General features: G+C 41.7%; 2 long non-coding RNA genes across 2 annotated transcripts; one reads left to right on the forward strand and one right to left on the reverse strand.

The window, feature by feature from the left end:
* Positions 1-38550: 38550 nt before the first annotated feature.
* LOC110016343 lies at positions 38551-41953 on the reverse strand. Its single transcript, XR_002291613.2, has 4 exons — positions 41683-41953; positions 40410-40539; positions 40265-40318; positions 38551-39133 (listed from the first exon to the last, which is right to left on the reverse strand). It is a non-coding gene; the product is annotated as an uncharacterized LOC110016343 (long non-coding RNA).
* A 5157-nt stretch (positions 41954-47110) lies between these two features.
* On the forward strand, positions 47111-48796 carry LOC110016344. Its single transcript, XR_002291614.1, has 2 exons — positions 47111-47932; positions 48041-48796. It is a non-coding gene; the product is annotated as an uncharacterized LOC110016344 (long non-coding RNA).
* Positions 48797-58585: the final 9789 nt, after the last annotated feature.

Here is a 58585-nt window from a genome sequence, read left to right on the forward strand (position 1 = left end):
CATTTCAGTTTTCGTGAAGGATCATAAAAAGATTCTTTCAACAACAGTGATTCAAGGAAACGTTAACATTTACAGTTATGGACACACAAAAGCAGGAATGTGTTCTCCTTTCACGAGTTGTATGCACTTCCTCAAACAGCCACTGGGTGTCAGGCTTGAGCAGCAGAATATGAACAGTGTTGCAGACAGACAGGGTGGTCTTCCGCTGCTCCTCCTCACAGTTTCTTTATCTTATTCACCTGAATGCAGCTGTCACAGCCATGCAGGACCAACGGGAGCACAGAGTCAGCATTGTGTGCTGAAAAGCCTCACGACGCTGCTTTATCTTCACAGCAAAAAAGCTGTTAGCTCCTCTTTAAAATGACAGAAAACGTAACCGTCTCCTGTCAGGGCCGCTTTTATTCTCCTGCAGACAAAACATCTTTGATTTTTTTAGTGATTCCTCTCGTTTTGGTTTCATCAAGAACTTTTCAAAATGTCCGTCTTTGGGTCAAGACTGAACAAAGAAAGATGTGTGAAAGGAAATGAAAGCGGTGAAATCACCTCCACTCTCTAAACTGCTGTGGATTTGCTGACATCGTTGAAGGCAAACACCTCCAGATCTTGTGAGGACCTCTGTTGTGAACCTTCCGGTCGTCTCCTTCTCCCTGTTGCTCCTGAACCTTCAGAAGGTTTTGCTCCGAGGACTCTGGTCTTTTTGCTCTTCACCCGTCCAGTCCCAGCAGCAGAACACGTCAGTCCAGGAACTTTCTGTTCGTTTTTCCTGTCCGATCTGTCTCAATGCAGTTTCAAAGACTGACCTCAGTGACATCACTGCTTTTCCTTTTTTACTAGCAGGTCCGAATGTTGGGTTACTCACATGTGGAGGTGTCAAACATAGTGTGGAAGTGTCATCAAACTTAGATCATGCAACATAAACGGCATCTTAACCATTTTAATGTACAGTAAAATCCTTTACCTCGTACTTCATTCAGTACATACTGTCAGTTCTTGCACTCGCTGTTTTTGCTGTTGTAGTTAAACGCCACATGACTTCCTGGGCTTGTGCGTCTGTAAGGACCATCTATTTTAAGAAATCTATCAATCATTCTCATTATTTATTTGTTTTTATTTTATTTTATTAATTTTTTATTTTTCATTTGTAATTTAAAAAATCCCTTTCCCCAAATGAATTTAGTTATGCAATTTTATTTAATAGAAAAAAATTCCAATTTAGAGCGAAAAAATATTTTGTTCCCCATGATCCTCCGTAGAAAAGAGCAGCTCCTTCATTTCTTACCTGATTTGTTTCAGTTGGGTCTGTTTGGCGTTTTCTGAGGTTATTATGGGATGTCCTCTGTCACATTTGAATAAGACAGATTTGGATGATGGAGGAGCCTCTTTCTTTAAAGATTACATGGTTCTCCTGCTTTAGAAACGCATAAAGGTCTTAAGTTCTATTTTCTCTACAAGAGCAAAATGCACGTTTCAGAAATATATTAAGAAAACACCTGATATGACGGGTCGTCCATGAGCTAGAGCCAAAAACAAGAAGAGACAAAACAGAGCTGAGAGCAAACTGTAAATGTGTAAAAACACAGAAGGTCACAGCATAGGTGACGGTCAGTACCTGAGCTCAGGTGTGTACAGGAAACAAAGCTGACCTCAAGAACAACTCTAAAATAATAAAAACATATTTCAACAAATCCACAAACTTGCATGAAAATATTATTCTTCTGTTTTTGTTTTCCAACTGTGTTTTAAACGCAGTAAGGATGTTAGTTATTTTGTCAGCAACATCATAAAAACAAATAGTACTAATAGAAGTACATCCCAGATTCTACAGGCTTCAGTTAGCCCATTAAATACAAAAAGACCAGTCAATTAAACACCTTTTTTGGAACAACTGAAAGCATTCTAACCAAAAGTGTTCAACCAAAATCTCTCTGGAGGAGAAACGTGTAAATATTTTTAGACCCAAAACTCTCAGAGAAGGAGCCAAATGCAAACAATTCTCACCCAGGAATCATAAAAAAACTGAAAGTTAGGCTAAAGTGAGGCTTTAGACCAACTAGCATACATTATAAATGCATACACGTAAATAATGAGAAAATAAATCTATGGATAAGAAAAACCAATTTGTTTGACCAACTTTCACATGACAGCTCCCAAGAGTTAACGGAGGAAGTATCATGGTGAGGGAAAAGAATACACAGGACAGCTACTTAAAGAAAAATCAGAAAGAAATCAGGAATTAAAGCTGAATGCTGAAATGGGGAGTTAAATTTCAGACAAAGCATAAAAAAAAAGAATAACAAAAATGAAGCATTTCTTCTTTAATGGATGCCGTGGCGTCTGTTCAGACGAGGGAGTTGGTAGCGTTTGGTGCCGGCTCCATTTCAGGGTTTATTGCCAATAAACCAGGACTTTATTTTCATCAGACGGCACCGGCTCACGGCTTTATTCACCTGCAGTCAATCGTTTGTTCTTGAGTGGAGGCAGAATGAGTTTTGCAAATCCCTGCATCCCATAATAAAGTGAAAAAACATGATTGAGCGGAGAAGAGGAGAAAAAACGAATGGCAGAAGTTAAATACTTTGAGACCGTGTCACACTGAATCTATTTACAATTTGCGTGTTGTCCTGGGAGGAATATCAGTCGTACATGAATGCACGTCTTCACAGTCTTCATGTGAAATTGTGACAGATGTATCAATGAATGAACTACTTTAAAACCACAGAAGAAGAACGAATAAACCACGCAAAGAACACGTAAACCCGCACTTCATTGAATTTCTTCACTTTATCATTCAGAGCACTGAGCAGAAATCAAATCGCATCAGCACCATGGTCAGCGCCCGGGGTAGGCCCTCACAGTGCTTCGCGGTTCAAGCGTAGGTCTCTCACAGGGTAGTGTCCGGTGGGTCGCGGTAGGGGGTCAGGTATGGCGGGCGCAGATGTGACTCTGGACGCCCTTCTTGTGGATCTCCCCAGCTCCCCCCACGGGCCCCCGCGATGCTTTGTTTTAAAGGAACAGTGGGATTCCCCTGATCTCTGCACCAGTCAGCTGCAGGGGTGTCAAACTCCAGGCCTCGAGGGCCGACCTCCTGCTGCTTTTTCAGAAATCCTGCCTCATCTTCTGTTGATTACCTGGATCAGGTGTGTTTAACCAATAAGGAGCTTCAATGGCAGGTTGGTTAGAAAACACGGAGGACACCGGCCCTTCAGGCCTGGAGCTTGACATCTGTGTGCTAATGGTACCAGATGAAGCAGCCCGCCGGGGGGCAGGGTGGGGCTTGGGGGGGAGGACTCCAGCCGAGACGAGGCAACCCCAGCTGGGGAGATCTGCGAGAAGGGCATCCAGAATTTCATCAGCGCTCGCCGTCCCCGGCCTCCCCACCGCCCCGCAAGTGACCTGACCCCCTGTCCGGTTTGTCCAGAGGGGGGAGTGGGAGACCCCCGCTGGATAAGGACTGCTGAAGGGGTGAAAGATCAGACGATTTATATACACAATACCCAATCGCACATGAACCGTGCGTGATTATTGCGCTGTTTATATGCAATTCATTAGGGATTCCTGCGTCAAATACGCAATTTTCACGTGACATATGCGCCGTGTACGCCATATAAAAGTTATACATCGGTCACACAGTACATGCGTGAAAGTCCTTTAGACATACGTGGAACGGTCGTGGAAAACCACAAATCTGTGTATGCATCTTGCAATAATCACTCACAAAAGTAATAACTGCGTATAAATTACGTAAACTACGTGTGTAATTCTTTACAGACCAAAAATTGTGAACAGCTCAAACCAGATTCACGGCAAAACCCTCGACGGACATCTACGCACATCGACGGAGGATGAACGCAAGAAACAAGCATGAATGACGTGGATCACGAAAGACCGACCTCTCATATGTGGAAACTGTACAGATTGTACATAGCAGCAGTGTGACACGGCCTTCATGGAGAAAAGGGTTAAAAGAATAAATGTTTCTCTTCCCTTCCTTTTTTTGTTCATTTCTACAATTACTTGTTTAAAAATGAAGCGTTCAGCATTTTGAAGCAAAGAGGACTTCATCCTATCCCATAAACTGCTGCTCAGAAATCCTTAATACTTTTAAGTCAATTCCTGGTATAGTATTGTAACAAACCTCTGGGATTCTTTGTCTTCTTCTTCTCTGATAAAAACCAACATTTATCTTTTTACGGCGGACTGCCCGGGCGTCTCCTTCAGTCGACTCTCACACTTCTCAGAAACATGGTGTAATGTTCTGTTCTGCCGGCGGAGCAGCAGAGAAATCACAAACCTCGTTTGAGCTTTAATCTGTCCAGGATTTCTGCCAAGAGCAGACAACAGAAGAGTAAACCTGTCGGTTTCGTGTTGTTGTTCTTTATCCAGAGAACACGATGGGAACATGATGAAGATTTTCTCCTCAGTGACAGAAAAACTTCCTGGCTTTGGTTCTGTTCTTTTAAATCTTTTGCTGAAACTCATTTTATGTGAACTTCTTCAACTTAAAATGATATAATGAAGTTAACAGTTAAGTTAAATAAAATGGTTCAGTTCAAAGTGCATGTATATTATCATCTATTCCCTCCAGCAAATGTCAAAGGAGAAACATGGGAGTTGAGTGAGGGATGGATTTGATGGTCTGATGAATTCCCTTCCCTCGTCATTATTTCTTCTCTTTTCCATAAATGTCATCCAGGCAGGAGGAGATTTTCTCCGGCTGGAGGATGAACTCTTCTTCAACTCGTGTTTGTTTGAGTATCACAGGAAGACAGATGGAGGTTTAAACCTGATCCCCGCAGACAGATTGAAGCACAACCCAGGAAGGAACCAGTTTGGTCTGACTGAATTCTGAATCTTTTGAAAAAAGCTAAATTAGTTATTAAAAAAAATTCATTTTAGGAATTAAAACGTAAAAAAAATCCCAGAAAATTTTGGAAAACAAAAGTGAATTCCAGAAATCAAAAGAAAAAAATATATATAAAAAAAGAAACAAAATAAGAAAATAGGAAAAGTCGATATTATGGGATGTCACCGTTTGGTTGATGACATTAACGAAGAGGGAAATCAGAAGGATATTTTACTGAACTGTAGTAAAAAGTTTTTTGATCAATCACAAATTTGTTTAAGTGGGCGTGGCCAAAAGCTCAAAGAAATATGGTTCAGGCCATGAAATAATTACTTCCTGTTGAAAAGGTGAACAAAAGTCATCTTATCAGTGATTTCCTAACATACCTACCTTTTCTAAACCCGTATTTTTGTTTCATTAAACAAAAATCATCTTATGGCATTACCTGTCCATTACCTGTTAAGAGCGAGCAAACCTGCAAGTCAAACACTGACAGACTGACGGTTTGGGATGCATTCCTGATAGAACTGAAATGTTCTTGATTTTCTTCTTACAGGGTTTTGATCTTTGGTCCACTGCAGTGGACAATCCAGTGTCTCCCATCACATCTGTCTTTTTAAAACTAAACTAAACTATTTTTTTTTAAATACTGAACAACATCAAAGCCTAAAATATGCCACAGTATTTTTGTACTTTGTTCTGATCTCAGAGTTGTCATTTTGATTGACAAAAGACCTTTAAATTACCTCACTTGCACAACATTATGATCATATGTACATATACATTTTCTTTATTTTTCAATTTTTTTAAATTAGCAATCAATTTATGACTAAATATGTAAATTAGGTTTTATTTATCTAAGTAGGGCTTTTCTTTTTGAAAAGATGTTTGAAACGTTTATAGAAATGCTCTTCCTCTGTTTCCTCTCTCTCTCTGCCCCCCTCCCATGATGGTTGTAATCCCTTTTTCTCTTCTCTGTCCAAACTTTTCTTCTTATTTACTCCGTTTCAGTTTAAGAAGCCACACATCTCATATCGATTTGCTCTATCATTTCACAGTGTGGCTGCAAAGCCCTGAGCAGCACTTTCATATGTCTTATTGCTCCCTCTCTATTTACTCAGTGTTATTCAGTGCCAGCACTGCTGGCTGGGTGAGCTGAACCCCCAACTCCCCCCCAGGCTAGAAGACGCAGAAATGCGGATAGAAAGGAAGCACTGGAGGACGGGATGTGAGGGTTTTTGAATTCTTCCCCGCAGAATCGCCCGTGTAATCCTCAGCTGCGGTTTTTAAAGAAGCTGCAGTTCACTGCAAGATAGGAACAAGAGTTTTCATAATGGGGGCTAAAGACCCCCTCCCAGGAAAATGGTGTTTCTGTTTTTTTTTAATACGTCCTGGTGGCATTTTCCTCATGATGGAAGACATACAGTAAATACATTAAATAAGCTTAAAATAGCATTTGTGTATTTTTTAATTGAAATTATTGTGAATCAGGGCAGACAAAAAATGCTGTTTAAAAAGCTTAATGTAGAAGTTACTGTGGCAAACCACAAGCTCCCTGCTCTGCTCCATTCTGATCATCCACCTGCAGACCAACAGATCCATGAACATCTTTGTTTTCCTGGTCTGAGCTGGAATCTGGATCAGAACCGATTTAAGTTTAGTTTAGCAATCAGCTGTTGAATTGAATGACTTTATGTTCTTTATGATTCATGTTTATTACACAACTACTGGTATGAAACCCATTGAAACAACAGTTGTTGTAAATATTGGGCTATAGAAATAAAATTGAATTGAATTAAATCGTTTAACATTTGAGAAAGTTGGAACATGTATCACATTGGAAAAAAGTAAAATTGAACCATCTTTAAATTCACGTCAGCTAATGATGTCTTTCCCAGCAGAACTTACGTGTTGAGAGATCGTCTTTTTTTCTTTAATGCGATGCTGCTGCAGGTCTCATACTGTTGGACAAAGACACAATTACAGCGCTTTGAAGATGAAGGAGCATTGAGGTTAGGGGTTTTGGGAGGTTGGTCTCATTATGACTCAGATTTTTTTTTTCCAAATGTTTTTGTGGGTGACGGTTGCTTTGGACCGTGCTTCCTCCATCCATGGAGGATGGTGTTCACCCATCAGTGAATTCCTCACAGTGTCATTGACACAATCCTGTCCATGTTTACCATTCAGGACAGAGAGAGCGTAGGTCATTTAATGGAGCTGTTTCAGCAGGCCTGAAGTATATAGGTTAATTTTCTGTATTTTATTGAGTGTGTTGTATTGATTTTACTGGTGATTGTTTGTTTCTGCTCTGAGTTCCACCAGCAAAGAAAGTTCCTACTCGAAACAAGTATTTTTGATTTGGTTTTGATTGATGCTTGAGGTCATCCAATCAAAGATTTGGCCTTGTCCCAGACGCACAGAGATTTCTCCAGTTTCCCTGATCTCTTGATGATGCTTTTGCAGTTTGGCTTTGAGGAAGATGGTTTTTAAGAGGATTCGCAAATGGAGAACCTCCACCCATCTCAGCCTTTTGTCTGTGTTATAGATAATCAGTTATTTTACACACGTTTAACACTGAACTCATCAGGGGCTGAATGATTCACCAGCAAAGTGTTTGGACGTTTTTTCTGCTTTTTGAGCTGTTTTTCTCACAATTTCACAGCTGGAATCCCATTAAAGATCAAATGATTTAGGTAATACGAGTGTAACATTTCTCAGTTTCAACATTCACTATATTATGAAAAAATAATGCTTCATTTGTTTGGTTTTCTTAGTATTTACATTTAAAAAACAGTTCAGAATTTCCCAGAAAGTCATGAGCTCAGGCTTAGAGTCTCTCTATTTGTGAGTCACAATCATTCAGGTTGCTGTCAAATGTTACTTGAGAGTTCTGCCAAATACAGTTTACAACAGCAGTGTATGTCTGAGTGGAACAGGACAAGTAATTAAAGCAGAAAACATGATCTTGTCAGTCAGGGAAATCAATCCTTATTGGGTTTTTAAAAAGTCTGCATGTTCTTCCTTGTGACCTTCATCAGCACAAATCCAATTGGAGCGTCAAAGATTTTCATTTTACCTGAAGGACACTGCTGCCACGAGACCGACTGAACTGTCAATACGGTTTTATATGTCCTGACATTTTCCTGCACCCGTCTTATTATTTAATAAAGTCAAATAGCAGCACACACGCATCCGTCTGTCTCAATATCATATGCTTTCATTTAATTTCTGGCAGGAATTCATGCGGCGTCCCTGCAGAGGTTGAAGAAGACAAAATGTTGACGTATAGAGAAAGCAAAGCTGGTTTACGGGATCCAAACGAGGCGGATCTGTTCAATCAACAACCAGAGATTATGTTTCATGTTTGTTTTAAGACTTTTGCTGCAGCCACACTTTCATGATATCAGAATCTAAACCTCTCGTTCCTGGAAAAGGAGCTCCATCAAGGTTACACCATGCATCACATTTGAATTACAGTGGAGGTTCTTATTGAAATGTGAGTATAAATGAGAGAGTGCTGTATGCAAATGGTATGGATACAGCATATATAATAAAGACGTTGGACCACATCACACCCGTCTTGGCCTCTTTGAACTGGCTGCCTGTGCAGTCCTTGGTTTTCATTCAGATTCTGGTCGACCTTTTATTTCCCTTGCAGGTAAGGGTGTTATAAAAAATCGATTCTGCAATATATCGCCATAGTTCATTTGGCGAAACTTGTTTCGATTCAAAATGCTGTCAGGACGATATATTTTTTCTGAGCGTCCTTCAGCGTCTGACTCTTTTTTTCCACTTCAACCTCCAACCACTAGTTGGCAGCAGAGAACGCTGAGCCTCTTTGAGCAGCTCTACACGCACAAAACAACAGGAAAACCTCAGCCAGAGGCAGCTTTATTCGTTGTTATGAACAACTGAACTGAATGATACTGAACAGAAACTGTGCCATGTTGCTGCCAGCAACATACAAAACCGTGGATTGGGATGCTTTGTAGCGGACTCAGATAAGAATGAGTGAAGCAGTGTGTAGCAAATTGATTTTTTTAATGAACATTCTCAAACCTTCAGTGATTATTTAATTTTGAAATTATTTTATTTTGAGTTAGCACGTTATATAAATATTTGGTTAATCTCATTATTTCACAAGAAAAATGTGTTCCACATGGTTACCTGTTGCGCAGGGAAGGCAATTAGTGGGACACACCCTGCCTTCACCATGCGGCCGCTGCCCCTCCCTTACCAGTGCCAGTTACCAAGATGGCGGAATAAGCGGTTACTTTTTTTGGGGCTCCGACGCTTTACCTGAAATAATAACTCTTTCTATATGACAAGTTCAACCAAAGCTAAAGAAAATACCAGCAAAGAACTCTCAAACCGATTCAGCTTGAAAGAGGTTTGTTTACCACTGTTTTCGTTATATTTTTAAAACTTCGACGTGAAGAAATGGCTAACACTAGCAAAGACCATGAGTACCATCTAGTGGCTTCAGGACAGACGTGCAGCGAGGGAGAAGTTGAATGGATGGAGGAACAGGAAGACATCTCACAAGATCAGACGAGAGTCAACAGACATCATACACCGGTAAAAAGCCCAAACCCTAAAAAGATTAAAAAGAATGCTCCACAAGAACGCAAGGAGGAAATATCCAACAGTGTCCTCTTTAACGCGATTCAGACCCTGACAACCAAGTTTGACACTCAAAGCGAATATCTGAAAGGATATGAGTTTCAACTGCAAGAGATCACAGATGCAGTTAAACAAGTTAAAGAATCTGTTGATACAAATACAGCTGCTGTTAAAAGTGTTGTGGAAGATGTGAACCGCCTCAAACTGCAGATGGTGTCTATGCAAAAAGAAAATGCTTCTCTCCGTGAAATGTGTCTGGAACATGCAAGATATAAAAGAAGATGGTCTTTGCGACTTATTGGCCTTTCTGAGAAAGAAGGGGAACTCACACGAGATGAAACTCTCAAGATCCTTTCCAAAGTGATGTCGGTCAACGTTGAGGAACTACGACACTCAGTGGACACAGTGCATCGGCTGGGACAGAAAGGAAAAAATAACCAACCAAGACAGATTATCATCCAGTTTGGAATGAGAGTTGTTCGAGACCAAGTCTGGAGAATGTCAAAAAATGCAAAAATCTGCAAAGATCTAAATGTTCGCTTCAAAGAAGACTTTTGCAAAGAAGACAGGGAGACTCGTCAGCGTCTTTGGCCGAAAGTGGAGGAGGCGAGGAAGAGAGGACTCAAGGCCTTTTTAAAGGACGGATACGCGGTCATCGATGGTCATCAGGTCACTGCTTGAAACCAACACTCCTTCATCTAGACTGAATGGACAAAGACATCTTCCTGAAGAAGAAGAGAGAAAATAAATCCAAAGCTGGTATGTTATTGTGTTGAATGTTATTACAGCTTTGAGAAAACAGATTAGAAAAATGTGAAATTGCATTATAGCCCTTTATGGAGTTAATTGCTTTCCAGCTATTCTTTATGGTTCTTTCTTTGTTATCTTTAAATGTTCGTGGTTTTAAGAATGTAACAAAGCGCAAGGCAATTTTTCTTTACTGTAAGGCACAAGTTAACGTGAACTGTTTTTTCTTTCAAGAGACACACAGTAGTGAAGAAGATTTTGATTTTTGGAAATCTCAGTGGGGCAGTGGAAACATTTATTTATCTCATGGCAGTCCTCGTTCAGCAGGAGTGGCAATTTTCTTACATAATTTTGATGGTAAAATTGTTGATCATAAAAGTGACACAGAAGGTCATTGGCTAATGGTTAACATTGAGGTGGACGACACTAAATATATTCTTGTTAACATTTATGGTTTCAATAATAGGACAAAAAATCAGAAATTCCTCACAAACATAAATCACAAGATAATCAACTGGAAACAGATGTATGCAACTGACAAGATTATTGTTGCAGGTGATTTTAACGTAGTACCAGATGAAAACCAAGACAGACATCCAACTCAACACAACTCTCCTCATTTCAATAAAATTATTTCTGAATTTTCTAACTCTCTCGACCTTATCGACATTTGGCGTAGACAAAATCCAAATAAGCTTCAATACACCTGGAATAACTCTCAACACTCTCAACGCTCAAGGATAGATTACTGGTTAGTAACAAGTAATCTAACATCTTCAACCTTGAATTGTAATATCTCCCACTCTCCTCTCACTGACCACTGTGCTGCTATCACTTTGGCTCTTTCCCCTGAAAAAAATCAACCAAAAAATGGAACATCCCACTGGAAATTCAATAATAGCCTTTTAAATAACAAAAACTTTTGTAAAAAAATCAAATCACTTATTCCTGAAATAAAAGAAATACAATACCTGTCTCCTATTAATAGATGGGAGTGGTTGAAATTTAATATTAGAAAAATTGCAATTGTAGAAGGAAAAATTTTGGCTAGAAAAAAAAGACAAGAACAGACTGAAATAATTTCAAAATTAAACACTTTGTGTAATTTAACTCAACTGAGTGAGGAAAATGTCATTGAAATTAACAAATTGCAATCTAAATTAGATGAACTCTATACCGAAAAAGCCAAAGGAGCATTTATTCGTTCAAAGGCAAAGTGGATGGAAGATGGAGAAAAAAATTCGACTTACTTTTTTAACTTGGAAAAAAGTAGACAAAGGAAAAAAACAATCACTAAGTTACAGATAGAAAACTCTCTAGTAGACGATCAAAACAATATTAAGGACTATATCACCAACTTCTATAAAAATCTTTACACTACTCAATATTCAAATCAAAACACACTTTTATTTGAAAGGTTAATCTATGATAAAGTCCCTAAAATAGACAAGACATTTAGAGATCTCATGGAATCTGAACTTACTATAGATGAGCTTGATAAAGCTGTTTCCCAGATGGCCAGTGGTAAATCACCTGGACCTGATGGAATTACAGCTGAGTTCTACAAACACTTTTGGACTGACATCAGAGAAATGTTGTTTGAGGCATTCAATGAATGCATCGACGAACAGATGTTGTCACCTACAATGAAAAGAGGCATTATTTCCCTTTTACCCAAACCAGGCAAAGATGTGTTATTAATTGATAATTGGAGACCAATCACACTTCTTTGTTGTGACTATAAAATACTAGCACATATCTATGCTAACAGACTGAAATCAGGAATATCTCAGATCATAGACGAATCACAATCAGCATTTATTAAGGGGAGACATATTCACCACCACACTCGCTTAATCTTAGATATATTAGATTACAATCAAATTATTCCTCAGGATAGTCTTATCCTTTATTTGGATTTTTTTAAGGCCTTCGACTCATTAGAACACGCCTTTTTGTTTAATGCCTTGAAAACCTTTGGCTTTGAATCAAAATTTTGTAACATAATTAAAATGTTCTACAAAGACATAAGTAGCAACATTGCCATCAACCGAGGTTTCTCAAACAATTTTCCTGTTAATAGAGGTGTTCGCCAAGGATGTCCAATTAGCCCGCTGTTGTTCATAATTTCAGCAGAATTACTAGCTATCTTTCTTAAATATTCTCCAGATTTTGAGGGTATTAACATTTTCGACAGGGAATTTAAAATTAGTCAATTTGCTGATGACACAGCTTTATTTTTAAAGAATAAAAATATGGTACCTGTTGTTATCAATAAAATACTTTTGTTTTCAAGAGCCTGTGGCCTTACCCTAAATCTCAAAAAATGTGAAATCTTACCTATACATACCTGCAATCAAAGTATTATTGAAAACATACCTGTAAAAAGTGAAGTGAAATATCTTGGTCTAATAATAACAAAAAATAGTAATGATAGAGAAAGTGTAAATATCACTCCCAGACTAAAAACAATACAGAAAACTTTAAATCAATGGTTGGGACGTGGTCTATCAATATTTGGCCGCATTCTATTATCCAAACCGGAAGGTTTTTCAAGACTTGTGTATCCCTGTCACTCATTATATACATCCCCAAAGAACATCAAGTTGTCTAATTCTATTCTCTTTAAATTTATTTGGAAAAATAAGACTCACTATATACGAAAATCACAATTGGTCAGAGATTATAAAAATGGCGGTTTAAAAGCTTTAGATGTTGAATCACAGATTGTAGCGTTTAGAATGAAATGGTTAAAAGGCTGTATTTCCCAGCCTCATTCTGTGTGGTATCATATCCCAAACAAACTCTTCGGTAAGGTCGGGGGACTGGAGTTTTTGCTGAAGTGTGATTATAATATTTCAAAAGTACCAATAAAACTATCAAACTTTTACAAACAAGCCTTATAATTTGGGAAGATGCTTTTCAACCATAACTTCTCCCCTCACAACACTGTTTTATGGAACAACAGATTTATAACTGTAAACAAGAAATCCTTGTTTATGTCTGAATGGTATGATAATGGTGTGTATTTTGTCCATGACTTGATGCGTACTGATGGAAGGCTGTTATCATACTATGAGTTTGTAACCAAATACAAGATTAAGGATTCTAGTAACTGTTATAACAAAGTCTGTAAAGCAATTCCCATACCTCTACTTAATCTCATTTAAAACATACTACAATACAATGAAATCAAACCACAACTTTCGGAGCTGAAAATTAATAATATTCCCCTAAAAGAAAAAAAATGCAACAATAAATTAATAACTCTAACCTTTAAACAATTAATTTTCTGCAACTTTAGTATAAACAATAGATGCGATTTAGAAACCACCCAAATGAACAAATCTTTTTCTTTATACACAAAGTACCCACTTCCTCCTAAAATGAAAGAAACGCATTTTAAAATAATATCTAAAATTTACCCTGTTGGAGATTTTTTACATAAAAGATTCAAATTTGAATCGGAACCATGCATATTCTGTTCATCTGAAACTGAAACATTAGAACATCTGTTTTACAGTTGCAACCAGGTTAAAATATTTTGGTCTGATATACACAATTGGTTGTCACTCAAAATTTTTTTTTCCTTATATGATGTTCTTTTCTATATGGAAAATCTGGACCCGGGAATTTCTGATGTCATTAATGTTGTTATTATTTTATGCAAACATTTCATTCATTTGTGTAAATGGAAAAATACATGCCCTTTATTTAGTATTTTTTTGAATTATTTTTCTGATTATTATAAGTGTCTTAAATGCATTCCTAACAAAAACAAGAAAACTACAGTCATTTATCAAAATATATCAAAAGTATTATTATTTTGAATTGTTTTGGCCTTGCCTTTGCCTATTATTTCATTTTTGTTTCTTTTTCTTTCTATATGTGCATTTATAACGTTTGTTCACCCTAATTTGGTTTGTATATGAGCATCTATAAAAAAAAAAAAAAGGCACACACATTGTTAAAAATATTACTATTTTTCGTTTTTTCAGTCTTATATGTGTGTTTGATATTAACAATTGTTTATTGTGCAAGTAAGTGACTGTGAATGTCTGTTAATTGAAAAATGTACAATAAAGTTTGTTTAAAAAAAAAAAAAAAAAAAAAAAGCCCCTCCCTTACCAGTTGGAGTGAGCGGTCTAAGCTGGTGAGTCGCGTTTTCTGCAGTCTCCCAATATTTTTAGTTAGCTGTTAAAATAAACGGGTATAAGTTTCTTAAATATGTTTAAAAATGGATGCAGTTGACAAGAAACTGCTCTCGAATAATTTACATTTACTTTTAACTATATTTTTATGTGGTTTTTGGTGCCGGTTTTGATCGCGCTCTTTTTCCTTTGATCAGGGAGCTGCAGTTGTGATGTCCACTGATGCTATTTTCTTTTGCGCTGTTTTAAAGGTTGGTTTCCGCCATTTTGTCTTATTCTGTTTAACAATGTTTTATTTTAAATGCTGTATTTACCAAATGTGTGTTTTCTTTTTGTTTTATTATTGTATGGCATTGTGTCTGAGTATATTTTATTCTGAAAATTGTACATTTATTGAACTTTTTGGATGAATGTAAACAACCAGTTGGAGTGAGCGGTCTAAGCTGGGAGCTGCAGTTGTGATGTCCACTGATGCTATTTTCTTTTGCGCTGTTTTAAAGAATTAAAGACGCAGTGACCAGAGTCGAGTCTCCCCCTCCTCATTGTGCATCGGCGACCGAACTGAACCTGTTACATAAAACTGGTGCCGTGACCCGGATCCCTTGATCAGCCGCCGCCGATCGCCGAGGTTCTGCTGTGTGCTCGTGACACCCGGAGTTCAAGTTGGTTGACAAGTGGGTCTGTGGACTTCAGTCGTGGTCGCCATTTTAGCAAGTCATTTTGAGTAGACAAAGTTTGAACTACATAACCTTTTGTGAATAGTATTAAGAAAAGACATATTTGTGATTTGTGAATTTTGTTTCTGTTCATCATATTGCATTATACATTTTATATTTAGTTTTGGTCTTTAAGTTATGGCAGACGACAGCCAGGAAAAGTTTGTGTTTTCACCTACTGTTGGAAGGGGAAGAGGTTTATTTAGTCTTGGGAAAACCTCTGTCAGTGACACTCCAGGGGCTATAACGAAAAACCTGTTTGGACTAGATGATGTTCATGAGAAACACAAACCAATGTATTCTACACCCACTGATTCCAGTGAGAGTACCACAAATCAGTTACGTGAACTTATTGGTGAATTAGGAAATCAAATAGGCGAGTCCATTGCTGGCCGCCTTATGGCCAATCAGCCATCTTTCAGCTCACAGTCCCCTCACACCAAGCCATCTAGAACTGAGATGCTTAATGCAACCGCTGACCTCTCAAAAGTGAGTCTGATTGTTAAACCTGATGTCAAAGATCCTCCCATGTATCGTGGTGACAGCACAGACAAGTACTCCATTCAGGAGTGGATTGAAATTGTGGAAGCATACATGCACAAAAGAAATCTCCCCCAGAGTGAACAAGCAGAGGAGGTTTTAAGCCATCTTCTTGGTAGAGCAAAGAGCATTGTTAAAGTGGGGTTGAAAAGTAGCACCGCTAGCAGCACCCCAGTGACACCAGAGACAATATACATAATTTTGAGACGCTACTTCAGTGAGACTCCAGGTTCTTGTCTACCATTGGCTGATTTTTATGCCACTCAGCCAACAGTTAAAGAAACACCAGTGGACTACTGGGTCAGGCTGAACACAGCTGCTGAAGTGGCCGACAGACACCTAAAATGCCAAGGTGGTAGGATGGATAACATGGACTCAGAAATTGCCATGATGTTTATCAGAAATTGTCCAGATCCCAACCTCGCTTGTGTGTTCAAGTGTAAGCCCATAAGTAAATGGTCTCTTACTGAAGTGCAAGAGGCAATTGATGAACACCAGAGGGAGTACCAAGCTAAAAGGTCAGTCACAACTTTGCCCAAAGCACATGCCCTCCACGTAGCTACTGCTGTAACAGCCAGCGAGACCCTTGAATGTAACGCAGAGTACACTAGTGTTAACACAGCCAAGTTATCTAATCCCACAAAGTCAAATGAAGCTGTTTCAGAGTCAAGTGCACTGCAGAGAGTTCTTACCATGTTGGAAAGAGTGCTGGAACGGACAAGTCAGCCCACCCCTTCTACTGCTAGGCTGCAACCTGCCCCATTTACCCGCGATGCCCCCTGCCGAGTTTGTGGACACAGCTCACATTCGACACGTACTCACTGTATGAGGGAGAAAAGGTGCTTGGGCTGCTTAGAAGTTGGGCACCAAAGAAAAGACTGTTCAAAGCTTCCCACAGCCCAGTTGAGCAATACTCAGTGTCAGGGAAACTAATGTACTCACACCTTGGAGGGGACAGTGTGAGTGTTAATGATGAAGCCCTCAAACTCGATGATGATGCACAATCTATTTATTCTGAGTGTGTTCAGACATCACCACCTAACACAACTGTACTGTTCCAAAACATTGCCAGGCTCGGGAAAGCTGACAGCTTATTCTACACAAATGCACTGGTGGAGGATGTGGTCTCCCTTGAAGTTTTGCTTGACACAGGCTCAATGTCATGTACTATGAGTGAAGAGGCCGAACGACTGTTAAGCAGTGCTGGCTCAGTGCCCACATCCCATGACATCTGCCCTGATGTTGTGCTTGTTGGCTGTGGTGGAGTCAAAGTCAAGCCCAAATGCATTTATGACTTAAAGATGGAAGTGTACGGCTGTACCTTTCAGGTCCCAACCCTAGTCGTCCCTGGACAGCGAGACCAGATGATCTTGGGGACGAATGTCATTAAACACCTCCTTAAACACTTTAAACAGAGTCCACAGTTTTGGCAGGTCTTGAATAAGCCAGAGTCAACAGATGTGCCTGAGATAATACAATTCCTCAACATGTTGTCTGGCATTAACAGGTGGAGAGGTGAAACCATCCCTGATGTTATTGGGACAGCTAGGTTGACCCAATCTGTGACTTTACTACCAAAGCAGGAACATCTCGTGTGGAGCAAGTTGCCAGCCACCTCAGCCATTTCTGAAGGCAGTGCTGTTCTGGTTGAAACGTCAAAAGGATTGGGCCATAAAAATGATGTGATCGTTTGTAGGTCTGTAGCAACCATGAATGGTGAGAGATGGATCCCAGTCAGGGTGCTAAACACGTCCAGCAAAGCAGTCACCCTCCGGCGCAATACGAAGTTGGCAAAGGTGTCAGCCTGCATTGCTGTAGAAGATTTGGATGAGGCCCCCAACTTAAATGCAATTAAGGTGCAAAATCAGATCATGCACAGTGAACCTGCAGACCATGCCCAAGGCCCTGCCCCAACAGATTACCAAGAGGCCTTAAACAAGCTTGGACTCGGAAGCTTGGACATTGATTCCTGTGAGGTGTCCCACTACTGGAAAGGTCAGCTCCTGCAGCTGCTTCAGAAGTATGAAGATGTCTTCTCAAAGACCAAGCTTGACTGTGGGTCAGCTAAGGACATAGTTCATAGGATTCACCTGTCTGACTCCAGACCCTTCAGGCTGCCATACCGCCGTGTTCCACCAGGGCAATACCATAAACTAAGGCAAGTGCTAACGGAGATGGAAGAACTTGAGATCATCCGTAAGTCAAAAAGTGAGTGGGCGTCGCCACTGGTCCCTGTCTGGAAGAAGAATGGAGATCTCAGGATTTGCGTGGATTACCGCTGGTTGAATGCTCGCACAATAAAAGATGCTCATCCTTTACCACACCAAGCAGACTGTCTTGCAGCTTTGGGAGGAAACGCCATATTCTGTGCCATGGACCTTACTTCCGGCTTCTACAATATTGCCATGGCTGAAGAGGACAAGAAGCTAACGGCCTTTACAACGCCTATGGGGCTTTATGAGTTCAACAGACTACCACAAGGACTGTGCAATAGCCCAGCAAGTTTTATGCGCCTCATGATGAACATATTTGGCGACCAAAACTTCCTAACACTCCTCTGCTATCTGGATGATGTGCTGGTCTACGCACCTAATGAGGGAGAGGCCCTGAGAAGACTCGAAATGGTCTTTGGCAGATTAAGAGCCCATGGATTGAAGTTGGCCCCTAAAAAATGTCAGCTGCTAAGAAGGAGTGTTAAATTTCTCGGACATGTTGTGGACAGCAAGGGAGTTTCAACAGACCCCGACAAGGTCAAAGCCATAACGGCGATGACTGTGATTGACCTCATGATGGAGGACGGAATAACACCTTCCCAAAAGAAAATCAAGTCATTCTTAGGCATGGTCATGTACTATCAGCAGTTCATTCAAGGCTGTTCCAGCATAGCCAGACCCCTTTTTGCACTCACAGCTGCTCCAAAGGGACGGAAAGGAAATTCACGTGGCGTTGCTGCTTTCAGAAAGTTACATGCCAATGACTGGAAACAAGAACACAGTGACTCGTTTGAGCGCCTTAAGTCAGCACTTCTGGAATCTGTCATCCTTGCTCACCCTGACTTCAATCGCCCATTCATCCTTTCAACAGATGCCTCAACTGATGGACTGGGTGCTGTGCTGTCACAAGTTCAAGAAGGTGAGACAAAAGCACGACCAGTGGCTTTTGCCAGTAAAGCTCTTACCCGTGCTCAAAGCAAATACCCAGCCCACCGTTTGGAGTTTTTGGCACTCAAGTGGTCAGTTTGCGATAAATTTAGCCACTGGCTGAGAGGGAATCCATTTACAGTATGGACAGATAATAACCCCCTAACATATATCCTCACCAAACCCAAACTTGATGCCTGTGAGCAAAGATGGGTATCAAAGTTGTCACCTTACAGCTTCAACATCAAGTACATACCAGGCAGTAAGAACGTAGTCGCTGACGCCTTGAGCCGGCAGCCTTTCATCAAAGGCCGTGTCTCTCACAGGCTGACAATGGAGCCCTATGAAGCCCTGTTGGAGGAGTCTCAGCAAGTACAGGAGGACACAGTTCAGGAGCTTTTTAGGGCCAGCGCCAACCATCAAGAGGTCGAGTACTTTCAGTCTTCCCAACATTCAGAGAACATGTCAATGAGTGAAGATGATGTATCTGCTGTCCTGTCAGGGCATGTAGAATGGGCACATGGTCCTGAGCAAAGAGTAATCACCTGGCTCGTTCAAGACCTGGAGCAACTTGTGCCAAGTGGTCAAGTTCCCTTACCTGTGTTTTCTCTCAAAGACCTTCAGGAGGCGCAGCAAAATGACACCACAATAGCTGCTGTTGTCACATTTGTCATGCGAGGTAGACGTCCATCACGGAGAGAAAAGTGCAGTTTATCTCCTAGAGCCCTGAAACTCCTGAAACAGTGGGACAAACTCAAAATACTCGATAACATCCTGTACAGGGTATGTAAGGACTTGACAACTGGAAGAAAGCGACACCAGTATGTAACACCTGTGTCTCTGGTTGGTCAAGTGCTTCAGGGTGTGCACGACAAAGCAGGACACCAAGGCCAAAGTCGGACATTACACTTAGCTAGACAGCGATTCTTTTGGCTCGGCATGGAGCAAGGTGTGCGCGAGTATGTAAAATGCTGCAAGCGTTGTGTGGTGAGCAAGACTCCTGAGCCTGAGGGGCGAGCTCCCCTTGAAAGCATAAAGACCACAAGTCCCTTAGAACTGGTGTGCCTCGACTTTTGGTCCGCAGAAGATCCGAAGGGTCGGTGTGTAGACATCTTAGTGGTAACCGATCATTTTACCAAAATGGCCCACGCCTTTCAGTGTTCCAATCAGTCAGCAAAGCAGGTGGCCCGGCAGTTGTGGGACAGATACTTTTGTGTCTATGGCTTCCCACAAAGAATCCATTCAGACCAGGGTGCAAACTTCGAGAGTGAGTTGATTCAGGAGTTGTTGCAGGTAGCAGGAGTCAAGAAATCAAGGACCACACCATATCATCCCATGGGTAATGGCCAAACCGAAAGGTTGAATAGAACCTTAGGCAGTATGATCAGAGCCTTACCACCCCGAGACAAAAGCAAGTGGCCTCAGATGTTGCAAACACTGACGTTTGCCTACAACTGCACTGTCCATGAGTCAACCGGTTACGCACCCTTCTATCTCATGTTTGGTCGGATTCCCAGGCTCCCAGTGGACGTCATGTTTCACCATGTGGAAAGAAATGACGAGATAACGGATTATAACAACTACGTTGAAAGAATCAGGGAGAACCTTAAAGAAGCTCTTGCCGTGGCCCAGGCTAACACCGTCACCAGCCAGCAACGTCAGGCCCGTCTATACAACATGAGAACCAAAGGCACAGACATTGATGAGGGAGACCATGTTCTCTTGGCAAACAAGTGTGTGCGTGGCAAAAGGAAGCTAGCCGATAAGTGGTGCTCCACCATTTATACCGTTGTGTCCAGAGACTCCAAGTGTTACATTTACCGGATCAGGAACACAGCCACTGGACAGGAGAAAGTTGTCCACCGTAACTTGCTCCTATTGGTGAACTTCCTGCCAATTGAGTTGGATCAAGAGCAAGGGTCGGTGTCTTCATTCAGTACCACTCCAGATTTGAGTGATATAAACAGTGCTGATCAGGATGTTTCAGTTGTGAACTCAGAATGTGATGAGTTGGACCGGACAGCCGACTGGGTGGCAAATACTGTGCCTTTGGATCCTGCAGACCATCGTGAAGTTGAGAGCTGTGGCATGGACTGTCAATCAGATGGGATTAGTGTTGAGAGTCTTGTGGAGAGCAATAAAAACTGCTCCAAATGCCCAGGTTCAGAGTTCCCACATGGACAGTTGGAAACCAATGGAGAAGCAGTTGCTACAAGACAGGATGATAGGCTCCAAAATGATACAGTAAACCACATCATAACCAGGGCTGGCAGGATTGTCAAACCAGTTAACAGACTGATACAAAACATGACACAGAAAAAAGATACACAAGCACGAGAAGTGTTCTCTGGATTTGTAAGAAGTTTATTTTTGTAAGGTAAATGAAAAGGTCTGAGTCACTGTAGATACTGCATATTGTAAATTTGATTACGTATTTTGGGAAAGTAACAGCCACTGATTTACCTTTTGTGGAGTTGTGTTTACGGCACTACTTTGTTGCAAGTGTACATTGTGAAGTTTGGCCAGCTTTACAGTGTTGCTTTTCTTTTATAGAGGAAGACATATATGTCGCAGTAGTATAAGGAGTCATTATTTCTGTTGGCAAAAAATCTTACTTATTGTCCAGTTTGATGAATATGCAACGGTTTTGAGAAGTTCAGAGGGGAGTATGTAGCAAATTGATTTTTTTTAATGAACATTCTCAAACCTTCAGTGATTATTTAATTTTGAAAGTATTTTATTTTGAGTTAGCACGTTATATAAATATTTGGTTAATCTCATTATTTCACAAGAAAAATGTGTTCCACATGGTTACCTGTTGCGCAGGGAAGGCAATTAGTGGGACACACCCTGCCTTCACCATGCGGCCGCTGCCCCTCCCTTACCAGTTGGAGTGAGCGGTCTAAGCTGGTGAGTCGCGTTTTCTGCAGTCTCCCAATATTTTTAGTTAGCTGTTAAAATAAACGGGTATAAGTTTCTTAAATATGTTTAAAAATGGATGCAGTTGACAAGAAACTGCTCTCGAATAATTTACATTTACTTTTAACTATATTTTTATGTGGTTTTTGGTGCCGGTTTTGATCGCGCTCTTTTTCCTTTGATCAGGGAGCTGCAGTTGTGATGTCCACTGATGCTATTTTCTTTTGCGCTGTTTTAAAGGTTGGTTTCCGCCATTTTGTCTTATTCTGTTTAACAATGTTTTATTTTAAATGCTGTATTTACCAAATGTGTGTTTTCTTTTTGTTTTATTATTGTATGGCATTGTGTCTGAGTATATTTTATTCTGAAAATTGTACATTTATTGAACTTTTTGGATGAATGTAAACAACCAGTTGGAGTGAGCGGTCTAAGCTGGGAGCTGCAGTTGTGATGTCCACTGATGTTATTTTCTTTTGCGCTGTTTTAAAGAATTAAAGACGCAGTGACCAGAGTCGAGTCTCCCCCTCCTCATTGTGCATCGGCGACCGAACTGAACCTGTTACAAGTGCAGCTGCACAGCGGCTAATGCACAGAGCCAAAATGCTGTCGGTAAAGCGGGACAAAGTTCTGCAGAACCGCCCAGCAATAGATTCTAGTTCAGAGATCTGTTGGATCAGAGTGATGCTTTGAATCTCTGTTTTTCCTTGGTTTTGTGCTTTTCATTCCTTTATGTTTTATGACTGAATTATGTTCTCCTTGTTCTTCCTGTGTCCAGCACTTTGGGCCTCCTAAATAAAGAATGAATGACAGTAATTGGTTTGAAAACAGATGATGATGATGAGGATGATGATGATGATGACAGCTAAAGATCCACATTCAGACTAAACTGTTGTACAAAATACAGATTTTTTTTTAAAATGAGGTTCAAACTCCAAAAGTATTAAGAAAGCAAGAAGCAAAATAAAACATGGTCAATAGCCTTTAATTAACCCTTGTGCTATCTTAGATGACCCCTCCCCCTCCATTGAGGTGTTCTCCCTACCATGACAAAGGTGGATAAAGATGGAAAGATTTCATCTAATCCATGGACACCAGTGAAGATCACAAATCATTGAAGAACAAAAGGTTCAGAGCACTGTCTAGTGGGTCTAGATCAGTGTTTTTCAACCTTTTTTGAGCCAAGGCACACTTTAACCTTGACAAAAATCCCGCGGCACACCACCATCCAAAAAAAAAAAAAGCAGAAATTCATGGTCTGTATTGATCGGCAATCTCACGTGGATTTTTGTGATAAATGTGGCAGAAAAAGTAGGAAGTTGTGGCTGTTTTTTTCTAAGAGATGAAATAAAAGTTAAATTAGAAAAATTTAGAAACTGTTTGTTTGTTTGTTGTGGTTTCAAGACGTTTCACAAGGACAACTCATTGTGCGCTGGGACACTGTCCCTTTAAGCCAATGCATCATGGGAGATGTAGTGTTAAATCTGCCGAAAAGGGGCAGAAAGACTCGCGTCTCTGAGCTTCATTGTTTTGTTCACTTGTTCCACGGTCTGACACCGGACTCTGTGGAAAGCTACACCGCTAAAGACGAACTTTAGCTGGTATTTTTGTTAGAACTGAGCGACTTTATCAGCAGAATTAATAACAAGGAAGTGAAGACTTTAAGCACTTCTGATTGGTCAGACTGATGACATGTGATTAAGCCTTCAAGAATGATTGGCGGAGACAGGTAAAGGTGCGGGACTTTTCCTGACAGTTATAGCTGCAGCTAAATCGCGGTACTGTCATTCTCATCAAAATGTCTTTAATAGAATTAAATAAACACAAAGAAAAAGTAATTTTAAGATCTCTTTTATTCCTAACTCCTCAGTGTTTTATCAGGGCCTATTTGGATGAACAAAGAGCTGATTTCCTGGAGATGGAAAATGTTTTTAGATCAGTCAGTGAATGAGGGCAATTTCTCCACGGCACACTTGACCATCTCCCAAGTGTGCCGTGGGAGATGGTTGAAAAACACTGGTCTAGATGACCCAACTCCCAATGTTAAAGTGCCTAGGATAGAACAAGGGTTACAAGAGTGTAAGGAGAACAGTGTGGAAAACCCTTTTAGTCATTAAAAAATGTGTTTATTGGTTTATTTTAAACAATAAAAACAAAGAAAAAAAGAGCATAAAATAAAAAAATATGCACAAATACAGCTTTTTAAACATTTTAATTAATAAAAAATAAAATTGGAAAATAAAGAAAAGTCAATGTCATCTTTGTAGTTAATCTAATTTAGTCTTTTATTTGTCTTTTACTTTGTTTTTAATGTCTTTTACTTTTTCTCTGGTTAGTCTCATTTTATGTAACCCTTGTTCTATCCTAGGCACTTTAACATTGGGAGGTGGGTCATCTAGACCCACTAGACAGTGCTCTGAACCTTTTTTCTTCAATGACTTGTGATCTTCACTGGTGTCCATGGATTACATGAAATCTTTCCACCTTTATCCACCTTTGTCATGGTAGGGAGAACACGTCACTTTGTGGTTTTTGTCTGAGAAAAGCGCTATAGAAATAAACATTTACTCACATTTACAGTAAACACAAAAAAGACAAAATTAAATATAATAATTTACTAGGAGTTTGATTAATTGCTTGTGAGTGAATCCAACTCCTGTTATGCTTTACTTAAAGTTTACATAGTTATTATAAGTCAATTCTTAATATATATTTGAAGTTTTTTGATGAGTCCAAGTGCAGATGATTTATCAAAAACATTTTTACATAATTCCAGAATGAAAGAAAAATAAAGCAAACATTTCCTTGTCACTTATAACATGATTTATTTAATTATAGTATTTATTGTTTTTCTCTTGCAGACTGTTTTTCTGTTATAATTTGTGTTTGTTAGTTTTCCCTTAGTTCATTTTTTTTTTTTTTTTTTCCCTTAGTTCTAACATTTGCCCTGCAGGTTGGCTGTGACTCCGCCCACTCATCTGTGGATCCTGTGGAGCAGTCACAGCTGCCTGCACTAAACATTGATTCCATGGATTTTTACACAAGTTGAGATTATCTGCCATGGCTCCTTGAACCACTGCTTCGGTGGGTTGGAGTAGAGTCTTTGACCGGCCAATCGGAAACAAGCAGAGCAGAACTTGAAGAAAGAAAGTTCTGAGTTTGGAAGAGTGGGAGGAAGAGAATTCCTGTGTAGGTACCGGATGTTCTCGGGTTGCCGGATGTTCTCGGGGTCCTTCAGGGTCCTTCCAATGAGTTCTATCACTAGAGGAGACATCACGTGGTTCCTCATGGGAGGAGAGCACCGCCATCTTGGTGAGGTCAAGTTTTGAAGACCAAACCACTTTTATAACATTTAATAAAGAGCTCTGTTTTTGCTTTCAATCACTTCATTATATGAAAAAGAAGAATGGCTTGAAATTGCTTAGTTTTGTTCAGAAATAAAAACTTCACGAGTACCCCTAACTTAACTAGTATTAGACTACTTAGATTTTTTCTATGTTCCTTTATTTTATTTTACTTATGTTTTTATTTATTTGTGTGTTATGTTCATTGTTTCTTTTTTTCCCCTCTATTCTTTATTTTCTATGTCAATATGTTATATTTGGCAATGGTGACTGATCTTCGAGGCAATATTGATTACATCGTTATTGTTCGTTGTTAACGTTAATGTCATTGTTAATGTATGATACCGCAATTGTCAATAAAGTTTTTTAAAAAAACTTAGCGACGTTAACTCATTGGTCGTGGCAACTTACAGCCAATCAAATAGTGTGACGTCATCATTGGTCGAAGGACCCCGAAGGACCCCGAGAACATCCGGCAACCCGAGAACATCCGGTACCCACACCTGCAATGCTGGATGGAAACTGGGGGGAGTTTTTGTTGATGGACAAGAGGAAAATGTGCATTATTGAAAAAAATGAAATAAATATCTAGGAACCAAGAAAGAATAGAATAATTTCATCTGTAAATAATTTTTGTCTAAATTTTGAATTTTTCTAAAATAACAGACAATAATATTAGAAATACATATAATGAGGTTAGTTGTTTTCTGCAGCTTTCCTGCTCTTTTTGGATCTGTTTACCAGTTCTATTTAGATAAATATAACTTTGTGGTCTTTCTTCACATTATTTTTGCTTTCCTTTCATGACTGAAACTAGACTTCGTATCTTGTTTTCTTGCAGGGGTTTTTCTTGCGTGTTTTCTGTCATTTTGTGTTGTGTCAGCATGATCCTGTCCCGCCCTTTTTGTTGTTATTGCTTGTATGAAATGATGCTGACTCACTAACCTACACTAATGCACACACTCCTAAAATAAACAATCTTAAGGAACCAGGGTGCCCCGCTTCAACGGAGCAGTGTCATCGGCGTAGAAAAAGACAGAAATAACAGTTTCCAGCATAAGTGAACTTTGAACGCAAATGAAGTTTAATACAAATCTGCAGCAATTCCAACTTCATGCTGTTTTTTAGCAAACATGATTTTGTGTGTGTTTTAGTAAAGTTGTTACACGTGTGCGCTTTTATGTTAGCAAGAATGTCATTGCTTCACTGTAAATACAGATGAAGGTTTTTGTCTTGAGCTGTTTTCTCTGCCTTGATGGGGTTTTGGCAGCCATGCAACACAGCACGGGTCCAAATCTGTCGCCGCAGGCCAATTCAGTTGACTTTGTGTTTAATATAGTGGGATGGAAAGTGAAGAGCCGTTCTCTCTGAAACCACAAATTCAATCATTCTGAGAGCTTTCTCAAGCCCTCAGAGATGGCAGAAGAGGATGCTGCAGATGGGACTCGTCCTCTATGTGCAGGTCCAGGCAGGATAATGAATAGCTCATTGAATAATTCATACTGAAACAGAAGTCAGAAACATAAGCTAATGTGTTTTTCTGGGTATGATGGATGAGGGAAATCTTGGGTGTGGAGCACAATATTCAGTCTAAATGATTGGAACATGAGGTGAAATGTTAATGTCAGAGGAGCTGCAGCGAGGAGCCGTCTTCTGTCCACAGGCTTGCATCGAGACTTCTGGTGAAATGTGTTCATGTGTCTGTTGGAAAAGCTGCAATCCCTCATGATGCGAAACCAGCTCACTCTGGAGCGCTTCCTTCTTCATCAGCGCTTCTGCAAATATGGCAGATATGCTGTTGTTTCTTAATGAACAAAACCAAACAAACTAACAGAACGTTGGTGTAGAACATTACTAAGTCTCCCTGCTCCCTGTGTGCACCTGCTGCAGATCTTTCGGGTGTTTGAAAGTGTGTTACTGGAGAAACCGATCACATTGCAGGACTTTAATTGGCTGTTCTGGTGACTGAAACAGCCAGTTTGCTTGTTTATGACAGTTACCCTCTGAATTTGTGTATTTTATTTGCTTTTACGTGAAAACGATCTCAGGAAAAACAACAACAGTTTCAAAACGTTTCAAAGGAATAACTTGGAGAGATGCAGAGGAGTCAAGACATGAGTGGAAACTCCCTCTGACTGGTTGAAAATTTTCACTCTTAACTTTTTAAAAGAAGTTGGGGAGTGGAGGCATCATTTTTATGATTCATTTGAGAAATATTAGCTGGAGGTGGTCAACATACAGAGCTGCTTCATGTTGGGTCATTTCAACTCTAATCGCATGAAAAACTGAACTTATCGTGGATAAATCATTTACTTTCAATTTATAACCTCCTTTTCTAACTAAGACGACAAACGAATGACTGCGTCGGTGCTGACCTCCCGCCCGGTTTGCCTCCATCCGTCTGAAGCTATTTGGAGGAGGGGAGAAATGTTTCAAGACGACAACAAGTCCAGAAGGGAGGACTCAACGTCAACACAAACTGAGATGTTAGTTTTAAGAAACAATTATATAAAATATGAGAAATATAAATGCATTCCATCTGTGAGAGGATCCTGGACAACTTAGAATCTAATCTCTGAAGTGCCCACACAACGTTTTGAGAACATTTCTTCAAGACAGATTTCTTGGTCACCTGAACCTGTAGAGGGGGTCGACCCGTACAGCTGTTGTGGGTTTTTGGGTTGCCCAGGTCCATGGGGGGTCATAAGGGGAGTGGCTGTATGTTTGGGTGGGTGTAGGTGTGTCTTGCGTGAAAATTGAACGTACCATTGTCTTGTGTGGTAAGTGTATTGTGAAATATTCGTAAGGCTAATGGAAGTTCACGCACTCATGACGTACAGGTTATTCTGTCGTACTACGTCCTTACGCCACACTATAGTCGTCACTAAGGTGTGAGTGCTGGCTCCTTACTGACAGCGTGAATCCTGCATGCACGGGGTGTGCACGTGATACCTGAGAGTCTGTAGGATGTCCACACAAACTGCACTCTGATTGTTGTTATTTCTCACAGTTAGGCTGCAGCAAGGAGCGTGCACGTATCACGTGAACAGCTCCTTCTGCAGGCTTGGAGGTATGCTGTGGAGCATAAACAAAAGTTGTGCAGAGCCAAAGACGTGAAGTTACCTTCTACAGGTACTTTTTTTTAACTCTGATTTAGCAGTATGGATCACACGACACTCAGAAAGACGACCAGCAGAGCCTCAACAGCTCATAAGTCCCTGTAAGAGCTGCCAGCAGACCGGCGTCATCTCCGTGTTTAGCTTTTTTGCTGCTGCCTCAGACTTTTACTCTACATTTTTCTCAGTTTGCAGTTTGTTAAGATGGTCAAACAGCTGGAAATGGGGATAATGCAGAGACCTGCTGAGCCCACATTTGCATGAACACTGTTAATTTTTTCATTATGACCAATTATAGATCCTGAAGGAGGTTGGAGCTCAGCTGGGTTCATGTCAGCCATGCGGTTTGCTTTATTGTGAGTAATGTGGGCTGTTAGGGAGCGTTTCTTTTTTAAATGATCTGACTGTAATCAATCTGAGAGTGCTACAAAACCAATTAGCTTGTCTGTACGACTGTGGCGCTGAGCCACATAATGATCCTCAGCTGAGGCTGCAGTTTCTCGCCAGGCCACCGACGATCCTGAGCACCAGTGTGTGTGTGTGCGTGTGTGTGCGTCCGTGGAGCCAAGCGAGCTGTGGAGATTGTTAGTAACTGAAAGGCGAGATTGCGCAGCGGTGCAGATGGGCGTCCGCCACACGCCTGAGGCAAACAACTCTGCACAGCGAGGTGTGTCGTTTGTGTCACCAGAGGCGGTGCGCTGAAGGAGAATATAATGATGTCACTGTGAGAGTAGCATCACTTTAACAAACAATAAAGACCAGACATCCAATTTCCTCAGAGCACTAATGAAATTAGAGGCATGTTTAACTTGAGGAAGAAGGAACTTTTATCCTTTTTGCATGTTTTCAATTCAATTTTATTTGTATAGCCCAAAATCACAACAACAGTCGTCTCGATGGGCTTCGAAGTGAAACATGAACTCAAAAGGATCACGAATACAAAGACTTCAATAGGAAAATACTAAAAATGAACTAACAAACTGACTAAGCTATACTGGCATCCCTGCCCTTAGACCCCCCTTCGCGGTAAGGAAAAGCTCCTAAAAAAAAAAACGAATTCCGGAAAAAACTAAGAAACCTCAGGGGTGTCCACATGAAGGAGGGATCCTCCCCCAGGACGGACAGGCGATTTACCAGAACTCTTAGAGAAGAATTTACTTATCTAAATCTACAACTACATATATAAAGTCCAGCAGACGAGCTTCATCCAGCCGTGGTTGTGGGGACAGTCAAAGGCGCGAGTCGAGCCGGAGACAGGAACCACAGCCAGGTGTAGGAGCAGGAGCAGAGACGAGGTAAACAGTCAGGAACTGGAGCACGGATGAAACAACTGGAGTCTGGAAGCACTCCCACTCCCCAGGAGGGGAGAGGAAAAGAGGGACAATACATGAATCACACTGCACCAAACAGAGGCATGGAGAACTAAATGATGAATTATGATCAAGAATAGAGGAGAGGAAGGATAGAAGTAAAAAAGGAAAGAGGACAGAACCCCAGTGCACCATAGTTACCCCAGCTTCAACTTCTAGCAGCCTTTTAAAACAAATAGTTATTATTATTAAGTTTAATTTAAACAAATTAACATTAAGTTAAATAATCTCTGAATACTAACTAGTCTGACAATAAGCCTGTCCACAGAGGAATGTTTTCACTGATGCATGTTTTGCTTCAGTCGTCTCATTTCGGTCACATTAATCGGCTCACAGTGACGGAGACGCTCTGCTGTGGTTGGAGTCCTCTGGATTTGATGGGAGGTCAGCAGCGTGGAAAACACTGCAGGGGTCTTGGTTTTGTTTTTCTGAGTTCCTTTTGAAAGTCTTTTTCTTGTCAAAAGCCAGGTTGCCTTTAGCCTCCACTAAAATGCTTTTGGTCTCATGAAACCATGTCTATAAGGGTTGCTCTATGCAAAAACATTAACCCTTGTGCTATCCTACGCACTTTACCATTGGGAGTAGGGTCATTTCGACCCACTAGACAGTGCTCTGAACCTTTTTTCTTCAATGATTTGTGATCTTCACTGGTGTCCATGGACTACATGAAATCTTTCCACCTTTATCCACCTTTGTCATGGTAGGGAGAACATGTCAATGAAAGGGGGGGGGGGGGGTCATCTAAGACAGCACAAGAAGTAGAGGTCATGGAGTTGATGATGGTGGTCCTCTAGACTTAAATCTCCTCGTTTATTTGAGTAGACACATTTCCCTTTAAATACTTTTAATAATTAGTTATTAATTTTATCTTGGCTGTAAGTAACATTAGATTTAGTGTCATACGCTGCCAGTCAAATTTATGGAAACATAACTATTGTAATTTTTTGTATACTGCTTCTTAACTTGTGTGTTCTTGACACTGTGCCTTTTTAATGTCTTTGTATTGTTTTATTAATTAGACTGAGTCTGGAATAAATATCTATAATGAATAAATAAATGTCTCTCTCTCTCTTTATCTCTCTATCATATTCTCTATCATATATATATAAAGTAATCTTTGGTCCTTTTGCGGGAACGGCAGTCTTCCAGGGGAAGCTCTTGGTAAAAGTTTGGCTCTTTTGTTACTATGGCAACTGTTGGAGATTCATCATCTTGATTCTAAATTGTCTTAAAGTGTCATTTTCCTAAACGACTATAAAAGTGAGTCATTATTAACAGCACGTCCATGATTACACTCTGTGGCTTTCATGTTTATTTGGTTGAAATATCACATGGATGTAGAAGTAAAACAAGACCTGAGGTGTTTTTTTCATTCTAATGAAATCTCTTAATTGATTTTTAGTTGATTTCATCTTTTTTTTGTCGTCCCCTTTCTATTGAAAGCAGCTACTTTGTCAGATTTGAGAATCAAAGCTGAACCCTAATCCTACGTTTGGGTTTAACCCTTCAGAATCAATTCAGACGGAACATCAGAAGTAGCAGCAGTGATTCTGTGGACAATGTTTTCCAGCATTCCTGTGAATCCAGAGTCATCTCTGGAATCTGCTCTTCATGAAATCACCATCTTCTAGTTGACCTTCAGCACTTATAGTTGATAAACCAAATGTTTAGCAGCTGAAGAGAAAGTCAGCAGCAACTGTTGTTCCTCAAGTATTAAGTTTGTTCTTAAACAATGTTTTACAATTTCCCTCCACTCTGGAAAAAAAAAAAAAAACTTTGTTTGGTGCCTTTTTTGGAACCCAAAAAAGTGTCACAATGGGTTGTGACACTTAAAAACACAGCAGCATTAAAAATATACAGGTGTAAATAGGCCAGTGCAATTAAGTCAGAGGGAAGTATACTAGTCAGAAAAGGTGGGTGTTTAACTTTTTAATGAAGTGAAAGAGTAAATCAATGTTTTAGAGGTCAGAGGGAAGTGAGTTCCAGAGCTGGGGGGCGGAGCATTCAGCTGCTCTGCCCCCTCTATGACGAGGTGAGCAGTTGGGACAACCAACTGGAGGGAAGAGGAGGATCTGAGGGAAATGGGTGTAACAACACGAACAAGGGTATGAACAGGTATGGGGGGGGGGGGGGGGGGGGGGGGAGATTGTGGATAGATTTAAAGGTCAGGAGAAGGATTTTGGAAGTAATTTGATGTGTGATGGGCAGAACAGGTGAGATGTGTTGGATGGATGGGGGTTGGTGAGATGAGTTTTGAACCGGTTGACGAGGTCCTGGACCAGGACGGCAGTGGAATGAGGAGCGGGGGAAGGGCGAAGACGACGGATGTTGGGAAGGTGGAGATGGGCAGGAGGGTGATGCTATTGACGTGTGATGTGAAGGAAAGGCTGCTGTCAAGGATGACACCCAGACTCTTAACGTGAGGGGAGGGGACGACCTGCTTTGATTCTTCAAAGGTAATAGATTACCCCATGACTCTCCTGTATTATAGTGGGGTACTTTCTATGTTCCCCTGTGCAGGTAGAGCATAACAAGATAAAATGACAAGTGAGTATTTGACATTTAAATGAAGGACATTAGGGTTTAATAATGATTCCTAATAAAACAGTCAACTCTTGGAAAAGCAGGTTAAAATAACTTCACTTAACCAACAACAGGTGACCTGTTGACTCTGTCAAACAGGAAATTCAGCTCAATGGTTGAGTCTTAATGAATAAAAGGAGTTTAACGCTGCACAGGAACAGTGCTCTTCATCTGTTAAGGCCTCAAGTTACTAAACACCTAACAAACCAAAACTTCATTTTTAATGCTGTACAGAAACAGCAAAATGTAATTCAGTACTATTGTAATGAGTTACTCAATCAGTTTTTAAAGCATTAATTTACAATCAAAGTCGTTTCAAGGGGCTGCTGAGAAGCCAATAAACTGATCTAAATAATCTTGGGATGTATTCAGACTGGGAAAATCCTTTCTTCCGGATTGAGTTTGTTTAATTTGTTCTGGATCGGGTTCTGAACCTTGTGTTTGGTCTGTATTCAGACTGGCATCAAGCGGACCGTTCTGTTCTGGACTAAAGCTTGAAAACAAAGCCATGTGACTGAAGATCTCGACAGTCATTGGCCAGGAACTTAGAGGGCGGGTCAGAACAACACGAGAAAGGCGGACTTTAACTCGGAGGATGCTGGCAACGGCAGCGTTAAGGAGACGTCGGGTTTGACGGTTCGCGGATAAGTGTTTATGATGCATAGATCTCATCGTTGTGGTTTTATGGTTTTGTTTTAAGAGAATTCTGTCAAGGAACTACAAGGTAGCTTTTAGAATGACCTCACAGCAGCGCAGTGTAACGAGACACAGAAAAGCGTGTAGAAGCGTTTTGCCGGTGTTCAAATAAATGTTCTAACAAGTAAACAGTTGGACCATTTTTTCTCTTTGACATTTGTCCGCGGCTCATCAGTTCCTACATTCCTACTTTGTTTACGTCGGCCACAGTGGCTGTTTTGGTCCAGTTGTTCAGCTCTGAGGACGGATTGTATTCAGACTGAGGAACTTCAGAGCGAACCAAAGACCAGTCTGATTGGAAACAAACCAAGACCACCCGCAAAGGAGGATCCCAGAGCGGTTCCTGGTCCCGGACCAGAGTCATTCCGACTGAAGATTTGTTCTGGATTATCAGGGGAAACAAACTCTGGTTCACTTTAAGCAAACCAAACGTGTCCAGTCTGATCTCACTCTTTTTTTATTCCAAACATCTCCGATTATTCCATGGAGGCCAGAAAATCCCAACTGTATTTCAGTGACAGCTTATATAAGCGTGAAATGCCTCTGGTCTGCCTCATGTCGATCCTGAACAGTGTTTCGTTGTCTGAGTGGCAGCATTTTATCTCTTACCTTGGTGAGAACGGGTTGTGCAGGAACTTAGATCCAGTCTGAACCTCACCTGTCCTCCCGTTCATTTCTGCCTGCTAACTGCAGCGCACTCGTGTGACAGAGGCTGCGCTTTCTCTCTTTAATCTTGTACAGCCCAAAGCTTGTGATGGATGGATTTCCTGTTGCTCAGGTGTAAATCTTTCATGTGTGAAATTGTCTGTGCTGAAGAAGCTGTCGGCAGCACAGTTGTGGTTGGTGACAGCCTCAAGTGGAGAAGCAGCAGAGCTTAGACACTCTTCAATAAACTAACACATTTTTTCCGACTGTCATCATTTAGGATCTCCATTCCTTTTGTCTGTTTATTTTTACTCTGTGCAGCCCGTCGCCGGTTATTCACTGGCACATTCATGCTGTAACAAATTTTTGTGAGTGTAACACTTTGGTCCTTCTCGGTCCTTTGTTTGATTAGATGTGTGAGTCAATAAAGCAGAAGGCGGCTTCTCCACACCCGGTAAACAGTTTTCAGAATCCACCTTTACTTCTGAGTTCAACCGGGATACCCCACCAGCTCTCACATGATGGATGCTGATTGTGGCATCAGCATCAGCAGCTGGAAGCACAGCTGTGTGACTGACATTTTGCTTCATAATTCAAAAGTGGTCCAAGAACAGATGTGAGGCAGCTGCTGCTGCCGGTCTCCTCTGGCGTGTTGCCACTTCCGTCATGCCGTCATTTAAATGTTTAACGACTTAAATTCCCACGTTTGACTTGGAGACCTCCAGCGCCGTATGTGGGACAGCGATTCTTCTACAGAAGGACTTTTGGCAAGAAATATGTCTGTCAGCGTTTGTTTGTACAATTAAAACATTAAAAAACTATTTGGCAATTACACTGTTTCCAATAAATCTGAATTATGTTAAACACAAACCAACTCAAACATGGCGACTGATGTGAGCAATCCTTTTGACAGCAGATACATTTCTGCCACGGCTCTAGCGCTCATCATCATCTATCAATGGAGGCGTCAACGTCTTCTTCAGGCCGTGGAGTGGCGAGCTCCTTACACGTGGGAGTGGGTCTGGGTGAAGGCGTTTTGGGAAATGGTGATTGGTGATTTTCCAGAGGAGCTGTGGATCCAACAATTCCACATGACATGGTCAACTTCTGATGAGCTGCGTGACGCTGTGGGACCTCTGGTGGCGCCTGCTGTGCCCAAGCCGCCACTCTGCCATCTTGGTTGGTCACTTGACTCATTTAATTCAGAAAAAAGGGTTTCCATAGGAATTTTGTAAAATATGTCAATTTTGATAAACCACCTCCTCCAAGCGCAAAACCTTTTTTTTTATTTTGATAGAAACAGTTTTTTTTCTCCAAATTTTCGTGTTTCCATTCGGGCGAATTTAGAGTTGTTTCATAGTTGATGGAAGACAAAAACGACCTACAGCCTGTGATCTATTGATAGATCAAAGGACAAAAACCTTTACAGACGAGCCATTAGAAAGCGTCTCCGTGTGCTGCGTCTACAGGTGAGGTGCCCTCAACAGCTCATTGGAAAGATGCCCAAACCATCTAAGCTGACTTTACCATGAAGAACCCCCCCACAGCCTTTCTCCATACATGTTCAGCCAGTGAACATCTCGTGGTCGAGGAGGAGAGTGTTTGGATGGAGACTGTATCATGAACACGGTCTACATTATCTGTCAGGTTAATCAAACAAGACTTTCCTTTTGAAAAGAGCTCTGATCTTTGGCTTTAAGGTCCTGATTCCACCCAGAATTCAGCTGTCATAAAGTTATGCATAGGATAAAGGCATTAAGGCAGAGTGCATTGCTCATGTAAGTGATATTCTTATGAACCAATCAGTCGTGAGCGTTTACATGAAAACATAAAAAATGGACATGGAGAGTCGTTTTTCCAGTTGGTTGCTTCCGTCCTGGCTTGACAAAGGTTTCAGTGCCGTCATTGTGTTCTGACTGCTTATCACAGGCATGCAGGCCTTTGAGTCTGCAGCAGAAATGTACATAAGTGAGTGATCTTTGAGCACTAATAGCTCCTTTTCTCCCTCCCGGGGGAGATGGTTCGTGCCAGTGTGACTAATATCCTCTCCCTCCTTCCGGCTTCGGAGTCTTCAGGTTCAAGGCAGCCAGGAGAGCTGTGACAGGCCGGCGCCGCTCATTACCTCCCAGCAGAATAATTACCAGTGACCCGCTCCCTCACAGGCATTAAGGCTTTGGCCCGCTGCGCTGTCCCACACTGATGGAAAATCGAGAACGTGGCAGCGACCATATCGGGGTCATTAAAGACCTCACTGGATTCGTGGAGGTCAAGTCTTTTAGTTAATGTGTGCACCCTCCCTGTGAAGAAAAAACCCCCTAGCCTTGCTGCTTGAGCAAAATGCTGTTATGAAGTTCAAGTTGAGATGATGGTAAGCAGGAAAATGAAACGGATGCGGCGTGCTGGGAGTGTCAAAGCCCTGAAAGTCAAAGGAGGGTGACAGCTTCTCAGTTTGCGTCTGCTCCTGTGCTTAAACTGTGGTGTAGTGTACATTCATTCATCCATGTAAGTCTCCACAATCTGCAGAGAGTCAGAGCCGGGCTGCAGACTTCTGTCAGCATCTGAAGATTTCTTTTAAAAAGAGTCCTATAAACCAAATTGCTTGGCTCTTAGAGGAAAATCCACCCACCGCATCCGTAAGAGATGTTTTAAAGCCTGAGGCTGCATCATTTGATGTCACCTCAAAAAGCTTCATACAGTAAATATGTTTGATGTCAGTCAAAGCTCCACAGGCTCAGCCGTCAGCGCTCGGAGGACGGCGTCTGCACGACTTCCTGTCAAAGCCTCTCCAGCAGGCTGCGCGGACTCCAGCTCATGATCTCACTTTGTTTAAATGAAAACTTTTTCCTGATTGAATTTTGGCTCCAAAATATTTGCCTTTACTCAAGTTTTATTCATTAAAGCTGTTTCTCAAAAACTGACCGATACCTGAACTTTGTATTGCACTCTTCCCCCTCGTGTTGTATGACTTTCCTGCATCATTTCAGAGAATTACACGTTTTTTTTTTTAAACGTCATCAAAGTCCAGCATTTTTCTCGTTTGTCAGATCTGGCTTCAGTTTCTATTTAGTTATTTTAACTAAAAATTCCTCTTCTAATGTGATGATTGGTGGTTTTTCAGAACAAATGATTAATCTCACTTTAGATAACTATTTTCCCGAGGCTTTAAAAGGACAAAACCTGGAGAGACCAAAAGGAGATGAAGTTCAACCCAAAACATCTGAAAACAGAACTGCATTCAAAATGTCTGTGGTTACGTTTAAGTGAAGCTGCAGGGCTGAACTGCCATTTCCTTTTCCAAATGTTTTCTCCTGTTTTCGTTAGTCTGGGGAGGTTAGTGCTTGGTCATTGATTTGCCTTTTCTTTCATTTACAGGTTCATATTTCAGTTAGGTGGGGTTTTGTTTTGGCCCTGGTTCACCCTGAAGCCTTTTTGCTAAGTTCTTGTTGGTTTTTATTTATTCATTTCTAAATACATTTGTTATATTTGTATGTTATATTTGGTATTTTGGTTATTATTTTAAATTGGCACAAACTTGACTTTCATATTGAGCTCCTCCAGGTCCCTCATGACGTATGAAAAAGGGGCGGAGCATAAATTTGGGTCTCATCTGAGATTTTTGTTAACCATAAGGGATTATTTGATTTGGTATTTTCTCTGTGTGGGTTTTGTTCAGATTCTACATTACGTACTTGGTGGCACTATTGGTTGACTGGACACATCCAGTAAAAAGTCACACATATATAATAATACCTTAATGTCCATTTCTAGTTATTGTGCCTGTAATGATTATTTTTTACCTTTGTTTCGTATACAGTGTCCTTGGGTTCCTTGAAAGGCGCTTTTAAACAAAATGGATTATTAAATAGGAAGAATTTGGTTTCATCTGTGAGTCGTTGATCCGTGAATTCTTTCCTCTTGAGCTTTTTGGTTTTTGGAGGACTCCCTTTTTCTAATGTGATGGGGTAAATATGTTGGTTGCAGAAAATTCTGCAGAATGTCCTAAGAATTTAAGATGATTAAAGCATCTGGGGTTGCCATAAGAAAGAAGAATCGTGAAAAGAGTCTGGTCCTTCAGTCCAGGAGGGCTGCTGGACATTAGATATCTATGCATTCCGTGTGTTTTTCCTCCCTGTTTTGATGCTGGACTAAGAACGTCTCTCAGAGGTCACAGGTCACAGTCAGGTTTACTGGAACAGATGGGTTGTTGTGGCAGAGCTATGACTACAGATTTATACCTGGACTGAGTTTGTTGCAGAGCTGGAAGTGCTGAATCCAGTTTCTCTGCTGCTCTAAAAATGCCACTAAAGCTTTAGGAGCGACCTTCTGTCAAAGGCAGCTGCTCGCCGCCGTGAGGATTCAAAAACACGCCGCACACTTTTCCTGGGTTACTCTGCTCCGAGGCACAAAGATGCACACGGGCTGCGACAGGGTTTTACGTGATCCTCTGAGGAGAAATCTCCTGCATCTTCCCGGCCGAATCAACTCGTGCATCAGATGAAGAGAGGAGAGGAAATCACGTTTTCTGCAGCTCTGAAAAGTTGATTGTCTTTTTTTAAGGCTGTGTTTCCCTCGTGGAGGGAAAGTTTATGACTGAGAACACCAGAAAGTTTGGATTTCCCCTGTGACCACAGATCTTTGTTTCATATATTTCCTGCATTTATATTTAAATAACTGAAATCAGTTGCATCTTCTAACTCTCAGAACTGTTTATCTTCCTGAACAAACTTTCTTTTTTGGCTACAAAGGAGAATCACTTTTTAAAGATTTTTGGTTCCAGTAGAAAAACAAGACAAAATCAATCTTTATAAACCGGTGAGATTGGAGCCGATCTCACTAAAAGGCAGCAGAAGAATAAAAAATAAATGGACCTGTGAATTTTTAATTCCAAAATGTTGTGTTTTATTGACAGAACTTAAAGTTAACATGGCTGCTTCAGATTACTTTAAGCAATTATGTCTGAATATGAATGAATTTGGAATTTTAAAAATGACATTTGTTTTAATAAAACTGCAGATGCTGCTGATGGCACACAGCAGGAGAACGACTCGTATCTGGAGGATATTCAGAATCGAGTGTTTTACTTTGCAGTTTTTGAGCAAACTGAGTTTGTGAGAACTTTATGGATTAAAACAAACTTTAATTCACTTCATTTTCAGGAAACCTGATAAAGGGGGATTTGTAATGAAGTAAAAGCCCTTCTGGATGCTGTCTCGGGTCTTCATAAAGAGGCAGGTGATGGATGTATGTGGGGGGGGGGGTATGGAGTCTTTTTTTTCCACAGGTTTGTTTACTGCAGAAGCTGTTAAAGTGCAGAGCAGCCAGCAGGTCAGATCAGCCCGGTAATCATGATGATCCAACGCCTGAAGCAGCTGTTCTCCCTCATGGATTGCAGACACTCGCTTTATTTACCTTCTTCATTACCGCCCCCCCCCCCTCAACTGCTGCACATGCAGAAAAGACGTCAGCCTGCGTGTCGCTCCATGAGGATTTGAAGAGCGGGAAACTGTGTCAACGCCGCTGTTTCCTCTCCACCCGTCTTTGAGAGCGTGCCGTCACGCAGCCTCTACCCGAGCAGACGTGTCGGTTTAGAGGAGCAGAGCAGTCAGGGCTGCAGGTGAATTACAAGAGGAGCCTCTTCTGGGTCTGCCGTGCCTTTGAAGAACCTCTTTGGAGCGCGCTCATCAGTGGGAATACATTCACAGTCTGCAAACATGAATCAACTCTGACACACATGAGGGGAACGAGGCTTTTAGTGATGCAGCCTGGATGCTGCACGTCCGGATGGACTGTGAAGACACGATTTTTGTCAGGTGGGCTTTGGGTTTTACATTCTGGAATTACTATTAAGACCCCCCCCCCCTCCCCCTGTCAGCATATCTTACTAGCAAAGTGAAGCATGGCGGTGCTTCTGTGCCAAAACCAGATCCAAAGATGTGTCAGTTTAGTGAGCAACTTTCCACCTTTGGGAAGAAGTTTGAGCTTTTCTCTGAGGCCTGAATTTTTGTTAGATGGAGTTCATTGTTAAACATCAGTCGCCGAAACTTTCCTGACTTGAAAGGCAGTTATTCCCTTCATCCAAGTCTCAAAAGAACCCAGAGAGCTCTCTCTAAGTAGAAGCTGCCACAATATTGAAGTAAATGGTTTTAAAATGATGTGAAGAAGGAAAAAGATGCACTTTTCTGTTGAAACATGACAGACAGTTGTGTTCAATTTGGTAGAAATGGAGAAAAAATAACCACATAAATCTACCTCTCCTCTTGTCCAAAATTCAGTCTCCAAACATCTGAATGTGAGCATCTTCATTCATTCTGACATCCACCTGCTTCTAAAAGCCTCTTTTGAGAAGACAAGAAGCTGCAGAGGCCTGAAGTCCTCTCCGTTTCACTGTCACTGAGGTTAAACGCACAACAACAGTTGTGGAGGAAATCCCAAAATGTCTCACAGCCTTTGTGACGGTTAAAACACATCTCCTCCTAAAATAGTCTGCGTTTGGGGGACTCATCCACTCATATGGAGCCGTTCTTAGCTCATCATTCAAAGACCAGAGAAATGACGCAAAAAATATTCTATTCTATTCTATTCTATTCTATTCTATTCTATTCTATTCTATTCTATTCTATTCTATTCTATTCTATTCTATTCTATTCTATTCTATTCTATCATTGCGTCTTTTTTCATTGAATCTGCAGCCCTGTTGTCTTTATTAGTCTTAAATCTGTCTAAAAGCTACCAAGCTTAGCACCAATCAAATCTCAGCTTCTCTGCGTTTGGTGTCCACTGACAGACTTCAGGCGATAGCTAACGAGTCTCACCTGATTACGTGGAGACTCTTACCTGCTAACGAGTGACGGGGCGTTCCTGTTGGTTGGGATCTACGTGTCCTCATTACTAAAAGTGAAAGTCAAAAGGTTTGATATTAATGTTCTGCAAGAAGCCCATTGGTTTTACTGTGGAGAACATCTGTGCTGAGGTTTTCCACCTTTGCATGCCTCGCTCAGACATAATTGGAGATGTTCTCGCAGGGTTTTTCATTTCCCTGTTTCTTTGCTGAACTTCTTTTTCCCTCCTTTCTCTTCTTCTCCTCGGAGGCATCCAGCCGTTTCCACTTTCTGTGTGAGACGGCGCACGAGGTTAATGAGCATCACAGGGTGCTGCTGGGGAATCGATAACTCAATACAAGCTGGTCAAGACCAAAACAAGGTGTCCTCCACCAGAGCTGCAGCTGAAGTGATTGAATCTGACTTCTTTATAATAAATCCTGGCCTGCTGCTTCAGCGGGCCGCAGCGCCTTTCACCCGCATCCCCCCAAGACAAATGCGTTCTATCTGAGAGCTGACAAGCTCATCTGACCTGCACCTTAACTGGGGTGTGGGGGGTCGGGGGTCCACTAGAACAAAATGCAGTCCGGGGTTTCGTTCTAGAAAGGAAAACCTTGTTTTTCTTCTAAAGTACCTCTGAGGACTTGGTGCCCCAGAACTACAACGAGGTGAGATTATTGTCGAGAATTTGTGATAAAAATGTAAATTAAAGCGGCACTGCATGGCCCCCAGGTGCCACCTGCCCCCATTGGTTAAGAGCCTGAGATCTGCCCCTCACTCTTTCTTTTGCCCCTGCCACCCTAGTCAGCCACCCTAGTCAGAGTTGCACGTGACAAACTCATGTACAACCTTTTCCAAGTTGTTGCTTTTCTGTTGGTTTATCTCCATAGCAACCATTAAATGCTTTAGTTACCCTGGTGTGACGAACAGGTCGATGTCACTTTTACAAGAATCTACAAATCATATTTTTTAATTTGCTTGGCAACTGAGCTTTTTTTTAAACCACGCCCCAAACAGCACATTTTTGACATTTTTTTCTGAAAGATTGATAATTTCTTCCCTTTTTTTTTTGCTCCTCCTGTTAGATTAAACTAACCCAAGAATGGTTTGACACAAATCTGGGACAACTGCAGTGACTCCAAATGTGTAGTGTTTTTTTATTTTGTGAATTTTCAAATCAAAGTAAAATTTCAGCAACGCATGAGCAGAACCCATCTGCCCATACCATCAAACCACCACCTTCCGCTCATCAGTTTCTGAGGCAGCACTTGCACAAATGGGTTTCTGTCAAAAACATCACAAGTTTTCATTTCTACGTTCTCAACATTCCTTTTTCTTAATGCACTTTTCTTTGATGTGTAAAGAAACAAACAAGTTATTCCCGTGAGGATGAACCTGAACCTTTGGTTTCATGTCCACCCCATAACATCTCACCTGTCAGATGTTCAAACCCCCAAGCTGCTGCTTCTTCATGTTGAGAAGACGTTCTACTCCGAGTTCCCGTCTATGGCCGACCTTTTCCATTTAGACGGAAAAGTAAGTCAGCAATAAGTAAAGGAACATTGCTCACAGAACTCATCCTTTATTTTTCTGGAGCTCCCCAACTGGACTGTTGCTAAGCAACACAAACAATGAAAATGTTTCTCCGCCTTCTTTCTGTTTCCAGCATCCTCCACTTGCCGCTGTCTGTTGTTTTTTTAATGCGTATTCTAACACTGTAAGCATGAGCATTTAAAAAAAAAATGATATTTGAACATTAGCCAAACATTTATCCTTCCATCCAAACATTTCCTTCATCCTTTGGATGAAGGAAAATACTCTGTTCCTGTTTGGACAAAGATCTCTGTCTGAAATTTTTTTGTAGTCATCCAGACTTTTCTTTCTTTTCCTAAACGGTCTCTTGTTCATGTTTGTTTGTCTCTGACAGACGGGAACAGTTGTACATCGCCAACGTAAAACATAAAACATGTAAAGGTTCAGTGGGAGTTCTACAAATCCCCGTTTCTGGATTCTTTGACATGATTAGAACTGAAAATAAAAACCAACCAAATGAGTCGATTTTACTTTAATAAATGAATAATTGAACTGAACCAGAGCAGAATGGTCTCTTTTAATGAGAATGCCCTTCATGAATGTGTTTTATTTATGAAATGACAAACGCATCCAGACAGATGGATGAATACGTTTCATTCCTTTAGCAGCATGGCGCAGGACTCAACCTGAGTCTAATATATTAGTCTGGCTGCTGATGGGAAGAGCCAAATGCTTTGATGTTCACCTTGATACCCCCCCCCCCCCATCCTGCCCAAGGTCCAACTGCTTTGCGGTACAACCGTGCTAAATTATTTCTATGTGCTCTCCAATAAATCACAGCAAATGAGCAGAGAGTGAATGAAAAGATAAATCATTCAACCGTCGTTAACAACAAACGGAATAAAGAACGAGGGGACGTCTAACGGAGTGTGACATCTTTCAGAGGCCCAATCTCAGTTCTGATCTCCACGCAAATACTCCAGTCAATAGAATAACGAGACGCAGCGAGCGTTAAACTGGATCAAATGACAGCGGCGCTGCAGTGGAAGATGAGAGGCCAGATGTTCTGCATGAAGCATCGGTGATGCATGAAGACGATGACAAATCCAGACGGGATCAGGCTAATGTGACCACAAAGACCAGAAAACACTGCTTTGTCATAACATGAAATGACAAATCTGCATTCAGTGATAAGACCCCCCACCACCCCCGCCCTCTGAACTCCAGTACAAAAGCATCATGACAGGAGATTAGCACCATTTTCTTCTTTCCATTCTCCACACTATCTTGTGTGTGGACTCACTGACTTTAATTCTTATTCTGTTAAACTGAAATGACATCACAGGTTCAACTAATCGAACTGATTAACCCTTTAACACCACTGAATAACACACACTCTGACATGCTGTACGTCTGCGACCCGATCAGCGGAAAATCGGCTGATTCTGACGATCAGAAAAGTGGCTTTTTGCTCACAGACTCATTGGCCCCCTCTGCTGGTAGTTTTTGGGACGTCCGGCCCGTGGAGTGTTGTGGAGAAGAGCGGCCATAACTTCAGGGGAGCATAGGTGTGTCTTACCCTTGAGGCTCACACAGCCACCTCAAGGGAGGTCAGGGAAATGGAACGTACCGTTGTTGTGCGTGTGGTAAGTCTGTGGTGAAGTATTCGTAAGGCTCATGAAAGCTGGTCGGTCCACGACACTCTGATTGGCTAACATCCTCATTTCTAACAGCAAGGAGCGCGCACGTATAACATGGACGGCGCTAACGGGCTCATTGTATAGTCTGCAGGATTTTGGGGGGGTAATAAATGAAAAATTCGTGTCTCCTACCTCCCCCGTACTTACCGTCACGTGTTGTAAAAGTGTTCACTGCCACCTGTTACCCGCAGCTTATCTGCAGAAAAAACGTCATGAACAGTTTCTACGACCTTGATATTTTTGTGGAGGGCACCGGCGTACAGGTTTGACCGTTTTTCACCTGACAGGACAGCTGGGACTATGGTTTGAGCTCCTGCATTAAAGGGTTACGGTTCAGCCTCTCCTATCAACGACCCTCCGCCCAAAAAGCAGCAACACTTGTGCAGGTCACCCCACCCCCCACCCCCTTCCCCGTACGCATACACGTGACTTGGGCTGAAAAGAGCTCAAAAAATGTCAAATGACACGTCTTGAGGAGTTTGAAAGTCGCTCCTCACGCTAGTTTTCTGTACTTCCCACCATTAAATGTGAGCTGCTGCCTCCCAAAAGAATCTTTCTTTAATTTCAAAGTCTGGAGGTTGAGCCGGCGAGGCGAGGAGAGGCGTGGACCCAGAAAGAGGGGTCCTCGGGAGAGTTGTTCTTAATGAGGCAGAAAAACTGTAACAGAACAGAGGTCACGTGGAAGGACCTGGAGGAAGGTCACACGCCGCGTCCTCCATCTGCACCCGGAAACCTCCCTGAGGAGCTGGAAGCTGAGTCCGTTTGATGGCACAGTTTAGATCAGCATACGTACCTGTAATTACTTCAGAGGCTCATGCAGTGAGATTACCTCACAGCTACTCTTGATCTTAACAACTCCTATTTTATTAATATGTAATTAAATCCAGATATAATTGTGTCTGAATAGTGGGTCACTTTGGTTGGATCTTCTGAGAACTCATTAAAAATGAATTAACATCACATTGCAGAGAAAGGACTTCCATAGAATGCAGTGCTGTAAAAATGGCTCAGATCATCGTTCTAATGTTGAGACACAAAAATAACCTGAAGGAAAATATGAGCAGCTGTAGTTTTTAAAGCATCATTTCGTTTATTTAGATGAAACAAATAATAGAAAGTTTAATGGAAATTAAAGCACGTCAGCCGTTCATTTCTGCCCAAACCATGAAACTACTACCACCATGTTTGACTGTGGAAATTAAAATGTTTTCTTTATACATTTGTTACTTGTACTTATTAAAATATGCTTTTGTCTTAATCCTTTAACACCAGCAATGTCGGCGGCAAAATAACACGCACTCTGCGCACTACCACAACTCTTTGACTGTAATTAACGTAAATCCAACGGATTCTGACTGACAGAATAGCTGCTCTTTTCCGTGTAAGAATCAGCTGATTGATGGCCCAAACACTTTGCTGCTGTGAAATATCAGCTGCTTTTTTCCACTTCAGAATCCGCTGGATCTATTTTACTGCGTAAACAGTTCAAGAGTATTGGTAGTCAAAGAACGTCAACACTGGAGCTCCAACTCAGTTGATCCCAAACCAGTTTTTGTGAAGCCCCCACCACGCTTAAAAGCTTTCTGTCCATTATTAACTCTCAGGTTTGGTGGAATATGGGCGAGCAGCTAAAAAGTTTTTGACATCTTCATCTTTTTCTTCGCCTAAAGAATGAAACAACAGATTATTTGTTCTTGTCGTCACGATGATTAATTCTTCCAATAAACGCTGCAGACTTTGGAACACTTAAAAACGTCTCCGATAACACGGCCCATTTATAAACAATTACAGAGGAAAGCAATAAAACAACAAGAATATTAATGTTCCTGTCATCGTTCTGCCTCTGCTGGAGACGCACAGTTTTTATCATCCTCACCAACGCATGCAGCAGTGATGAAATACCCTCATGCTCATGTTCTCATATAAGGAAATGAAGCATTTGTGGCCCCGAACAATCCGGTCCATCAGGCGACGGCCCAACAAGTCACTTTATTTAAACTATCAAAAAATTTAGCAAAGTATCAAAAGTAAATTTTTAGGATTAACATATCTGAAAAGGGTTTGGAAACTAAAACGAGCTTTGAAATGATTTTTTTCTTCTATTTTAGTTGCTGTTTCTTCAATTATGCACAAAAAATGATACATTCCTGGATAAAAAATTCCTGGGTTTTTTTCTGTCTGTGAAAGAAAACTGTTATATTTTTGTTTACTTTATCTATTTATGTAACAGAAGGCTTAAAGTAATTAAAGTCAAAATGTATCTGAGAGTTTAGACCAAATCTGATGTTCAATACTGATGAGCATCTCTTTTCTTTTCTTTTTTTATCTCTTGACGGGTGAATTTACGACCAAAGCATTAGAGCTTCCATAAAGAGCCGTGCTGTCATCCTTGTATATTCATCAGATTTGTTTGTGCATCAAAGTTTCGGATCAAAGACCTGAACGTTTCTCAAAAGCGGAGAACAAAACCGATAAGAGGCCTTGATCAGAGACTTACTTCAGTGGAGCGGCCGTGCACGGCTTGTACGACGTTTTAAAATCAATTCTAAGTTTTAAATGAAAGAAGGGAAGAAGTGGGGCGATGAAGAACCGCTAAATGTCATTGCTGCCATCTTCTAGTCTGTAAAAGTCCAACCTACTGCAGCGCATTCATTAATTCTGCTCTAAGATGGTCCAATCATGCAGGATTTGATCCTTTAACTGTGAAGGTTTGTTATAAACAAATCTGCTCTGGTTAAAAAAATCTTTTTCAGGCACAGACATGTCAAGCGTGGCACAGCGTTACGGTAAACATGTAGGGAAGAATGTAGTTTTGCTGATTCGGTTCCATTAATCTCAGAGCATTTCTGTCACGTCACTCTGCGCAGCATTGATGAACTTAAGGCAACATGTATAAATGCCAGCTGGTGGCATTAAAACACCTGACGGAAATTACAGAAGGAGCTGTTTGCCGCAGGCTGCAGCCCCGCCCGCCCTGCAGCACCGCCCGCCCTGCAGCACCGCCCGCCTGCAGCACCGCCCGCCCTGCAGCACCGCCCGCCCTGCAGCCCCGCTCGCCCTGCAGCACCGCCCGCCTGCAGCACCGCCCGCCCTGCAGCACCGCCCGCCCTGCAGCACCGCCCCAACTGCAGCACCGCCCCAACTGCAGCCCCGCCCCAACTGCAGCCCCGCTCGCCCTGCAGCACCACTCGTCCTGCATCTGACAGCTCCCGCAAAACAGTTAAAGGAAGAGAGAGACAAGTGGAGGTCATGTTTTCCAGAGGGTCAGCCGTCTGTTTCAGTCTAAAGGGTTTTAGTGTTTCTTTGTGGTTGTGCGTCTCAAAAGCTGGATTTGGTAAATAAATAAAAAAATAAAAACCTGCGGTGATATTTGTGGAAGGAGGATCAAGAGCGTTTTAAAAAGATCTGGGACACAAAGCAGACGGGATAAACATCTAGAAGCTGAGATCTTCACAGCAGCCAGTTTTTTTATGTATCTGATCCGAAAATATTTTTGTGCAAAACTCTACATGAAATGTCTACTTTGATGATAAAATCTTGATTTATTTACACCAGCTCGCGTCAGAGTACTTTGGTGTCCCTCTAGGTTCTGAGCTGGACCCCCCTTTTTTTTTTTATCTTGGACGTTTGGCCTCACCTCTCCCTCCTTTGACTCTAACCCGTCTTACACCGTTAGTCTGGTCTGTGTTACCTTCACCTTGAGCTGCCTTCGTCCTTTACTGCTGTCCTCTCACCGTCCCGCCAACCGTTTCCTCTCAACACACTCTTCTTCATCCCCCACCGACTGCCCGGATCTGCTTTCTTCATTCCAAGCACTTTCATCTTTCAGCTTTTGAATGACAGCATTTAAAGTGATATCAGAGAGGAAGGAAACTTCATTTTTTTATTTGTAGATCTGCTGTAAAAGGCACGATAGAACCACCTGAAGACAGTGAAGAAGAGGTGGATTCTGCAATGGACCAGATAGAGAAGAACTGCAACAAATCAGTTGTCTCAACTTTAAAGACATTTCCTGACATGTTTCTCTTAATCTGCTGCCCTGCCTGTTTTAGCTCTCTCTTTACTGCTTTCTGCAAATTTGCTGACTCGGGTGTCTCCTCATTCTGATTGACTGAACACACCTGATCCAGGTAATCACTAGTAAGAGGTGCACACAGAGCTGGAAAACAGGCAGGGTGGTAGATTTAAAGGACCAGGATTGAGCAGCCGTGTCTTAACGATAGAGAAAATCCACATGTGGTTTAGTATTATTTTTAAAGAAACAGGCTTAGTCTCCATCTACTAAAGTTTAGACTCTTACAGATGCAACATTCACAGTTGGCAGAGTCATGGCATGTTAGCGCCGTTTGTCTTCACATCAACAACTGGACAGAATGGTTTCAGTCCCGTTCCCTGCATTGCCCTGGAAGCAGCTGCTTTGTTTAAGCTGCATCCTCGCCGCCGCCGCCGAGGTGTCAAAGTGTCTTATGCAAGAGCACGGGCTCATCATTTGGATGGACTTTAGCGTCACAGATGCTATTTGTAACATCAAAAGAGTGTCTAACTGTCTGATTCTGCAGGAGACCGACTGCGACTGTGGCTGGCATTCATCTCAAAGAGGAAGAAAGGCGGCGCGCACATCAAAAAGGAGGCTGACAAACAAGTGGAATCAGACAGTAACAGGCTTGTGGCTTCCTCATCAGTGGCATCTCCTCATGCAAGATTTGACTCATGCTTGATGGATCAGAACCAGCTGCGACGGGATTCTGCTGCTGCGGCGGTTCTGTGGCCAGCAGAGGGCAGAGCAACTCTAAAACATGAACTGCCGCTTTGTGAGTTTGTTGGAGCTGTCATACTTTCTAGGAGATCCTCTCATTAACAGTTGACTTTCCCTGTAATCAATGTGAATCCATAAATCACGGACATTAAGTTCGGGGTTTCACATCCTTGGAAATTTGTCACCTTTCCATCGAGAAAGACCCTAACGTCTGAGTCCTCGCTGAAACTTCAGCCTTTTGAGTGGGACCAAATTTCAAACCATAAAATGGAGATAATTGGATTGAAAAGGTCAGAAACCAACGAGAAGCTGCAGGACTGGCGAGAATTTTAGGATCCATCAGGGAGGATTAAATCCATTTCATTAAAAAGAGAAAATTATGAAACTCAAACCGTTTTAGTCGATCAGCTTGAGGTTATGTGAAGCATCCAGGGCTAAGTGAGGACAAAACAGCCTGATATTAACTAGAACAATGGCACTCTAGAAGTTTCTCCTACAGAATAAAATTCCTGCTGTTGGTCTGTTTCCAATCTCATTCCAAATAAAATGGATTTCTTGTCCTTTTTGTGGCCAGAAAATATCCCAACCTGAGCCAAAGCACTTGTGGCAAATGCAGACATTGACCTGCAGGAGGCATCCCATAAATATTGTCATAGGAATCCTTATCATCTGCTTCTGATGGCGCCACGCTGAACCGAGCTGATATCAGTGTTTGGGTTTGAGTAAAAAGCTCAGCTCGCGTTTGCAGCTGTGGTAACACCCTTTAAATAGACACGTCCAATTTCTTATCCTGCCTGGAACGCATTTGTTTTCAAGTCGAGTGCATTGAAGGGTTTTGAATCTCAGGCTCACAGGCGGCGCTTTAGGCACCAACTGTGCTCATAATAGCAAATTAAAATTTCATTAGGACGAGCTCATTTCAGCCGGAGGAAATTCCTTTGACTGGCTGGATGGGTTCAGGACGTTCAGCCAGAGCGGGACAGGCAGAAGAAAAAGATGGTTTGTTTCTCGGCCGTCGTCGTGGCCAAATGTGGCACACGTGAAGTGCCTCACGCGTGATGTGCTTCACTGCACATGATCTCAGTGTTACTGTCAAGCTGAGGAGGAAACAAACCGAGCGTACCGCCGTCCACGCATGTCCGAGGAGTAACAGCACGGCTGCGCTCATGTCAACATGTGACATTAAAATGAACACACAAACACGATCGCGGTGCTTCATGTCTGTCAGGTGTGAGGGAGGACCGACTGGGTGGACATGGAAAGGTGGTGTCATCAACATAAAAACGTGACACTCCCAGAAAATGCAGCAAAAGTGGAGAAAGATGGAAAAAGGAAAACGCTAAAAATTCAGAATCCTAATTCCAGAGGAAGTTTCTTTCAGTGAGTGAAGAATTTCACTTACAGGGACACATTAGCTTCGTTTCCAATGAGCGGTACAGTATTTTGAGTGTCTCTATTATCAAATGGACCCATTAAGCGGGTCCAAAGCGTACCAGTTTGGGGCCCTGTTGGTTGCAGGTCCATAGAAAAATGGACCAGACATGTTAAGACGGAGCTACTGATGAAGCCCATTGATTGGCGGAAGGTCAGTACAACAATGACACCAACGTTTTCGGCTGTTTTCCTTTTCGACTTATAGATACGAAGAACCCAGCGGGGGGGGAAATCAGCTGCTGGATGACCTCCATGGTTGTCGTTGAAAGCGTCGATTTTGCTGTAGTCCCACTTTTATGACCCAAAGCTGCACCCTGAGACAGTCCTGCTTTGAGTGGAAACGCTCACCTGAATTCCCTGGACCGTTCTAAACCGAACCGGACCGGACAGTACCGCTCAGTGGAAACGAGGCCACTCTTGCACCAGGAGCCTTACCTTTTGATTGGCCGGACTCGCATGATCCAGGTAATCAGGAGCTTTCTGTTTGGGTCAGAGAGATGACATCTGAATCTGACGAGCTAGTTTGATTTTTTTTTTCAGAAATGATCAAACAACTTAAAGACCCACTCTGAAGGAAATGACGTTTTAGCATGTCTAAGCATAATTAAGCTCAAAACTGCATTTCTAAGTATTTCTTTATTTATATTGTTGTGAATCAGCAGCAGACGAAAAGATCGTAAAAAATGAATGGGGGCGGGGCCACAAGCTCCCTGCTCTGCTCCATCCTGATCATCCACCTGCAGACAAACAGACATTCCGTCTTTGTTTTCTTGGTCTGAGCTGGAATCTGGATCAGAACTGACGGATGGACATCTACGGTGTTGCTGCTGTTTTTGTTGGATAATGTTAGGTCAAGGGTGTGCGTTTGCTCTTTCTAATGAACTCCTGCCGCTCTGAAGAAAATATGTCCTAGAAAACAACACAGGTTTTTTTTTTAAGATTTTTAATTTTAAAGAGACCACTGAGGATGTTTTGAAAATAGATCAGAAGATGGTCGAGACGGGACTTTAAACCAAAAAACGCCTTTTCAATGGGATTTAAAATCATTGGGATTTTTCTTGTTACTGACTATTTTAACAACTATTGTCTCATGTAGCCAGTTATTCTCACAGGTAAACACATGTAAAAGTTTTACTCATATCTATTTTCAATGCAGTTTTTTAGGTTATTTATTTTTCTCCATTTTGCACAGATGACACACACATTTAATCTGTGCCGTATGTTAAAAGATTTTGCAGACTGGAATCTCCATGAAGCTAAATTAAAAGTTTATTCTGCAACATAGACAACAGGATAAACTAAAAATAAAAGCATTAAACAGAGGACACCCATCAGGACTTTGGAATAACAGGATCAGATCGGGTTCTAATGATTGTGCAGTGAGGCGCATCGGCGCTCCACACAAACCCGTCCAACCGCAATCCATTTTCTCCAGAGGAACGCAGGTCGTTTGGTTGATTATTGAAAAGACAGAGACACAATGGGAACACATGTTCTGCTTTATGAACGCTCTTCAGTTTTCATTCAACGTAAAAGTAAATTTAATTTCCAGTCAACGGATAAATAGAAGAGTGAGAGTGGACGTCGCAGAGAACCACAAAGAGACCAGAACCGCTTCATTTAAATGCGTCAAAATTTGATGAAGGGGAGCACAATTTGAAAGATAAGAGAAATGAATTAGAGGACTTTTTAATGACATGCAAATTCCTGTCAGTTGCATGTTTTTCTGCCCCTCCGAACTGTGTTTGACATCCATGATTCAAAGAAGTAGAACGTTCAGGAAGCCTCATAAATTTGATCACAGAGATGTGAGGCTCTGCTCGTCATGATGCTGATACTTTGTGAAAAGGAGAGAAATATCATCTTCCAGCCATGAAGCCATTGTTTTGGGTAAAAAAAAAGAAGCTCAGCCAGCTGCTGCGTTTCTTCAGCTTTGCCTGAAGCTGCTGGTCTGTCGCCGCCTTAACACTTGTTTTATCTTAGATGACCCCCCCCCCCCTTCCATTGAGGTGTTCTCCCTACCATGACAAAGGTGGATAAAGGTGGAAAGATTTCATGTAATCCATGGACACCAGTGAAGATCACAAATCATTGAAGAAAAAAGGTTCAGAGCACTGTCTAGTGGGTCTAGATGACCCACCTCCCAATGGTAAAGTGCCTAGGATAGAACAAGGGTTAAAGAAAGATGAGATCTTCAGCTTGATGGACTTCACGATGAATCTGGAACAAACTGGGGTGACGTTTTAGAATCAAACCGTTGCTCTCCGGAGAAGAGTTCAGCCGAAATGTCCTAAAAGGAGAATATTTTAATAAACGAGTTGAAATGTGGCGTAAAAACAGAACGGCAACAAACCACCCTGAAGAGAACCAACATGGAGGTTCAGAAAATCGGAACCATCAACTTCCTGAGGGACAAACACAGGTTGGAGGAAAAACAAGGAATCCAACAAACCCTCCACCCATTTCCTACGCCTGCTCCGTCCGAAATCTAGTCATGGGGGGTCACAGAGGTCCATCCATCCATTTTCTTCCACTTCTCCTGGACCGGGTCACAGGGACAACAAAACAAAGACGCTCAGACTTTCCTTTCCCTGGACACTTTCGCTAGCTCCTCGTCTGCAGAGCTGCTCCCTCCGGTGCGTCCCGGGTCTTCCCCGCCTCCCCAGGGAGGAGTTCACCCACTCCTTTGCGTGTGGAGGAGCAGCGGCTCTACTCTGAACTTTCTCCGTCTGACTGAGCTTCTCTAATGGAGGGCTTTGCCCCCCTACAGGAGGAGACTCACAAAGACGCTTCTATTCTGAAATTTCACGTCTCGCTGGGCTTTTAAAGGCTAAAACTGTTTTTAAAAAAGCATAAACGTTAATGTTCTCCTCACTACTTGATAAAAAAAAAAACAGTTTGTTTTCCTACAGATTAACTATTTGTAGAAGTTTCACCGTATATTGCCTTTGATTTCCTGATACCGCATTCAGCAGGTTTTTTTTTTACAGATCTGTTGAAAATCTGGTTTCCAGTTGGTTCTGATGTTTTTACAGTATGATTAATTCTCAGCTTTTTCAATAAACATTTTGGTTTTATAATCAAAGCTCTCTAGTGTGCTGTTATCCTCAGACCTGAACCCGGGTTTATTGAATTTCAAAGCTTTTAATTATTGTTTATCTCTGATTTGAACAATGTCTTACTTTGAATTTCCAGTTCAGCCTTTCATAACTAAATCTCGTTCGAGGTCGGCTTCTCCCCTTATCTGTAGTTTCTCTCCCCTTTAATTATTCCTCCGTCTTCTGTCTGTCTGCCACAAAAACAAGCATCATTACTGGTCCTGCTGTTCCCCGACGCCACCGATCTGCTGCAACGGAGACCTTGATCATCCAACACAAGGCGACGCCTGGTTGGAGATGCACACGGTCCAATTAGCATCTCTGCAGCGGCCCGACTTCACAGAGCTTCAGGTGGTCTGGGATCTCATTTAGCACAAAGCTTAAAAGTTTTCAGGTTGTTGCAGAAAAATGCTTCTTTATTGATGCTCTCATTGTTGCTTCTGCCAATCATTGCAGTGATTATCATCCAGTTTCATACCACAGGAGGGAAGGCAGGAGATCAGGATTCTTCTGGAACCTTTTAGACCAGCGTGTCCAGTTTCTGTACAGAAATGTCAAAGTCATTTTGTGTTTCATATGGAGAGATTCATAACGGAAGAAAAACACCGACCAGGTTTTTAGTTTAAGAATAAAGCTGCTGATTTAAAATCTCCTAGCAGCATCATTCTGAGTGTTAAGCAGAAATAAATGTCTGGAAACCTTCAGAAGGAATCATGTTAGCATTTCCTGGAACCAGAAAATCTTCTTCTAATCTAAAATCAAGGTGAGGACGAAGCGTCTGCTCTCGATTGCATCCGCAGTCGGCTGCAGGTCTTCCTGCACAAACCCACTCACGTTTTTCTCCATTTTGTCTTTTTAATGATTTCATTTAGTTTCTGTTGTTTCGCTCATGTTCTGTCGCGGTGGGGGTTCTCACTCCTCCAGATGGTTGAGTCATGGCAACTGGACTTTAAAGAAGGAGATTTTTAAGTCCAGCTGCTGTGACTCAACCTCAAGACTTTCGTTTACTTCACCTTTACCTTTACCTTTACTTCAGCGCTTTGTGTCCAAAAATCAGCTTTGTCTTCCGCACTTTGTGTCGTTAACCGGATTCTGGTTTTCGGATCAGGGGCTCGGCTCAGCTGAAGTGTCCGGATCCATCGCATTTCCACATCTGGAACCAAGTCCGTCTCCTGTTGGCATTTAGCAGAAATGAGCTGCAGATTGAGCTCCTCTCATGCTGTAGCTGAAGCAGTTCAAAGTGTAAGAAGAGGATTTCTGCAGATCAGAGCTGAAGGTTCGGCCTCCTCCTTCAGCGGTTTAAGATCCCCCCCCCCCCCGCTCTGCCTGACCCCTCATCTGTGACACCAGCCTTCATTACTTCATTACTCAGTTCATACTGTTTTCACTGTTTGGTGAAGCTTTTGAGGTTAAATCCACCACAGAATGTCCCAACTGTGTGACTTCTTTGTTTTTTGTCTCTGTCACCATTTAATATAAAAATTAGTTTGCAAAGGATTCCATTTACCTGTTCGTCTGTGTAGAATCTCATTCATCCAGCTAGATTCCAGCAAAGTGCTAAGTAAAAGCTGTCCTCTGGACCTGGTTTATCTTCTCCATGAAGGTTTCTCAAATGCTTGAAAAGAACATCAATGTGAGAATTTGTCTCTGCAAGCAGCCACGAAACGTTTGAGTTGTCTCTGAGACTTTCTCATGTCAGTGCAGAAATTAAGTCCCTGAGGCTGATTTTAAAGTCATGAGCTGAGAGAAAACTGTCTGCTGTAGACCTTTCTGAAGAGCTCGGGATTTAAACTTCTGTTAGTGAGAAGCTGATGAGATGCTAAAACTTCAAATCACATCATCGTCCTCCCACCTCCGTGTCTGACTCAGGACTTGTCAAGTCTGTTAGTCAGAGTTTGTAAAGTTTCAGATTATTTCTGCAGAGGTTCTGGGGATAATCTGAATGTTTTAGTGACGTGTGGGGCAAATCTTTTGTGTTTCCACACTCGTCCTCGTTGTCTTTACGTCTTTTATTCCTCCTTCGGTCCTCTGGAGGTTCTAACTGCCACTGAGTCCTAAAACGGTCTCACCCGTTCACTTCTTCACATGTTAGCTGGAAGTTTGACTATTTTTAATCGTTTATGGATTATTTAATCATAACTTGGCTGTCTGAGATTAATCAAACCTGGGTTTGGAAAAAAAAAAAAACTTTTAAAATCTGTTCATGTAAATTCAGAGGGAAGGTTTCTTTTAAAAGGTTTAAATAATCTTCAATTAGCTATATTTTAACTTTTTATTGTTAAAACTATGCAAAAATCTCTTTTACTGTTTGATGGAAACACTTCTCTTCTGCACGTTCAGCAGACATAAGGACTCCTGTGACCCCCGAAAACCCCCTGGTCTGTGAGAGTCCTCCAGCCCTGAACCAAGTCCCTGATCTGTCCTTAAAGCTGGAAACAGGAGCCCGGCTAAAGCTCGCTGCTTTTTGGATGAAGGTCTCGGCTGGAGACATGGATCCTCTTCAGACAGACATGAAGCTGGGGGGCTAGGGGGAAGATGGGGGACACTCCTCTGCCGCTACCGGACACGGTTGACAGGATCAGGAGTGAAACGGCTCCGCAGAGAGCAGCGCCGCTCTTTAATGTCTCGGCTTCATTTGCTTGGTATCACTGGAGCTTTTGCTGAAATGGAAAGAGCCGCTGCTTCCCATAAGGCCGTGTCCCACTTCTGAAGTGCATATTAAACATGTGGCAGTTAGAACTCGCAAAAAGGAGACTTCTAAGACAAACGGTTGTGACGGTGGGGATTCACGCTTCAACCGCCTTCTGCTGCAGATCTTATAAAGGAACTAAAGTCTGATGACCGGCAGACAGGATTTAAGCTGAGAGCTTCTAATGAGTGCACTGATCTGCGTGGAGCGTGAAGACGTGTGTGAAAGCTGCTGTGGACCAGGAAATGTCTTCAATTATTCCAAAATGGCTCAGTGATGATCTTAAAGAAGAAGCTGCTGATGCTCATCAATCTTTGAAGGAAACAACATGATGGGATCCGCACCGAGCTGGAAGATGTGGATCCTTCCTGAAGGACGCCTCACAAAGTGAGAAAATACCAAAACACAGGAAATATGGACGTAAAATCATTGCAATCATTCCCTGTTGTGCTTTTTTGCTCTGCAGATGTGTTATCAACGTCAGCCAGAAGGAAATCCCATCCTGTTTAATGAGCCTGACCTCACTGTAAATGAACGCCGTACCTCTGTGCACAGCACCGGGTGTTGCACCCAAACAGGGTTGTAAAAATGCTGTTTTCACTCCTTCAGACCGGCAGAGGACTGTCATCTGCAGGGCAGAGGCAAAGGAATCGCCATGTTTTCTCAAGTTTTCCATCTGCTCTTTAAGGGGACAGAAAACGTTTCTTTAGATGCGATTTCCTCTGTTTGAAGCCGTTACATGATTACGACGAGGGGCTCAGTGACAGCATCAAAACGCTTCACAAACCTTTGATGTGCAAACAGGACAGAAATAAAACTAAAATATGACAGAAGATTGATGAGCGCTTCAAGAAGCATCCAGACCAGGGATCTGCAACCTTTAATGCAGAAGGAGCCTTTTGGTCCAGTTTCTTACTGAGTGGAAAATCACATTTGTGTTTTTGAGACCATAAAGCAATTCATTTATGTACCTTTTTTATTTATGCACACACATATACTGTAATTAAATAATTTACTTCATAAAATAGCAATTTTAACTTGAAATTTTTTTGCCAACAAAACACCCAAGTTCCCTTCAAAATAAAATACACCTTGTGTCACAAAGAATCCTCATGGTGCAGCAGATTTACTTGAATTAAAAGACACAAGAATGCCAAATCAAACATGGCATTTTCCCTTTGACTATTGAATATAAACACGACAGCAATGGTGCAAAATCCAGTTTTAAAATGATTCTATATGTGCTTTAAGCTTATTCTAATAATAAACCACTCTTACCTTTATTCTCAGTTATCTGAACTGTTAAAAATCTAAATATAAATGACAAGACTTAGCTGACCAAATGAATGAACTACAAAACCTTTATTTATTGATTTTTTTTTCTTTCTCCATAGCCAAAGAGCCACAATAGAGCTGTGAAAGAGCCGCCTGTGGCTTCAGAACCTCCTGATCCAGATGACAGGAACAGACTCAGAGCTGAGCTCCTGCAGCCTCATCTGCTGCTGCTGCTGTGGTAAGAAGCAGGAAAAGTAAGATGTGCAGATGTTTAAAGCAGCGCCTGGTCCAGAGAGATCAGGGACCAAAGAAGACGAGACGATGACGGGGTCAAGACTCATAAGGTCACGTGGTTTGATGTCCTGCCGTCCCCGTCAGTCTTCCAGGTCTCCTTTGGGACACTCCTGCCGTCTCTTTAGATTCCCCTTGTGCTCGTCTTCAAGGCATGGGTGAGACACCTCTGCATGCTGCCTGAATGCATTCTTAGTGAAAGCAGTCGCTGCCTGAGGCGTCTCTGGAAAAGAGGATCCTTTTTCAGCTTCATAGCAGTTTGTGACTTCAAAAATACTCCAAGGCATCGTGTTTGACTTGTAAGGTGGAAGCTTTACTACGTTTTAAATCCTGAAATCCTTCCGCTCAGGTGGATCTTTTAACTTTTTCCACATGTTAGTTCTCTGGCTGCAGCTCTAAACTGGTGTTTGTGGCTGCAGGAAGATCTACCAAAGAAAACTGTTCTTTCATCGTGGATCCTGAAACAAAACTCTGCCACCCTGCTGTTCTTTAGGCTGAGGAGTTAGTATGAAGTCGGCGACCATCAGCTCTTCTGCTCATCCTCCTTTCCTCTGTTCTTACGTCTAAGACATTCAGGATCTTCTTTGGAAAAAGTGAAGCTTTGTTTTCTGTCAGTGGTTGAGTTTGGAGACAAATGTTTCCCTCAGACAAACTTTTGTTCGCAGAAAAGATGGAACGTTGTTAAACATCTTCTGGTCTCATGAATCCTCAGGTTTGTAAGCGTTGATCATCTGTGTGAAGGTTTTCTGTTGTGTGAGAATGTCTCTCTCTCTGGAAACACATCAGGATGACCTCTTAAATTAGCCTATTTCATTCCATTTTCGGTCCTTTTTTTAGATCTTCTAATCTCCTTCCTGTCTCTACGTTTTTTTAAATAAACTGAAGAGTCTTTTGTTGTCTGATGGACTTGAGAATTTGTTAAAGGATTTTACAGGAAGATGGTGATGCAGATGTGACCAAATCAAAGCTCTAAAGAGCATCTAATGGGTCTTTGTGGTCCTGCTTTCGTCAGATTGTTGATCTTTGCTTTTTGGAGATGATTGGATTCGTTCCTGTTCTTCACGGTGGAGTTTTTCTGCTTTTGTGCTTTTGTGTGGCTCCATCATCTGCAGCCTTATCAATGTATTTTTTATTTCTCTGCTGTCTGATGACCTCAACAAGTTTCAGACAGAGGTGTGGTTTATATGGTAAATGGTGCTTTTCTACCTTTACGGTCACATTCACACACTGCTGCTGAACACCAGCGCCAACCTTCCACCAGGCAAGGTGGGGTTCAGTGTCTTCCCCAAGGACACTTCAACATGTGGGCGGACAAGGCGGGAATTGAACCTGCAATCTTCCGATCAGATGTTCACCGTCATAATGCTGTACAAGTTTCTCTTTTTTTTTTTACTAATCTCTTCTTTGGATTTTAGTTTATTCACTCAGTCTTCGATCATAGACCTGTAACACTGTAACACCTGTAACATAACCTGAAATAATGATTTTTCGCCAAAGTTTTGCTGAAATTCTTTTGAAATCACAGAAATCATCAGGTTTTTTAATTTGTTCAGCAGCTTTA

This window comes from Oryzias latipes, chromosome 14, assembly GCF_002234675.1.
Source record: "Oryzias latipes chromosome 14, ASM223467v1".
In the NCBI taxonomy this organism is placed as follows: Eukaryota; Metazoa; Chordata; class Actinopteri; order Beloniformes; family Adrianichthyidae; genus Oryzias; species Oryzias latipes.